This window comes from Paroedura picta, chromosome 16 (genome assembly GCF_049243985.1).
Source record: "Paroedura picta isolate Pp20150507F chromosome 16, Ppicta_v3.0, whole genome shotgun sequence".
In the NCBI taxonomy this organism is placed as follows: Eukaryota; Metazoa; Chordata; class Lepidosauria; order Squamata; family Gekkonidae; genus Paroedura; species Paroedura picta.
In genome coordinates, this window is record NC_135384.1 from 26,457,856 (window position 1) to 26,528,357 (window position 70,502).

Below are 70,502 nucleotides of genomic sequence, written 5' to 3' on the forward strand. Positions count from 1 at the left end.
TTTCTCAGTGGATGCCTTTTTGCTACAAACACGGTAGAATCAAGGGAGGTGCCTCTGCCACACACAAACTGGTTCTATGATATAGAATCCAACAACTTCAGATCCGTGCAAATGATTCCTCAATGTTGTTTCAAAAATAGAACTCTGCCACTTTAAAAAAAAAAAAATCTTGTGTTTCTCTCCCTCCTCTCTCCGGCTTACTGCAGGCTGGGAACACTCTGCAGCAGCCTTTTTGCCCTATCAATAAGGATCAGTTAGCCAAGGTGGAGGATGGGAGCAGCATGGAACTGTCCCAGCTCCTCAATGAGATCAGGGCAAACTATGAAGCGCTCATCACCCGGAGTCAGATAGAGACTCTCAGCATCCTCTCAGCAGGGACCCAGGTAATGATTGCATACAGACAGGCAGCTACTCGCATAAGGAGACAATCCAATGTGTACTCAGTTCCTCTGTCGGCCTCTGTGAGGTACAGTATTTCCTTTTCAATGCAGCATATTATTGGGGAAGGGAATCAGATTTTTTTTTCTTTCCTCTGCAGTATTTCTAGACTAAACAGCCAGGGGGAAATATGTCAAGATGTATTTAACAGGAATGATAGATGTGGAGTGTTATGTCTCCTTGCATTGATATTTTGTCTGTTTCTTAACAGAATGACAGAGGGGTTATGCTTTTTTCATCTTCAAAAAAAAATACAACAGATTAGAAATGCAAGAATGATCTAGCCTCATTACTAAGTTAATTTTCCCAGGAAAACCATATTAGTCATCCCTTAATGGTGATATATAGAAGCCATTTTTGAGATGAGTTTTGATTTTAGAGCACCTAGAAGATTACAGGACCCTTTGTTTTACTTTCAGGGTGAAATTTATGGTGTCCCCTGGAAGACAAAAGTGGGTGCCATACTATTCTGAAATGCTTTTGCTGCCTCTTGCGAGTCCCGTGTTTCTTAAAGGTTACCCGGTCAACATGGCAGCATTAAAAATTCATATACAGAAAGAAACCTATCTGAATCACCATTGGATGAAAAGCCTATCTATCATGAACGTCATAACCCCAAAAAATTCCAGCTGGATGGAAGCTGAGATTTGAAACCCTTATTTTTGAATGACTGGCCCTTTGTACAGTTTGAGTGGCTTAGTTTTTCAGTGGAGTGATACAATTTGTTTGTTTAGATGCCTTTCAAATCCTAAATGCTTGTTAGAGATACATTTCCTTCTCTCGATCTTGCAATAGCACAAGCTAGGCCAAAGGATAATGACTTGCCTAAAGCCTAGTCGGGAGGCATCATAGCACAGGAGGACTTTCAATCTGGGGCCCCCATGTCCAAACCTAACACACAAGCATCGTATGCACCCACATATGCATACAAGTAGGCACTCCTGTACTTCACCATTTCAAAATAGGTTTCTATATATTGTGGCACCGTAAAACTAAATGGGAGCGCTTGATCAAAGAAGGAAAAGGCTGAGTAGAATCATAGAATCATAGAGTTGGAAGGGGCCATAGAGGCCATCTAGTCCAACCCCCTGCTCAACGCAGGATCAGCCCTAAGCATCCTAAAGCATCCAAGAAAAGTGTGTATCCAACCTTGAAGACTTCCAGTGAGGGGGAGCTCCCCACCTCCTTAGGCAGCCTATTCCACTGCTGAACTACTCTGACTGTGAAGAAACTTTTCCTGATATCTAGCCTATATAAACATAGGCCAGATCTCTGTTCAAATATTTTCTGGCCATTGTCTTTCACATTTAACCCATTCCTGGAAGGTGTGAGGAAGCAGAAGAGTATTCAACGAACCTTGGGAGAAGCTATACTGACTCCCAGTTTAACTCCCAAGTTCACTTTATGGAGCTGCATTTGACCTTTAAAATCCTTTATAAGACACCAGGAAAAAAAAAACCCACCTAGAGAATGCTTCTTTCCAACAGATCTATTGTGCTCCCTTCATTACAGGAAGGGGAAAAAAAAACATGTGGCCTTTGTAACTAAAGCCCGAGGTTACAGAATGGCCTTTCAGAAAACTCCAAGCCTTAGAGAGTTGTAAAAGCATTATTTGGTGTGGCATTTAGGAAGCTGCGGGAATAGGTTACTTTGGGTCTTCAGAGCTTGCTGACAGTCATGTCTTTGTTTTGTGCTTGCATTTTATTGTAAGCTGCTCCTTCAATTGCATGGTGATGCAGGATTCAAATGTTTCCCACAAATAAATCCATGGTGCCTTTGGGGCAAGTATTACATTCAGAATAAGCCTTCAAACAATGTTCCTGTTTGGGTGCATAATGTTCAACTTGTTTTGATCCCCCAATCAGGAAAGAACCAGAAGGTTATCTAGACCCAACTCTCAACCAAAGACAAGATCATCTGTTCGCTTCCTTGCAGCAGCTGTTTACCTTTCCTCCTTCAAAGAATGTCAGAGCTCACATTAGCTTTGTTTAGCATGCTGACTTAACAACACTATCATGAATTAACTGTGTGGTTATTTCTTTAGCTGTGAGGAGCCTTGAAGACTATTCTGCTAAAAGTAGGGATGGCATCGTCCAGGTAGGGCCTAAGGATCTCCCAAAATTACAAAATTACAAAAACTGATGCTTTGGTGGACTCTATGGCACTGTACCTTGTTGAGTTCCCTGTCCCCCCCAAGGACAACACCCCTAATTTCTCAGCCTAGAGTTGGCAACCTCCTCCCTCCCCCATCAGTGGCCAAGGAAGACCTGGCAATCCTAGGTAACAGAAATTGCAATCTGCTTCCCATCCAGGTTACGTTTACAGTACTCATACCCTACAGTGCAATTTAATCCATAGGCATCGGTTTCAAGGTCAGATAATACAACAAGGTGAAGGAATAAAGTGAACTGGATCCTGCCAAGATCTCTGCCCCATCCTTACTGCAGCCCATTCAATCTAAATCCCACAATTTGTGACAAAACCTGTCAAAAGAGGAACCTCCTCTCTTTTTCGCAAGGAGAAAAGCTGCTAAGATCCATCCTTTATAAAACATTATGTATTCTCACAACTCAAATTCAAAGCTTCAGCATTGAATTAATGCTACGAGTGCTTCCTTGCAGCTAGAAGAAGCTACCAGTGAAAGAATGGACAAAGAGGAAGAAGCTCTAAACGCAGCCAGGGCGGAACTAAAGGAAGCTAGACGTCAGTGGCATCACATGCAGAGGGAAATTGACACTCTCCATGCTGTGGTATGTGTGATCCGGCCATTATATTAAATTAAAAACATTTTTCCTGTATTGGTGAAGTATAAGTAAAATGTTGTCAAGTTGCAGCTGACTTATGGAGACCCAAGTAAGGGGCTTTCACATTTCTCCACACATACACAAAAGCTTCTACCAGGAATAAAACTTGGTTGATCTTAAAGGCGTCACTGGACTCAAATTCTGTTCTGCTGCCTGAGACCAACACGGCGGCCCACCTGATGGTTAAACTAAAACCCTTCTCCCTGGCAGGCCAGCATTTTACGTGGACCAGATTTTCCATGTAAGTTGTAATATGAAGAATCATTACGGCCTAGATGGAGAGTCAAGCCATGTGTTATACACGAACACACACAGCTGTAGCATGGTTAGCTCCCACTTTGGGAAGAAGCAGCTGAGAGTGGAGAATCTGCAGAGGGACTGATATCTACTGCCATCTTCATGCTCTATTCACAGTTCTTCCTGAATTTCGATTGGTAAACGTGCATATTGATATGCTGTGGGAGAAGCAAATTGGAAGGGAGATTTAGAAAGGAGATATGGGGTGGGGTAAGGGTTGTGCCCCCATTAATGCTTCTTCACTCTTAATCATCCCTTCTCAGGAAAAAAAAAATTACCTCTTGAGCTGGCTGTATCCCTGTGGGGGATATAACTTGGTAACCATAAATATTCTCCAGGCATGGTAAAACCTGCTCAGCAGGAAATAAGCAGCTGGGAAAAAGAGTTCCCATGTCATTCTCCTCCTTGAAAAAGCAGCCTCAGCAGCTGTGCTTGAGACATATACAAGTATTTTCTAAAATGAACGCAGAAGAAAACATACATGCTGCATGGGGAAGTAAAATGGTGGTGGAAGTGAGGACTGCAACTTTGAGGAACACTTACAGTTTGTGACACTATGGACAACCTGAAAAAGTAGGTTTCGTTGTAAGGTGAAGTGGTACAGAAGAAGATAGATCGGTATTGGAAAGGGAGAGCATGTATTTATAATGTTCCTGCTGTACACATCATGGGTCTCAGTCCTTTAAACAGGCCGCCCACTATGGCATGGTTAAAATCTAAAAAGAACTGCTTGTTAATATCTAAAGTAGCTATCTATTTGCGGCAAAATCTGAGGAAGATATAAAAACTTTGCAACTGGTTCAATTATATCAGGGTTCTGGGATGTCAAAAGAAACTGAGTCTTTCGTTCATCCGAATGCAGTTCTCTTTTACACAGCAGTGAGTTAAGAAATTTAGCTCCGATCGAAGATATGTAGAATCCTAGAATCATAGAGTTGGAAGGGGCCATACAGGCCATCTAGTCCAACCCCCTGCTCTACACAGGATCAGCCCAAAGCATCCTAAAGCATCCAAGAAAAGTGTGTATCCAACCTTTGCTTGAAGACTGCCAGTGAGGGGGAGCTCACCACCTCCTTGTAAGTCATGAAGGGTTTTGTGTGTTGATAACTATTAATCCCAGAAACTAATGAGCAGCCAATGAGGCAGTAAAACAGCTATCACAAATCTGATATAACCTCTCCCTTTCTGAAAGTTAACCGTCCCTTAATAAGCAGTGGTTCTTGGCTTTTTAGATTTTTAGTGTCTTAATTTACAGGAAAAGGGCCTGGAAAGTTCTCTGCGCACCACTGAACAGCAGTACCAGACTCAGCTGAAACATTTAGAAACAGAGATTGAAGGTCTGGAAAAAGAGCTACAAGACGTGCGACAAGGCATCGAGAAACAGCTCCAGCAACATGAAGAATTACTGAACACAAAAATGAGGCTTGAACAGGAGATCGCTACATACCGCAGTCTTCTGGAGGAGGAGGAAGAAAGGTACCTATACCCCATCTTCGAATATCCAAAATATTAGCTACTGCTCTTTGAGCCACGCTGTTTATTAAGTATTTCATTTCTTCTATTTGTAGTTTGCTTCCTGGCCAAAAACCGTAGAATGGCTACAAGTGCTCAAACTGCTTTGAATAGTTGATCTAATTCTGAACTGGGCCACAGAGCATGGATCGATACATCCAAAAAATGGAGCTAAGAATAAATGGGAAATTTCTCTGATGTTTGTAGAAAACTCTGAAATCTAAACTAAAATAACTCTGAGAATTAGAACCCCCCCCCCTGCAAATAACAATAACAGCACCTATAGTTTAAAGCAGTGGTCCCCAACCTTTTTATCACCGGGGACCACTCAACGCTTGACAATTTTACTGAGGCCCAGTGTGGGGGGAGTAGTTTACTCCTCTACTCTCAACCACTGCCCTAACGCTCTCTGACCGCTATGGTAATGTTTAAATATCCCTTCAAAATAAGATACAGACGCTCCACAACAACGAACATAAGGAACATTTGATTTTCATGGAAATTTTAACACATGACAATGACAAATCAATGGAAACCCTGAGCTTGTTTCTCTGCAATGAGATAGTCCCATCTGGGTGTGATGGGAGACAATGACACCTGAAGTGTGTTGTAAAGGGCCGGGGGGGGGGGATGAAGTAAAGGGCCGGGGGGGGGAGAAGGCGTCCTTCGCGGCACACCTCCAATTAGTCGATGGACCACATGTGGTCCACGGCCCACAGGTTGGGGTCGCTAGTTTAAAGAAAAGCGTGCCCACTGAGCTCTCAGTCACCACTTTGGAAGTTGCTAAGCAATCAAGCAGAGGGGAGGGGGGCAGGTATGGACTTGGAGGTCAAACTGGGGCTGGCTTAGTGGACCTGGCGCAGCAGTGGCCACCAAACCCAACCTGACCTTTCTTACGAAGCTGCCAGGGTGAGGGAAAAGCTGAAAACACTGAAAGGAAGGTTGGCTGGTAGGTAGGAATAAGCAGGAAAGGAGGAGAGGGCTATGAAAGATGCTAGGGAAGAAAACGAGGAAATAGTGGAGGGGAGGGACAGGAAAATTAGAAGTCCTCCATAAGTCCTTACAGGTCTCCTGCTTATTCGTTTTTTAATCTACGCATGCACAACCCAAAATATTCATGCTGTTTCACCTATGACAGTGGGCATGTGTTTTTTTTAAACACAAGTCCTTTTAACTGGAGACTTTGCAGTGACAAGTTCAGCATGGATTCAGGTAATGCGCTCTCACCCTGTACATAACTTGTACATTCCAAGCATTCATAATATTTATGCTTTAGAAAGATACAATTATGGTCAGACCCATTTTTATCATTTCTTTCCATTTTTTTTCTAGGTTTCATAGTTCTACACACAGAGGAAGAAAAGAAGCCACAAGGCCCACCACTAGCCGAATAGCATTTATCTTGCCTTCACGTGAGTTCTCTTCAAATCAGGCAAAATAAGAGTGTACAATTTGATACGGATTATCTAAATAAAACACAAGTAGGCTTCAGTTTCTAGCATACATTGAAACAAAGTATCAAACAATTCACACACACACAATTCTCACACTCATACAATTCACACTGGGTGCCTGGACTAGCAAAGTCCTCACATAGCTGGAGGGTCTTCTAGGTGTGCTGGATTCGGTCCATTCCAATTTGTCAAGATGGCAAATGTGAATAGAAGATACTGGGGGGAAAAGTGGGGTTTAGCTGTTTTCCCTTGTTTTCCTATTAAAAACAGGACATCTCAAGCTACTTTTCTCCTGTACAGGAAGGGGAAGGGTTGTCAGCTTATGTAATTCCTGAACGTTTCTTGTTGGAGCCTGAGAAGGGCAGCAGTTTGGGAGGGAACAAACCTCAGTGGGATATGATGTCATGGAGCCCACCCTCCAAAGCCGCCATTTTGTCCAGAAGAGCTGATCCCTGCCATCTGGGAATTAGATCCCCAGGCTCCACCTGAAGGTTGAAAACCCTAGGAAAAGGTATAGATTCCCAGTGGTGGTACATTCTGGACAGCCATGGGGAAAAGATTAGGCAGCTCCTTCCCCTTTGTATTCCCTATCTTTCAAGGAAACAAAATATGAATCCAATAGCACCTTTAAGATCAGCAAAGACTTATTCAAAGCATGAGTTTTCAAGTGCATGAACTCTGCATTGAGAAGGGGGTTGGACTAGATGGCCTGTATGGCCCCTTCCAACTCTATGATTCTATGATTCTGTGATTCTCTGATTGAGCAGGGGGTTGGACTAGATGGCCTGTATGGCCCCTTACAACTCTATGATTCTATGATTCTATTGAGAGCCAGTTTGGTGTAGTGGTTAGGAGTGTGGACTTCTAATCTGGCATGCCGGGTTCGATTCTGCGCTCCCCCACATGCAACCAGCTGGGTGACCTTGGGCTCGCCACGGCACTGATAAAACTGTTCTGACCGAGCAGGGATATCAGGGCTCTCTCAGCCTCACCCACCCCACAGGGTGTCTGTTGTGGGGAGAGGAAAGGGAAGGCGACTGTAAGCCGCTTTGAGCCTCCTTCGGGTAGGGAAAAGCGGCATATAAGAACCAACTCTTCTTCTTCTTCTTCCTCAGACAACACATAATGGATGTAAGTATAAGGATATAGTATAAGATATAGTATAAGATATCTGTACTTTCATAATCCTTGTGTGTTGTTGGTCTTAAAAGTGCTATTGGCCTCATATTTTGTTGTGCTGCTTCATGCCAACATGGCTAACCACCTGAATCTACCTTTCAAGACTTATTTTAATTTTTATACAGACGTCTATGTGTCACAGATCTTTTAGACCAGAGCCTCTGAGTAAAGAAGGAAATCAAAAGAGTAGAATGGCTTGCTGCAGGAGCCATTGGAACGCTGGATGAAGTGGAACAAGTCATGTGACATAACTGGTAATTTAGTCGGAGGTCTAATATTGTGTTGTTGTTGTTTCTTCATTTATACAGCCAGCGAGCTAAAGAAGCATGAGATTGAAAAAGTAGAAATACTGACAAAGCAAGCTGTCTTAAATGGAGGTGCTGTGAAAGACAGTGAAGAAGCTCACGGCAAGATACAGTAAGTTAAAAACAGCAGAGCTGAGCACATAAAATGAGTAGGCTTGCCAAGTAGCCCCTAACCACTGGCGGGGGGTGAGGAGAGTTACCAGATTCAAGTTGTGAAGCTCCTGGAAATTTGGGGATAGAGTCTGGAGGAGACAGGAACCTGAGCAGGGATACAATGTTATAGACTCCTCCCACCAACATATTCATTTTATCAAAGGGAACTGGAGATGAGCTGTTATACCAGGGTATCCCCAAGTCCCATGGGGAGCTTAGCCTCCCTCCAAAAAAAATCAAAATAAAGGAAATATTCTTGAAGTCCAGCCTTGAATGTTTTGCTGCCTGTGAGACAAGTTCCACATTTCCTTTTCTGACTAATTGACACACTTCATAATACATCAGAAAGTTCTCCTGGACATACCTCAGAAACACAAATGTAAACAAAATCACTACCAGTATTAGCAATGCCCTACCCTCTATTACTGAATCATTTTTCAGGCAGGGGATAAAGGCTACCAAGTGTAGCTACACTGTGCTGTAAAATTATTCAAACAAACTTTTCCCATTAAATATATATACTAGCATTTTTAATTTTTCTATGCATTGCACTTATAATATTAGGCCACACATTCAGATACCTTTTTTGGTTTCCTGATTCAGGTTATGTTCTCCTCTTTTTCTCTTGGCATAAAATCAGTATCACACACACACAGGCAAGAAGCGCACCACAAAATGGGTACAAGATATAAAGCCCCTTAATTAAAAGCCGGGTTAAAAAAAATGTTTTAGTCTGACAACTAAAGGAAAAATGGGTGCTAGGTGAGATCCAGAGGAGAGGTCTTTTTTTTAACAATTTTTTTTCACATAAGGATTTCTTCAGTTTTTCCAAGACAAGGTTTTCTTTACTCAAATATGTAGCAGAACAATCTAGATCAGGGGTAGTCAACCTGTGGTCCTCCAGATGTTCATGGACTACACCATGAATTGTAGTCCATGAACATCTGGAGGACCACAGGTTGACTACCCCTGATCTAGACCACAGGTTGACTACCCCTGATCTAGATTGTTCTGCTTTATATTTGAGTAAAGAAAATCTTGTCTTGGAGAAACTGAAGAAATCCTTATGTGAAAAAAAGAGAAAAAAAGGAGAACATAACCTCCCCATGGGACTTGGGGATACCCTAGTATAACAGCTCAGAGGGAAGGTGAAAAAGATATGTTTAATGGGCAGAAATCCTTCCATCTGTAGAAACACTGCTGGATCTGATTGCACAAAATTCTTTTTTCCAAATATTTCAATTTTTTCTAGAAAATATTTATTTTTTACCTTTGGCTTCAATATTTCTAGGAATACATCTACAAACCCATACCCTTTATATGTTTAGTGGAATAACGGCACAGAATCCTCCACATGCATATTGTAGGAGCACAAGTTTTATAGCCACAATCATTGACTGCATGCACATAAGGCTCCATACAGACTTGCTGGTGAATACAAACAACTGAACTTCTTTCTGCACACTATTGCTTGTTTTGGTTTAATAAACTTCTCTCCGTGTGTGTGCAGGTCATGTAATTTTTCATCATTTAATCAAAAGTCTAGCTTAAGGATATGCTTTACGTTAATTCCTGTATATACTGTTTGATTTATTTTAGGACAGAAAAAGTGGATGAAGTTATTAAAGAATGGGAAGGCTCTTTCTTTAAGGACAACCCTCGCTTAAGGAAAAAATCAGTTTCTTTGCGCTTTGATCTTCACCTAGCAGCAACAGATGAAGGCTGTTTACAGACTAAACAGAAAAGCCTGCCTGATATCGAAGTGAGATTAGTAATGAGGCGCTCCTGCAGCATCCCATCCATCAAAACCTAAATCAGCATCAAGCTACCCAAGGGTTATTTACGGATGGACTTCAGAAATAAATGTCAGGATGGACCTACATGGACCTCATTACTGCCTCCTATGTGTCCAAACTAGGAGTACATGTTATCAACTAATATATATTCCTATAGTTGGTAATTCTTTTAAAGAGGAGAGAGAGAAAGTGAGGGATCTGACACTGAGACCGAAAGTCTTACTATTATTATATGCCTGTGGATGTATTTTATGTTCTTGTTTTTTCCCCCCGATATTTATTTACTTTTGGAATTTTAACTAGTATTTATGAATTTAATGAGCTGAGATTTGTCTCTGCTGAACTAAACCTTCATTTTAAAGGATGTATTCTAGCACTATTCCGACAGATTCCTGCTTGTACCACCATGAAAATGAATATACCAAATAGCTGACACTAATCGGCAAGTGGTAAAGCCATATCTGTGCTTCAAAGGGCAAGCCTCATCACATTATTGCACAAGGGTCCCACTAAAGTACTTTTCTAAAAGCAGTTAAAGGCCACATTGTTTCCTTGACCTTTTCGAAATGGGTTAATCTGACAACTGATGATGCAGCATCACAGGAGAATGTCATCCAAATGAAAAACTACACAAATATTTCCCAAGGCTTCATTGAAAGCCAGCTTAAGCCGTACTTTGCCATGTAGTTCTTCTGAGTGATCCTACTATGCCAAACCTATGCAAGGATGCAGCCAAATTACTTTGTCCATAAAAAAGACCTGAATGCCTGCATTCTTCCTGTTCCTTACTCTTGAATGATTCAAGATCTTTTGCCATCATCACACCTAACCCACCCAAGGGGGATTCTAACTGGTTTCCATTTGGTGAGTATGTCAGTGTTTGTTTCCTGGAGTCCTCAAAGATCTATAAACCAGATTTTGGTCATATAAAATTAAATGACTAATATATATTTTTGCTAGCCCTTTTATTCTAATTTTCATTTACAGGAAAGATTTCTTTCAAAAGAAACTGACTACATTCAAATACAACTTTTTTTTTCAGAAACAAGACTAGCTTTCAAATATTTCTCATTTATTCTTATTTAGACTTTTCCCCTCTTTTGTCAAAGACAGAGGGTAGATAACATTCTTTATTGGGTCAGCAAAGTCTTGTCCGTTTCTGAATATTGTGTATTTCTTTTATCAGTACGTTGAAATTCTAATTTCCTTGAACCCAGCATCTGAGCCCTTGATTTCAACAGATCCAGGGTTATAGGTGTAGTTTTTAAATTATTGCCTGACATGGATAAAGGTATTTTAAATACCAAATACTGGATTATGCTCTTTGGGCCCATATTATAGACTTGATCATAAAAACTGTAAACCTGTGCTGCAGTCAGTCCAGTGGGACTAAAAAGGGCTATAAACTGAAGCTAGAATTCTGATGTAGTCTTGCAGATATACCATCTTGTTAATGCTAAAGTAACAAGGGGGGAGCTGGAATATCACTTGCTCCATCAGTTCATTACAGCTGCCATGATCTGCACAAACACATTCAACATCTTGTTGCTGGGCAAAAGACAAAAACAAAAGCAAAGCAAAGGTGCTCTAGAAAGTCGACGATCAACTGCTACAAAAGTGGATAGGGAAAACACATCAGAGACTTCTGGTATCTTAAAGACTTAATTTATTCCCTGATTAAATGCCTGCTGACATATGTGTTTGCCTACATAAGTCTGAAGTACAACGAAATAGTAATTAAGGGGTCATGGATTCCTATTGCATTTTAATGTTGCATTAACAAAAAGTACATCATGATATGAATTTGCCATTTTTTTTATGTTTCATCGACATCCAGGACTGATGCATTCCTGACCAAATAGCATTCATCACATCACGTCATGTGAAAGAACACTTGCAACTTATAAACCAAGAGAAAAAGAGGAGTTCTTTGCTCTCCATTGACTACACATGTCTGTATACAGGCAAGAGATGTGTTATCACTTTGATCTCTGGTTTGGAATGCTAGAAAATGTAGTTATTTAAAGTTTAGAATCCAAAGAACCATGCTACTGGTTCCATATGATCTGTGTTTCTTGGATGACTGCTTCTCAAGCTGAATGGCAAGCTATTTCCGAAAAGGAGAATTTCAAAAGCTGTGCCATGCTGCTGTTCAAAGATGCATGTTATCCTTCGCCTGTGTTGAAAATGTTCTTGGGATTATGGACAGAGTCCTCTTATTGTGACATCTGCATACTCATATGAGAAAGAAGCAGCAGTTTGTAATATCCTTATCTAGAACATGATTTTACTTGAACCAGGAACGTCATAGGGAGTTGAGGCATTACTAAAGCTCACAACTTCCCACATTCACAGTGTGTTTCTCAGAATTTTTTTTTTTGAAGAGCCTGCAGATGTATCATGCATACTCTGGAAACCCAAGACAAGAATAGGAACAGAACAACTATGACCTTTAGGGGAAACTAATATCCTAACTGTCAAAAGCAACTAGTGGTCATTAATATAACCTGGAGAATCGGGTTCAACATTTTCTGTCTTCAGACCCTCAATAGCATGTATTAATTTTACTAGAGGGTCAGCAGTTGCCTTACATGAAATGCATTAGAAAAACACGACACAGGAAACGTCATGTTACGTTTAGATAAACTTCCACTTTTTAGCAACGTACACAACAAAGCATTTCTACCACAACTTTACTACTATGCTAGCTGTTAATATATTTACCTAATACATTCTGATCAAGAACTGTTGATATTTAATTACTTGGCATTTTTGAATGTAAAACTGTCTACTTTACATAGCTTTCCCTTTATTTTGTTTTTGTTAATGTATACTTTTTACGAGGAATTTCAGTAAGTAGATTTAAAAACTACTTGTATGCATTTAGTGGGGAATATAACACCGGGATATGAATTTACAGAAGTAAATTATACCATTGCAATACAGGCTAATAAAACTGAACCTGGGAGCACATAACCCCAATGTCTTGTGGATCTTCTCAACACAATACCAAGCAAGACAGATTACTGTCATTATGTCAGACCAGCAATTTAAGAGTCCCACAAAGCCATATCTTACTTATCAGATTTTTTCATTGCATCTCCAGCAGTTCAGCACTTAAAACAGCTTACATCCTTTAAACATGAACTAGTATAAAACAACCATAGCTAAACACAGAACCAAGAACAAGCCTACAAATGCAGCAGAATTCAGCAAAAGTCTTTGCAAATATATATATGTATGTATATTTAATAAAGGTGCATTTTAAAGGGCCAAGGTTTTCAAAGTTGCATGAAAACAATTCTCTCCCTACCTGATTAGCCCTCCAGGAGGTGTGCTGCCAGTACAGAGAACACTCTTCCAATGAGGGCCAATCAGTTCAATCGGCATTCTGCCTAATAGGGCCAATCAGTTCAAATTGCATGCAGACAACTGACTCCCTATCTGATTGGCCCTCGCTGGGGGTGTGCCACCAATAGGGAGAGAGTACTCTTCCGATGAGGGCCAATCATGGGGCTTATCTGCCCTCTTCCTTCTCACCTCCCAAAGGCCAGGCTGGATGGAGGAGGCCTGTGCTTCCTTCTAGCTGAAACCAATGCAGGAGGTAAAGAAAACAGCTGGCTTACTTCCCTTGCTTGGGGGAGACAATGGGTGGGAAGAGTTTGAAGATGGAGCAACTTACCAGTAGCAGAACCTTTCAGATAGGCCAGAACCTCTTCCATCCGGCAAGCAGCAGGAAGAGGAAAAAGAGGACAGGTAGGCCCCATGATTGGCCCTCATTTTCAGTGTGCATTTTAACCTGATTGACTCATTAGCAGAGTGTTCTCTCCCTATTAGCAACTCGCCTCCAGAGTTGTCAATTTGAACTGATTGGTCATTATTGGCAGAGTGCATTTTGAACTGATTTGCCCTTATTTACAGAGTCCTCTCACCCTCTTAGCAGAACACCCCCAGGAAGGGCCAATCAGGTATAGAGTGAGTATACTTCAACTTTATATTGTTCAGTGATTAGTGATTTTAAAATTCCCAAATGTTATACAAGCTGTTAGGCAGAACAAGGCAGCCCAATCAATCCGGTCACTTACCTGCTATGGTAATCCATTTGGTGTAAGATTAAGAGCTTCTAATCTGGAGAGTTGGGTTTGATTCCCTACTCCTCCACATGCAGCCAGCTGGGTGACCTTGGGCTAATCACAGTTCTGATAGTGCTGTTCTTACACAGCAATTTCTCTCAGAGCTATTTCAGCCTCACCTACCTCACAGGGTGTCCCAAGACAAAATACAGGCAATTGTAAGCTGCTTTGACTCATTCAGGAAGTGAAAAGTGGGGTATAAAAGCCCAAACCTACTAGATTGGATTTAGTCTGCTTTTTCTGCATATTTTACCCAGTTTTGCTCCTTTGCCACAGTCTCACCAATAAGGCTTTGGTACAGGTAGTTTCTATTGTCCCCAGTATTACAATTTTAGATGGTCAAGGGCACCCATCCTTCATGGATCCAACCCATTATAACACAACCACCAAAAAAAAAACCCCAACATTATCACCAATGTAATCTCGCCCAGAATTACACCATCAGAAGTCTATTTAAATCAATGGGCATAACTATGCTCAGATGGCCTGGTAGATGAAGCAAACATACTGCTTTTCACGAGTATAATTAGGTTTAGCATACCCCTAGTAAATTAAAGTTTAGCTATATCAATCTTTTAAAGTTTAGATTTCAGATTCTTCCCTTTCATTTCTGGGGGAAAAAATCAAAAGAATGTTTGTCTTTTTGTTTGAAGCAACGCAAAGGTGCCCCCAGGAAACTGTCATATCATTAGCAAAATAAAAAGGCTGTCTTAAACTGACTTCAAAGTATTCAGCATTGCTTTATACACACACATGCACAAGACAGACTGTTATTAAGTTGAGGGGAAAGGAAAACACCTTGGGGGACTATTTGACAGCTAGCTGCTTCTCCAGACAACATATATTTATACTAAGATATAAGAACTGTGGGAAATACCTTTACCTTTCCCATATACTCTTATTTTTATAGTTTTACCCTTCCTGTTCTGATTATTCGAGAAAAACAACTGTATTTTAAAGGAACTTAAATACAGATCGAGCATGTTTGTTTTTTTTAATGAAAAAATTTAGTCCTATACTCTTTTCAGCTGATACAGATCTAGCTATCAGGTGAAAAACCATGGAGTATCATTTTGGATTCCAAGTAAGGAACTAGTAAGCAGTTACCAGACAGAATGCTCATATACACACACCACAAAAAAATTCAGAAAGAAAGCTATTATCCTCCTTCCCAGCAATAGAGCTGGGAAACCTTTCTTTGTAAGAGGCAGTTAGCCATGTTAGTCTTCACTCACAGCCTTTAGGATGCTTAGGGCTAATCCTGCGTTGAGCAGGGGGTTGGACTAGATGGCCTGAATGGCCCCTTCCAATTCTATGATTCTATGATTTAATGGAGCCATGCAAATACAGGTTAACTACCTCAATGAGAGAGTCAAATGGGTACCCATGCCGGTCTGAAGTAGCACAATAAAATCAGAGTCCAGTAGCACCTTTAAGATCAACAAAGATTTATTTAAGGCATGAGAGTGCAAGCATTCTGTAGTCAGCCTTAATAAGAGTGAAGCTGTTAGTAAATAGCATTCCTAGAGGACCATTCCTGGCAGGTCAATTTCGGGTCTGAATGTTGGCTGGTCTTCCTGGAGGTTCTGTTGCTAATTTTTTCTACTTCAAGACTGACAATGTGGCAAGGGTGAAATATGATAATCAGCTAAATTGTCTGAGATGATTTATGTGAGACCGCCTCTCTCATCCTATCCTTAGGAGGGAGTTGTATTCCCAAAATGGAAACCTGAGAGCCCATGGCCCAAGTCTGGTGCACCTGTCTTCAACCAGGACCAGAGTTTTTTCCACCTTGGCTCTAGTCTGATGGAACATTATTCAGATCTGGGCCCTACAAGACTTGGTCCAGTTCTGTAGGGTTTGTAAAACGGAGCTGTTCCATAAAGCCTTTAGTTGATGATGGGCACCAGAACTCTGCTACTGCCTGCATCCCGCGGCTGACCCCACCCCTTTCCTTGCCTCTTAAATTCAGCTACTATTCCTATGGACTGATGCCACCTGTAAAAATGGTTGATCAACTATGGATGTTTTCATTGTAAATTATATCATGGATGCCATCTGTAAACATGGCTGATCGACTGTGGATGTCTTAATTGTAAATTAGGTGGTGGATGTTTTTACTGATTTCTTTTGTGAACCTCCCAGAGTCCAGAAAAGCGGCATATAAGTCTAAAAATGAATAAATTTTAAAATACTTTTTAGAGCAAAAGGTCAATGTTTTACATACCAATTTATATATCATCAGTGAAGCTGTTGAGTGACAGTCCCCCTGTGATCTTCCCCATTATTGCAGTCATGATATTAGATGATGTTCAACAGCAAGGTATCTAGTAAATCAAGGCAATTATAGACTACCCCATTGTCAGGTCTACAAGAATCTAAAGTAGGGAGCTTCTGTCAGGGTTGGCAACCAGAAACACATCAGAAGCCTGCAGGTCCAGGAAAGAGTTCAAGGAAAATATCTGTTGCGATATTATGGTACTGTGGGAGAATCCCTGAACAGTTGCCTTCTAGAGTTAACTTGCAATATATTCTCTTCAGAGGTGGATATGTGGGTCTGGGGAGTCCCTGGAGCTAAGGACAAAAAGGCACCAAGTTGGGGGGAACATAGTGTATGGTAATGCTGCTGTCACTGCTGTCATATTTAGGAGCCAGAACAGAAAATATCTTGTCTCAGATGAAGTTCCATCATGATGCTTCTTTCTTCTGGAATCGCATGAAAAAGATTCAGCTTCTTCGTTAGTCTGCCCCACTTGCACTGCCACATTCACATCCTGTTTTGCATTCTCCGAAGTACTGAATGTCGGACAAGATCCCATGAATAGTTTTAATGCTTTTAAAATTTTGAAATGACACCTTCATACTGGTTGTGTAGCATCACTTGTTTGAGAATCAAGAGAGAAAGAGCAGCACAAAGAGGTATGTATCAAGTAGAAGCTGCACTTTTTGCCCTTCTCTTTTCAAAGATCCTACTCCTCCCCTGGAGGAGGGTGCTCTGTTTTCGTTGGGGTTGTTATTTTGAAATCCTTTTATCTTCTCCCCAAGTTTATTTTTGTGATTTTTACTGTGTGCCTGCGATTGGGATTCATACATATGAACTCTGCTCAACTAAACAGAAGTTCAGGACACAGGAAGGGGAACCACAAGTCTTACATCCTCTAAGAAAAGTTTTGCAAGGTCTCACAGGTTTTTTGCATGCAAAACCCACAAATGCATAAGAAAAACCTGAAGTCTATAATAACCAACATCTGGACTGGCCACTAATTTTCCTTGTGACAATGCCATCTTCAATTTGTGGAAATATATGGAATGTTTTTTTTTTCTTTTAACATCACTTGATATTGACATCAAAACACGCCCGTCCTATTCCATTCAAGCGCGCCGCCCGTCGAGGCTACGTCATCCCGCCGTCACGTGACCCGGCGCGCGGCCTCTCGCTCTCTTCTCTCCCCCCCCCTCGCCGCTTTCCATCCTCTTGAATTAAAAAAAAAGTAATTTTATTGCATTTTAGCGGTTTCGCCACAATCATTTCGGGGGACAACGGAGAAAACGCGGAAGGGACGAGGTGCGGTAGGAAGGAAAAAAATCTATACCAAAACGCGAAACTCGTTTATGGGGGAAAGAGGTCAGTAGCGGACGCTTTGCCAAAAAAAGAGAAAAAAGTTGTGTCGAAAGTGCGGAGAGGGAAACGAGTCGCGCGCGCCTCCCTCTTCCTCCGCTTGGAGACAAAGGAAGGAAGGAAGGAAGGCCTCGAGCCCGTGTCGGAGCCGGTGAGTTTGCAGACCGAGCTGGCCGTTTGGGGCCTTGCCAGTCCCTGGAAGGGCGACCAGGCCTCCCGCCTGCCCCGCCGCCTGATTTCCGCCCCGAAGCAGCCAGAGGCAAGCAGGGCCCGGTCCTTGGCGGAGCTTTCTGCCCCCCCCCTCCTCTCTCCTCCCTCCTGGCTCTGGTTGGTTTAATATATAAAATAATATATTTATTGGGTGGTTTTCTCCATTTGCGACCTGCATGCCATCGATAAGCAATGCATCAGGGGTAGTCAAACTGTGGCCCTCCAGATGTCCATGGACTACAATTCCCATGAGCCCCTGCCAGCATTCACTGGCAGGGGCTCCTGGGAATTGTAGTCCATGGACATCTGGAGGGCCGCGGTTTGACTACCCCTGCAATACACGGTCAGAGTCCCAATTGTGACCCCCCCCTCCGAGTTTGATGTATTGTTCCTGTTTACGTTTCATCTGAACTGTTTTGAGCCTTAGTATATAAAATGCAATAAATAAATGTCACCCTTTGCCCTCCTCTTCGTCAAGCTGCACAGACCCAACTCTCTTTAAGCCTCAGGCATGGATTCCAACCTTATAACTATTCATCTATTCTCCATCAAATACTATACTATGAAGTTGTAATTTTTACTGTAATTCTGCAATGGTATACACATTGACAGGCAGATGTATTCTTTGCATATAGATACATAAGTATATATGTGAATTCCCAGGGTCTTTCCCCTTTGTAAGTCTGTTTCGTTTCACCCAGCAAGACTCTAAAATGTGATAACTTGTAGCATTCATGTGTTAACCTCTTCACTTCTATGTACTACAAGTAATAGAGACCTTTATTTAAAATTTAGACCTGTGCGTACCCTGAGTCTTGAACCATTGGCACCTTGCAGTTCTTTTAGCCAAAGGGCTGCAGAATACACTGTTCTAGGGCTCACCCGGGACTTTGTTGAGCAGATGCTCTTGAGTTTCCTGTAGAAATTTAGGTTCTCAGATTCATGAGACCCTGATTGTCTTCATGCCGGGAATGATATATATATATATATATACACACACACGCGCCAGCAAATCAGGGGTGTTTTTCCCACTACAGGTGTCGTCAATTCCTATAAAACAAGATACTTTTGGTCAGTGTCCTTAATTGTTACCAGCATTTAGCATAATCTTAAGAGATGTTGTTTATAGATAAGTTTATATTGTGACTTTGGTGGCTTTTACAGAGTACAGAAAGACACGCTGCTGTCCCAAGGAGTTTCCAATTTAAAATTCAAGATGGAGTGGGAGACAGCACAGGGAGAAGAGGAAAGTGTATAATAAGTGGGAAGAATATGTGTTCAGTGCAATTTTGTATGCTTAAGTTCAGTAGGAAATTAGGATGAAGGAGTAAAGTTGGGATTCTGTTTGTGGCTTTTATAAACTGCGATCTTTATCCATTAGTGTGATCAGGGGATTCTGTTGTAACAAGTTCTGGTGCCTTGTCTGTTGAGGAAGAACTTGGTTCATGTTGTTGTATTATTATTTTTCAGATTTAACATCATCCAGTTGAACGTCTTTATCCACCAAAATGTCAAGTAAGTTCAATAGGAGTTTTCTGCTTTGTTTGTTCTATCCACATATAAAGTGGCAGATTGTGTTTCATTCCACATCTCATTAACTCTCCCCAGCCTTCCAGCCTGAGTTGCACCATGTCTTAGAAGGAGAGTGTGCAGTGGTCATAATGTAGGCAAAGGGCAGCACTGCTACTGTGTCGCTCACATGTTTGGCTTTGTCCCAGTGGCTTACTTAGGGCTGAGTGCCCTTTTGCTGCTGAAGTGGCATCTAGTCTTCTTGCATGACAGGGGATGGGGACTTTGCATGTGAAGTGGTTTGAAAACAGTTCCACCTGAGTGTTATGTTTTGTAGGAAACGTGTTAGAAAGAAAGGTTCCCATGTCAGAGCGTTTTTAAACAAGTGATCTGGGGCCCCGCATTGAGGTTATTAGGCTCTCCCTAGGAAGATCTCCCCTGAGAGGTGGGAATTTGAATGTGGTTTTATGTGATTAATATTCTAATTGTAAAGCCTTTGGGGTGTGGTGTTATAGAAACCAAATAATAAATAAAATAAAATCATCCATGTGAAAAATGGAGGGGTACTTAAATCAATGGCTGGAATGAAACAGGGAATTTGTTGTAGAGATAAATGCACTTTTGTATTGGGTTTGATTCATAACTTCTCAAGCTGTAGAGTGGATGCTCCCATAATGTAGAATCTGAGGCACATCCACTCCTCGTCCATTCATCTTTTCCTTTAATGTCTTTAAAACGCCTTGCGATTTCTAGATTCCATATCCACTACACGGTCATTAATTTTCCCCTCTTTCTTTAAACAGAAAGGCCATCTTACGCCCCACCACCCACCCCAGCCCCCACAACCGTAAGTATGCAGATATTTTTCTTAATTTCACACAGATACCAAAGTCTGGAGTCACTTTAGTCACATCACATTTGAAATGGAGAGAGTATAAGGAGCTCCATAAGTCCGAGTTCGTATCACCAATATTGGCAAGCCTTGGAGCCAGTCTGGGACAATTTTTGCCATGTTTTGTCCCTTTAGTGGTCCTTTTAAAGAACTATAATATGAAGACTGTCTAGTTTCTGGACTATTTATTTATTATATTTAAATACCTCCCTCCCTGAGGTATAACTCCACTGCAATAAAACTGATAAACAGCGTTAACGGTGGCACCAAAGCTTACTGATCTTTCCTCACTTGTTAACACCACTCACTGTTTCTCACAAGACTCCAAGGGATGATTGCTCCAGAAAATGTTTGAACAGGCTTCTTTGAATTGACCATTGATGTGGCTTTTTGAAAACTCATACCTGCGACTTCCTCTTTAGTCTTCCTTTGGGGTTTTCTCTTATAAAGCAAAATATCTTGTCAAGTTGGTAGTGACACTTGAACACACATTGCCAGGGGAAAAGAAGGCTCTTGTGGAGGGGAGACTGTGTGTTTGGGCTACAGGAGACATCTTCTGTTCTCTTCTTATTTCATTCCCAAACCGTCCATGATAGAATGGAAGGTGCATTGTGTTTTCAGATGCGAGAGTGGTAATTGAAAAAGTGCTGCCTACAGGAGTGTCACTTCCTTGTTGAAACTGATAGTTAATCCTCAGACTAGTTCTAGGTAAATCTCTCCTAACTGGAAGTGGTAGGGACATATGGGTGTTATTAATTTATCATATATGACATGTGTGTCGCATAGCTAGGAGATCCTAAGACTTCCTGATAGCCAGGCCAGAGAGGATCGAAGATGGTTTACCATTGCCTCCCTCTGCATAACAACCCTAGTGTTCCTTGCAGGTCTCCCATCCAAATGTTAGCCAGGCTACTCTTATCTTTTTATCAATAAATAATATAAGGAAGCATTTGGTTTCCACTAATTCTACAAGTACTTTAGCGAAATCGTAGTTTCATGTTACATTTGTTTCTTACCACGTTAGATTTCATTTTATTTACAGTTTTATCCTGTTGTGTAAAAAATCTTTTAACCCTTTTGCCGTGGCACTCTGTTACACGTTGGTGTTAATGCTGTGATGTTACGACCTGCAGCCACAACAATAACAGTCAATTTCTACTTCTTGTCAGCATTAAGGAGCTAAGCAAGGCCAGCCACAGTACTTGTATGTAAGACCTCCAAGGAAGACTGGGGTCACTATGTACAGATGGTTGTGGATGGTCCTTTAGCTAGATTTATCCCAAACAGCTTAGCATTCTAATAATCAAAACATCTAATTTAAATTAAGGTGGGAAACAAGCAACTGTATCAGAGTTCAGTTCAGCAGTGAAATTAATATCCAGCTGCTGTGTTTTGGACTCATTACAGTTTTTTAACACTCTTTGGAGGCAGACCCACATAGACTACATGAATGACTGTAGTGAGGTTAGTCTGTTTCAGGAAAGATCACAGCTGGTATACAGGCTTATGCTTGTCAAAAGAGTTTTGGATATTTGTTTATTGAGTGTCTGTTTGGCCCTTCTGTCTCTGAAAGTCCTCAAGGCATATGAGCATCCAGATTCCATGAAGAATCCCACAGTATACCCTGCCTTTGAAAGGGATATGCAGCCTTCTACCTAGATCAGCTGTTGTCTTTTCTGAGTTGTCATTGACTGCATTGCCTTTGGTTTCAAGGATATTCAAATGTAAACTAGGCAGGTTGCAGTTCTAAAGAGCCAGTTTGGCATAGTGGTTAGGTGTGCAGACTTCTAATCTGGCGAGCCGGGTTTGATTCTGCACTCCCCCACCTGCAGCCAGCTGGGTGACCTTGGGCTCCATACCCACAGTGCTTTGTGAGACCATGTTTCTCTGACATGGGTGGGGTGATATTGCCAGGAAATATTGCCACACTGGAAGTCAGAAGTCAAGAAAAAACCTGTCCAGCTGAGGGGCAAACCCTTGGCGGATACTGCAGGGCCAACCAAGAAGGCTACTGCACGTCTCCCAGAGGAATCCTCATTGCAGAATGTAACTTAATGAGGCTTCCTGAGATACACCACTTGGGTTTTGGCCACTGTGTGACAGAGTATTGGACTAGTTGGGCCGTTGGCCTCATCCAACATGGCTTCTCTTAGGCACAAATAGCCTCATAGAGGTGTCTTCCATCTTGTCCACTCAAAAAAAAAAGGGGGGGGGAGAACATGGTCCCAACACAGCAGTATACAAAGTGGTGTTGCTGTTTTTACATGGAAAGAGGTCTTACTGCAGTTGGGGGGGATTATTATTATTAAAATTATCTAACCTGCGGAGGAGTCGGGAGGACAGAATGGCTCATCTCTCTGGTCTGTGGTGACCTTGTTGAAATTTGCACGCAATGGAAAAGGAATGGGAAGGAAGAGCTGGATCTGCCGCACTCCCCACATTGGCGCCTCCCATTTCCCACCTTTCAGAATTTCTTCTCCGAGCCCCGCTGGCAGAAAATGGATAGAAGAAGGCTGCTGCATGCAAAGGAATTTCAGATATTTAGGCAGGAGAGGATGGTGTCCAATGCCACAGAGCCTACCCTCCAGAGCTGTATTCCCAGGGGGATTCCCAGGTCCCACTTAGCCGTGATGCCATGCTCATTACATAAACATGTGACTTCTGGGGGCATGGCAGGGAGGCACGGCCAGATGGCATTACTTTGGGGAAATCTGAAGAATTTTTCAGGGGTCACTACTGTTGAAAGGTTGAGAAAGAGTGGTTGAGATGCATGGCTAAGGTCTTTGTAATGTGAGATGGAGGCCTTCTGGAATGTGGGCGGTGGTGATATTTTTGAGATTGCCATAGATTGTGTACCCTTAAACTAAGCAACCATGTAGTTTGCCATTTGCCTGAGGAGCACAATAATCAGCCCTTGACCTACATGTTCCCATGTGCTTATCTTCGCGTCATCTTCCTCACAAGGAAAATACAGTACCGCATTCTGGTTGTTTCCATTGGGACTGTTGCCTTCACCCGTTTTTTAAAAATGACACAAGAAGAAAATAAAATACAGTGTAGAACCATTTTCCATTTATTACATCATTATACATTGTGTGTCTTCACTGACGTTCTTTTGAATGAGTTAAGCGAAAAGGTTTCATGTTATAGGACCATGTTTTCACTTTGGTCAGACCGCTATAAAGAAGTTATTTTGAATCGGGATTCTTTCTGAGCCTGCAAGCAACTTTGGAATTCTGACGTAGCAGGATGGGTGCAGGGACAAAATGACTGCTACAGCTTACCTCCAGTCACCCAGTGAAGATGCCTTGCTGCCTTAGTGATAGTTGGTACCATAACAACTCATTAAACACTGACACGGCCAGTCAGAAGCATTACTGAGCAAAAGCCCTATCTGGCCCTGCCCACTTTCCAAAAACACTTGGCTGGTGCCAGGAAAGTTATTGCACACTGTTACAGCAACAGGCACAATCCTGGAGATTCCTGCTTTAAATGGTTGTGTTGCAAGGGGTAGCAGCCTTTCTCTACTCTTTTACCATTGAGAAACCCCTGAAACATTCTTCAGGTTTCAAGAAACCCTAGAAGATGCCAGCTGGTTGAGGCTGGGTCGTGGAAGATTGAGGGTTCCTCCTCAAAACACCCTGAACATCTAGGGCAAGAAGTGTCCCCTCTTCCCAAGGTGGGTGGGCAGAGGGTGCAGGGGTAACGGGCTGAAGAGGTGGGGAGGGAGTAAGATGGGTTATACTGCCTGGGAATTTCTATTATTTTATTAATGTTTTATCAGGTGGTTTATTGCAAACCGCCATGAGGCAGCTTGGTCCAGGAGTGGCGATCAGTACATTTAGATAAATAATAAGTGGGACAATTGTGCAAAATATAGTTGGGAAGCATACCCACCCAAGAGCCCTCCCCCTCCCACCCCCTCCTGGGGTTTGTATCAGAAAGCAGCATATTACTGTTCAACATCTGTTTTAATAATTTTGCACTGCAGCCTCAAATTTTGACTTTGATCCTGAAGAAATGAAATAGCTTGAAATTTTCTTGACTAAATATTTTTTTGGAGATCTATTTGAACAAAGGGCCTGTTTGCCTCTTCATTGGTTTAGTAAATGGCAGGTAAATGAAAAGGAATTTGTATAGCATTCCTGAGTTCTCCGATCGCATCTACCTTTAAAGTAGTTTATCTCTTAATTGAGAAATAGAGAAGAAAGGAGATAGTTAAGACAGATGGATGATCTTCTCTGGGTACTTAACAAAGTCTTTTCAAGCACAGGTAAAAAATTCATGTGCAACCACAAGAAGTGTTAGGGATCTAGTTCTCCTTCTTGAACGCAGCAGATTCCTGTGCAGAGGGGGAGCAAAACTTCAATTTAAGTGGTGTCTGTATTGAGTCAAGACTTTGAGACTTCTTGAACCCTGAAGAATGTTTCAGGTGTTTCTCAACAGTAAAAATGGCTGCTCTAAATGGACAGTTTGTGGGTTTAAATGGCTCCCAAGGAGGGTTGCCAGATCTGGTTTGGGGAATACCTGGAGATTTGGGGGATGAAACCTGGGAAGGGAGCTCACCCTTGACTCCACTCTCCAAAACAGCAATTTCTTTTGGGAATTGTAGTTGTATGAAAGAGCTAAGGATCCTGATTGGGATCTTTCACTCTTGCCTCTTCTCTCGTGGAATTCCAGGAATTTAGCTGGCATATAAAGTAACTTACTGCTAAGTTCATTCCTGCAATCAGTTACTGTCACTTTAGTACTTTTTGTTGCTTGATGCCCAAGGATACATACATTAACTAAGGGATTGTCTCCATTTTGATGAATGTGGAGGAAAGGAGAGAATTGGGGGTTACACCTTGAAAACTTGACTGACTTTCTTTAATCCAGAAAGTGAGCCTTGGGGAAAGCAAGGCCTTCATGGCCTCAGAAATACCACAGCATTGACCTCAGCTTTCTGAGTAAGATACGCTGCGAACCTAGTTGGAAAAGCATCTTTGAATAGTAGATCTAAGAAATACATCAAAATTGGGTCTGGGTATCTTATGGGAAAGAATGAACTTCTGAACCATTCTCTGATCTAATTGCTGGTGGGCTTGTACAGCCTGTGTGAGTGTGTGTGTGTGTGTTTACTGTTCCTCTGAAATGGGTTCTTTCATAAAACATAAAATGTAATCACCGATAAAACTTGGCTGCCGTCATGCCAGAAGTGCTGAGGTCACGACTGTCCGGGATCTGCAACCAAGAGATTTTAAGCCAAACTTTCCTGTTTTCCTTGATCAGGTTTTCACTCCGTTTCACTGTCCCTCTTGAGAGGGAGTTGGCTGCTGCTGCTACACCTCATTTTGCTCGTTTTTAAAAAAAATTTTCCGGTTGCTTTTGCATGCTGTATTGCAAACCATTTTCATTTCTCTGTGTTCTCCTCGTCAGGACTCATTTCTCATTCGTGTTTTTGTCTCATTTGTTTCCATCAGCAAATGCCCAGCACCCCAGGGTTTGTGGGATACAATCCATACAGCCATCTGGCCTACAACAACTACAGGCTGGGAGGGAACCCGGGCACCAACAGCCGGGCCACGGTAGGAGAATCAACTATTACGTCATCCGGCAAACAACAAGAAGTGACCAGAAATGGCTTTAGAGTTAGGTTCTTCTGAATCTTGGCTGCTATCACTTTTTAAAAATATATATATATATTATCTAAAGCTGGAAATTTTTAACTTGCAATTTCTTCCCCCCTTCTCCTCATTCTTCCTTTTTTTTTCCACTGCAGGTGGGACTAAGTAGCACTTGGGGTTGTAAATTGGAACGAGACATCGGGTGAGTTCTCATGCACGTGTATCCCTTGATGGCCGAGACGTCACTTGGTGACGTGTGCGGACAAAACAGCTGTCGCAGAGGAGAGGCTGCTGCTGAGTTTCCGTATCACCTCCCACAAGGTGGTTTTGGAGACGGCTCGTGCACAGCCACCTGTGAATCCTCAAACGAAGAGGAAATCAAGCGATACACGTGCATTCGGGAATCAGCCCTTCAATTCCCATAAGAGCAGTTGATTTAGAAGCTGGGAGGACATTAGCACCTTCAGGACTCACACCCTGTTCTGACACCGACATTTAGAGATAATCGGTTGCTCGGAAAGACGACCCAGTCAGGGAAGGGGGTGGCGATGGATCTGCCCAACTTGCAGGTTTTTTGAATTTTCATCCTGACTACCCGTAGACAGAATTTCCCCCCAAGTTCCAGTGATCCACTGAAATGAAAGGTGGTTAGAATTCGAATAAAGCTTCCTCACCTTAAGAAGTGGAGAGGGGGGAGTGCTGTGTCTGTCGTCTTACATGTGGATGCACCCAGTTCTAACCACCTTTCCTAACGCCCTGGCTCGTACCGACCTTGATTCCCTTCATGCACCTATTGAAACAGGTTGTTCCTTCTGAAACGGTGCCTGACAATCTTAGCTTTTCAGCTGCCTTGACGTCATGTTACCATGATGGAGCGAGAGCTGCTTCCCTGTGCCGCCTTCCCATGGCCGTGCAGCAACATTTGGATAAAGGAACCATGGTGGTGGGGCTCATTGCATGATTCATTCTCCTGTAAATGTTGTCCTCTTAGCTGGGCAAGAATTGCATGGGAAAGAATCACATGACCTTCCCCCCCTTCACACTCATGTTTCCTGGTCAATACAGTGTAGGAAGAAGATAAAAGCTTCAACAGATTTCTAGTGCTGTGTGTATTCAGTCCTACTCTTCTGGAATTAATTAGTAACAATTATCTGTTACCAAATTAATGAGGATTAGGTCCAAGGCCTTCCGGTGTAATCACAACTCATACAGGTCTTCAACCTGCGTCTTCAGGTTCTTTTTTTTCAGACACTCAGCTTAACAAGCTAAAGTAAAGTGAGATTTCCCATAGTTTCACCGTCATTGGAAAGAAGGCAACAGAATATATGGCAATGTGACTAAAATCGTTTAAAAAACAGGAAGACCTTACTAATCCACCATGGTGGAGAATCTCTCTTCAGATAGTAGTTTGGTCACATTTTGTGATCAAGGTTTCTGAAGCCAGTAAGGTAAAGGAATTCTTGCAATACAGCTCAGCCCGTTCATGGTTAAAAAGTTTTTTACCCAACACTAAATCCCGACTCCAAACTTGGATCGAAACAAACTTTTTTTTGTTGCTGTTTCACGGATTTTCATTGTATATCTGTCATGAGTGTTTACAGCTTTCTCTGCCATGAATATTTCAATGTGTGATTTATCTTTTTTTAAAAAAAACTCTTCTTGTTTTATAAGCATTAAATTGAATCACTGAATGTCTTCAGATCCATCTCTCTGTGTGTACTTGTATACATTTGCTGATGCATACACCTTGCATACATTTTTCTACTTCAGCACGAATGGTGTATGCATTGGTCCACAGCATTTCATTAATGAGGCCTGGATAAAATATCCATCTCCCCCCCCCCCTCCCCAAATATTCCAGGTAACAGTTGTGGCCTGATGTGGCAAACCATTGGTACCACGGATATTCTGTGCATTATTGCAGTTCATTAAAGTAACCTCCTTTTAATAAAGCAGAAAATCTATGCCTTTGATCCTAAATGCCTTTGTCCCAGTCTGATTTTGCCATGGCTCTGATGTTCAGTTCCTGTACTTGGGCAGCTTCAGTGGAGGTAGTGGATCCAGAAGATGTATACATGAATCTGTTTCTTTCACTGAAGCCAAGTCTTTGTGGGCAATGGAGTTCTGGGTGCACATAGAAGATTTTGCTTCTATAAGCAGCTGCAGGTGAGGATCCAGTCCGACAATAACCCCCTTCCCCCCCCCCTTTCCAGAACAGGACTCTACTAGCGGTTGTTAGCGGTTTGGCCGAGGGTCCCTTGTGTTCACGGTGCTTCATCTGCCACCGTTGGTATCAGATCGCCACAAAGCATGCTTGATCATAGCCAGGACAATGAAATCTTGTTTGCAGCAGGTGTGTGTGTCAGACCGGGGTCAATGCCACCCTTGGAACTAGTTCCATTGAAATTGGTGGTGCTTCATTAGCAAAGCAAAAAAAAAAAGTGTGTGAGGCCAAAGTGTTTAGAACATACCATCCTTTACAGGTCATCCAGGTGAAGCTTTGATCGTTTGTTTCAAGAAGGGTTAATTGTCAAGTGCAAATGCTGTATTTTGCAACAAGATTTGTGTGTGTGTGCGTGTGGAGGGGGCGAGAAGGGCCATGCAGGTGCCAGTCGAATAACATCTCATTTGTTTTGAGTGTCTGTCTTTTTCTTTCCCATTGAGTGCAGGAATGCGCTTGGCGTTTGTACATACCTTTCAGGAAGACAGAGGTCCCTCCAGGAACTCACAGTCTAGTTCGGACACGGACAGTGCAGTTTGGACTCATGTGGTGTACAGGTTGAGGGAGCGAGCTTTGTTCTGATCCGTATCCTGGGTTCCCACCTGCTGCCCATTCCTCAGGCCTGTCTTTATGGAACCAGTATAACCCAAGAAGGCCTTGAGTGAAAAAATATCCGTTCAGCTTCAAACTTTGCCTTACTCTGTTTCCTCTCCTTTTCCTAAACTTGCCTGTTCTTTTCTTAGTTATTGAGGTTGCATTCACACCCAAATTTTACTGCTGGCTCGCGACTGGGACTGTCCTTCGTGCTGTACACAACCTGTGGTTTCCCTTGGGAAAATCCAATATGGGTTAACACCACAAGAGCCAGCATAAGGAAGGGCAGCCTTTGGCGGGACCAAGATTCAGAGTTGTCATTATCCGGATGAAGAGCTGTGTAATAATTTAGAGGCTTCTATCAAAAGTGCCATCTCCGTCGACCCTTTTGTAGGAGATTTGAAGCCCTGTTCACAGCACGAAACATTGGGAGGGAATCAGAAATAATTCAATCCCCGTGGATGCTACAGAAGTAAGAAAACGGGAGTCTGATTCAGATTCTGGAGCAAAAGTTTCAAAGACATGTGAATGCAGCCTCAGGTAGTTAGAGCAGGTAGAGTAACAGTTGCTCTCATTAGAAAGGGGGGGGCGGGGAATGAGCGCTTTGAACTCAGATTTTGAGCAAGTTGCTGGTGGTGCTACCATGAAAACTGCTTCTACCAAATGCATCCGGATTGCTAGTCACGGAATGTCATGGTCTCCCTGATCCCGGGTCCTTAAATGATGTACTCTATTCTCATGAGAGCCAATGGTGTTACCTGTGCCTGTGTCTTGTTTACCATCGCGTGTCTCTCTCCTGCGCGTTCCCCAATGTGCGAGATAAGATAACCAGTGGATTTTATTTGGTTCTTCTCTAGGCATCGTCGGGTATTACCATCCCTAAACCCCCCAAGCCTCCGGATAAGCCCCTCATGCCCTACATGAGGTACAGCAGGAAGGTGGGTACAAAATGCTTAGTCTTCCTTTCAGCCAGCTGCACTTAACGCGCCCGTGCCTAACCTTGTCCGTAGATGCCCTCAAGCGTATTGGCAGTCGAAACTCAACCCTGAGCGCTTGGCTTAATTTTATCGTTTTGTTTGTTTACGGGAAATGTTAAGCGTGCCGTTGTCCTCTGTGTTCACCAGGAAGGCAGTGGCGAACCACCTGAGTGGAAGGGCCAAAAAAAAAAAAAAAAAAACCCAGCCCAGAATGAAACATGGGCACCACGCTGCCGGGGGAGACCTGAAGATCTCTTTTATTATTTAACGTTTAGGAAGAAAAAAAAGGCATAGCGCTTAACCACCACTTCCTCTGCAGACCAGGACGCAAACGGTGACTTGTTGACAGAGCTTTCTGTCGTAAAGTAATCGGCTGTTTGGCGGGCATAGCAAGATTTTTGTCGCCACTCCGTAGCTGGACTCTGACGTAGTTGCTTGTAGGATCTACCCTAATGTTGTTGTTGTTTTTTTCTTCCTTAAGTTCTCTTCTCCTTTTACTTTGGTGAGAGGGAACGTGGAGCGTAGCATCGCTCCTTTGTCTTTTCAACCCGTTGAATTTTTATTTTTTTCCCTGATAAAAATGATCCGCTGGATCTCGTGGACAGCGCCTGATCCAATCCACTGCCAAGGAGTGACCGAGCCAGAAGGAGAACTGTTGTCACCCGCCTTTTTACCTCAGGTTAAAAACAAAAACAAACCTGTCTCTTCCAGCAACCTCTTAAAAAAATAATAAGAAGAACCTTGTGCAGGATTTTAAGGGCACGACTGGTGGAAAGGATGCTGTGGAACTGAGAATAAAACCGGGCAGTGGATAAACCTTGTGCCAGACAAAATAATCAAACCGCGGACTTAATAGACTAACCAAAAATAATAACTGTCTTAATGTAGCCTTTCTTTGTGGGGAATAGTTCTCTGGAGAAAATTTAAAAGACTCTAGTCATGTGGTGTGGTGTTAACAAAAAAAAAGAGATGTGTTTAATTTTATAAGTATGTAGTTAGCTGGAGCTTTATTACAGATGTTTTTGTTAAGGTCTGGGACCAAGTGAAGGCCTCCAACCCCGACTTGAAGTTATGGGAAATTGGGAAGATCATTGGAGGGATGTGGCGAGACCTCACAGACGAGGAGAAGCAAGAGTACTTAAATGAATATGAAGCCGAAAAGGTACACGGAAGAAAACTCCCCTCACTCCCCAATGATGCTGGAAGTCTCTCTGTCTCTCTCACACGCACCAAAACCAAAAAGCTATATTAAAGACTGGCTCTGGAGGAGGTGATGATAAACACAAGAGTTATTGAGGAAAGGAACTGCATCAACTCTTTTTGCTGGGAAAAGCCAGATCTCCCGCGAGCTTTTAAGGAGAGTAAAATAGAATCACGTTCTCTTGGATGGCTTGAAAAAGAGCTGTTACATTCCACCCACCAAAACAAAACAAAAAAAACCACAGTCCTACAGTTAAACCTGAGTCAAGGTTGTGTGCCCTCCCTCTCTGCCCCCCCATCTCCAAATAGAAATGCTACTCGGCAAGAAAGTGTGGTTAATCAGACTTTCCTGTTGCAGGCACCCCCCTGCATTCCACACCCCTGTATCCCCCTTGGCATTCGGGTTATACGGACCCGCTGCAAAAAAAAAAAAAAAAACAGTTTAGCTGCAATGCGACCCTGCAGTTGTGAATGCGCATTGCCGCCCCTTGCTTCTCGTGACATTGTCCTTGCCTCCTGCAAGGGGTTTTGCAGTCCAAAGATTTCCCCCTCCCCACCAAGGGTATGGGAGATGGTCTTGACTGCGGTTCTCTTTTTCTTTTAAACACACACAAAAAATGTATCTGTCAAACTGTAGATAGAATACAACGAGTCGATGAAGGCCTACCATAACTCACCCGCCTACCTTGCCTACATCAATGCAAAAAGCCGCGCCGAGGCAGCGCTGGAGGAGGAGAGCCGGCAAAGGCAGTCCAGGATGGAGAAGGGGGAACCGTACATGAGCATCCAACCAGCTGAAGACCCAGATGGTGAGTGAAGGGCATAAGGTACATAGGCTAGCCTTTGTGAAACTTAAGGAATCTCAAAGTGGTGGAAGACCAACCTGAGTAACCTCTTAGCAAAGGGTACTTGACAAGTGAATTCTTTAGTGCAGAGGTGGCCACTCTGTGGCTCTCCAGATGTCCATGGACTACAATTCCCATGAGCTGCTACTGGCAGAAGAGCCAGTTTGGTGTAGTGGTTAGGAGTGCGGACTTCTAATCTGGCATGCCGGGTTCGATTCTGCGCTCCCCCACATGCATCCAGCTGGATGACCTTGGGCTCGCCACGGCACTGATAGGGCTGTTCTGACCGAGCAGTGATATCAGGGCTCTCTCAGCCTCACCCACCCCACAGGGTGTCTGTTGTGGGGAGAGGAATGGGAAGGCGACTGTAAGCCGCTTTCAGCCTCCTTCGGGTAGGGGAAAGCGGCATATAAGAACCATGTTCTCTTCTTCTTCTTCTTCTTCTTCTAGTCCATGAACATCTGGAGAACCATAGTTTGGCCATCCTGGCTTTAGTGCTTCACAGTTTTCATACTAAACTAATAGCCCATGGTTGACAGTGTCAAACATTGCTTTCAAGTCTAGCCTCAATCCAACTGCCTCTGGAGGTTGTCTTTGAGGGCAACCAGAGCCGTTCCCACCCTGAGGCCAGGTCAGCAACCGTATTGGGGTGGATCAAGAGCCGTTGTGTGACAGAAGCACCCACATAGATGAGATTAGTCCATTTATTTGTTACAGTCTTAGACCAGCATAAAATACAAAAAAAAGGGAAAGGTGAAAACAGCAGGAATGGTGACCTTGTTTAGGCTAGGATGGACGTCACCTTGCCATACTGTTGCTTTCTGGAGAACGCTCTTCTGGGCAAAGGCACGTTCATTTGTTCTCACACCAAATTCACAAGGGGTACCTGCGGGAAGGCCTCCTGTGAAGGATTGCACCTGGATTTCCCAAGCCTTTTTGCTTAACGCAGTACTGTAAAACATGTTGGACTCCTACATTGCTTTGATAGTTGCACAATGCTCAGTGGTTCTTCTGATGTGGTCAGCTAGGCATTGTTCTGGGAATACACTGAACAGCTCTGTTCCAGAAGAGCTCTTGCGCTCCTTGCCCTACCCTGTCCTTTGAGGAAACCCCCATAAGTCAAGTCCTATCATAACTCAAAGAAATTCCCTCCCTGTGCACAAGCATGAAATCTCTTGGTGGCCAGAGTGCGCAGTTCTTCGGGACAGTCACCAAACACTGGGTTGAAATGTCCTCGGGCTTGCTTGTTGATGAGTTTCCTCAGAGGTGGACATCTCTCACATTTGCAAAGGGGAAGGAAATTGTTCCCCATCAAGACTGTGGCTGGTGAATGTGCAACTTTGCTTTGGGTTGCCTTGTACATCTGGCACTTTTGGAGCGGTTTGGGTGGATCCAGCCGTCCTCCACATAACCTTTCTCCCTCGTAAGTGAGTCTTCCTCCAACATGCATGCCAGTTGTTGGAGGTAGTATCATTACACTGGAAGACTTGAGACTTGATAAATAAAATTTGCTCACTGAAGCGGTAGATTAGCTATAGCAGGGGTAGTCAACCTGCTACCGGAGAAAAGGATGCATTGATCAGGGTCTGGGGCTCAGGAACAGTGTGCTCTACACCAGGGGGAGTCCAACTGCGGCCCTCCAGGTGTCCATGGTCTACAATTCCCAGGAGCCCCTGCCAGCGAATGCTGGCAGGGGCTCATGGGAATTGTAGGCCATGGACATCTGGAGGACCACAGGTTGACTACCCCTGAGCTATAGGATGCAGCCCTGGTGTCTGAGATCTCACTGTTACAACGGTCTAGAATGACATGGGGGGGTATCAGCTGGCTAATGTTGGGCAAGCGTCATTGCCTGGGGCTAAGTACCCACAGAATCTGCCCCGTTTTGCCCCACCCCTGCATAACCCATAGCATTTTTAGAGACTGGACTAGAACGAGGAATGTTCTAGAAAAAAGATGCAAGGGGAGGGTAATTCCAAGAGACCTGGCCACTCTGTGACCCAAGTTACGTGATTTGCCTTCTCAGATGTTTGTGGGTGGTGTAAAGAGGCAGTCCCTAGGAAATCTTTGCGAGCAACCCGTTAACCTCCCAAAGAGTTTATGTGAAGATAGTTAAGCTGTAAACCAAGGCTGGCGCAAGTTTCTCATAACTCTTCCCAGAGATTAAAATTGCCCTGCTGACTGAATTGTGGGGTCGACTAACCATTTCAGATGAGTGACTAGAAAAACACAGCTTTCTCTCTTACATGTGGGGCGAAATGCCATCAAATTACAGCTCACGGTCTTATGGTGACCCCTGTAGAGTTTTGAAAGCAGGAGACAAACAGAGGTGGCTTGCCCTTGCCCGTGTCTCCGTAGCAACCCGGGACTCCCTTGGTGGTCTCCCATCCATGCACTCATCAGAGCTTGCTCTGATTGGACTGGACTAGCCTGGGCCATCCAGCTGGCATATGCAAATGCACATGCAAATGTGCACCTTGCTTTTCATCATGCTTGTCGTGCTCGGCCCAAGAAATGGAACGCTCACTTGCTCAGGCCTTCTGAATGATGCAAAACTGTACGTCCTCAGGCTCGGCATACTGATGGGGCAGGGAGCCTCTTCCTGTCCTCAGATAGCAGAGATCCTAGGCAATCTTTGAGGCCCTGATCCCTCGGAAGCAAATCAGACTTGCGGTCAGATTCAATCACTTTGGTTTTATTTTGGCCTTGGGCAAGCTCAGACTGTAACGTGTAAAACCTCTGGCATGCGTAGACATGTTCCAGCACACACCCTGCAAGATCCCTGTTAGTGTGGCCTGGACCACACAGTGCCGGGACCGAGCTTTCCTTTCCCCACAAGTGTGTACCAAAGATCAGAGATCGCTGTGTGGGAACCACCTTGATACCCCGGCTGGGTCTGGAGAGCCCCTGGCATTCTGCCAGGAAAGTCCCGGTGCTGTTTCTTTACTTGAATAATTTTTTTTATATAGATATATAGAAAAAGTACAAAATATAATACTATTAGCTACAACAGGGGTAGTCAAACTGTGGCCCTCCAGATGTCCATGGACTACAATTCCCAGAAGCCCCTGCCAGCGAATGCGAATGCTGGCAGGGGCTTCTGGGAATTGTAGTCCATGGACATCTGGAGGGCCGCAGTTTGACTACCCCTGAGTTACAATATCACCCCTCCCTCTACCCCCCAGAGTTCCCATTTGCTTGAAGTTTCATTTTGCCGAATGCTCCAGAGGAGAATTCCACTATTCTTGAAATTCTTCCGTTGGTTTTCTGTTGCCTATAGATGTCGATTTTACCTTTTTAAATAGCTCAGCAACTTTAATTAATACTTTACCACGTATGAAAAGCAAAACAACAAAACAGCATAAACTTTAGCCCGGTATCTATAAAAAGAAAGGAAAAACTCACTTTGACATTTCCAACACTTACAATCAAATCACTTTTAAATATTTGCAGTTACTTTGGGTATTATATACCATCTATGTAAAAGTAGACAGAAAAAGGATAGAAAATAATTCAATCACGGTGCTGTTTCTCACGTCCCAGTTGGTCCCACACAGTGCCTGAATTCCTTGGAGAAAAGGCAGGGCTGACATTCTAATAAATACATGTAAATCATAAATACTTATTATAAGGATCCCCAAAATGGACGAAAAGCGGCAGAGTTACTGAAGTCCAACAGGGCTGAGAGCAGCTTTAATCTCCACCCTACCGGTATCCCTCAAGGGCATAGATTCAATTCCAGTTTTATTTTTATCTCCCTGCTGCAGGGGCTGAAGCCACCCACTGAGTTCTCATGGCTGAACCTGCAGGCGTCCCAAATCAGCTGGTAGCTATTACTACCATGCTGGGCCAGGCCACCGGCTATTATCAGTTTTAGCCCTCGTGTGTGATCAGGTTCCAAGCTTGTGTCAGAGCTTTGAGCTCTGAAATAATCGTCTTGTCAGTGCCAGGGGTTCCTACTTTGATCACATGAAGCTCCTTATGCTGAGTTTGGTCTCTTGCAGGCCACATTATCTTCTCTGGCAAGCAGCAGATCTTGAGGCCGAGGTCTCTTTGCTACCTGGTCCTTTTTTTAAAAAAAGGAAGATGACAGGGATTGAACCTGGGACCTTCAGCACGCAAGGCAGATGCTCTCCCTCTGAACCACAGGAATTATCTGAAGGAGTTATTGTTTGTTTCTGGCAAAGCAATAGGGACGTACCCTTTTCCTCTGCCTTTCCAGCAGAGCTGTTTCTTGGGCATTAAAATCGATAATGATCAATCTCATTTTATTTAAAAAAAATTAGACTACTGGCTGTAACCCTAAAGGAACAAACGTTAAGTTAAGAAAGGAAGTTTTTTTTTTCCTCCTGTGTCATATATACGTATGAGATCGGTTCACGGGGCATAGAACAAATGTTTTCACTGCCTGGAGATGATTTAAGACAAGCAAAGCCAATCTGGCAGTGCCCTGCCCTGGCTCCTGGTTGTGTCCAGGAGGAACTTAGCATAAGAATGCAACACGAACCCTGTTGGGTCAGACAAACTGTCAATCTAGTCCAGCATCCTGTCTCACACAGTGGCCAAGCAGTTCTTCTGAGTGGCTAACAATAGGGACTGAAGACCTAGGCCTTCCTTTGATGTTGCCTCCTGGCTCTGGGATTCAGAGAATTAGTGCCCCTGAATGTGGAGGCTCCCTTCAGCCACCATGGCTAGTAGCAAGAACTGGTGGTTGGTTGGTTTCACACAGAGAAAGGGACTTTACACTGATCCTCCCCATTGCTCACTGGGAAATGATCTAGGAGTCCTGCCAATCATCTGTGAGGCAATTGGCACCCTGAAGCACCAGGAAAGTAGTGTACCCCATTTCCCCCTTAGTGGCCTTTTGTGTATTTCATCCTCCTTTCCCTGCATTGATGGTTGTCTTCTCGGTGTTTTTATGCCCCCATGAGCTTTTTCTGTGCGTATGTTTCCCATCCCCCTTGTTCGTGTATATCTCTGCTTGTCTTCACCTCCCATGACAGGGATCCAATTTTGTGCAGCCCTTTTGTAGTGTCTCCCCACCACCCAGCCTCAAAATTCCAATGGTGCCCACAGGCTGAGAAAGGATGGGGGTCCATCCACGTGGTGGAATGAGCTCCTGGAGGAGACGTTTTGGTTTTCTACAAATTAAGCAAGGAGTAGGACCAAGAATGGGACAGAACACCGTTATTCTGGTGTCCCTTTGTCCTCTGGGTGCTCCTCTATGAAACCCAATCCAAAAGTCAAGTTATATTTAGGTACAAAGCCAAGGCCACATCTGGCATGTATCCTCCCTCCCCAGACAAAGTTGGTCAAGCATCAGGAGGAAAATTGGGCCTTAAGAGTTTTGGTATCTGTTCTTCAGAATACCATCCCCATAGACATTTAATTGGTCCCTAATGCGTCAAGGTTTTGATGCCAGGTAAAAATAAAGATAGTCTCATTTACCTGAGCCTTTTCCTAGTTAAGCATTTACTTGGAAACTTTAAGAAGACATTTATAATTTTATAGCCCATTCTCTTAGTTAATTTTACAGCTTACTTTATTATCCTTTTATTTGTATTTATTATATATGTATGCTTTATGCAAATTAAAGTTTACTGACTGATGGGGCCAATTAAATCTGACATTATTTATTGCTGATTTTAATATTCTTTGCTGCTTAATATTGCCAGAGTTCATGGCTTGCTGCTATCACGGGTTATTTTAATTGCTGTTAATTAAGCCATTTCAATTCTCATTGAGCGAAATAGAATATAATTTTTCAGGTAAATCGAATCACAGCTTTTATTGTCTTCTAGCTGTTTTTGTTTAATTTTTAGCAAGTGTTTTTTTATTGTATCCTAAGGATCACTTGTGCCCGTCCAAGCTTTAGGAATTCATGGTTAGCACAGCAGGGTTGGAATGAGTAAAATAACACTGGGGACAAAAATCTAATGCAAGTTGTGTCAAGGTGCAAGTTGTGTCAATAGCTTGAGCTATTTTTTAAACTTAATTTTAAGAGCTACGTTTAAAACAATTTCAAGAGAAGCGGTGCACATAAGTATTCGGCATGGAATAATGAGTTTATCAGTGAATTTAGATCAGAAATTGGATTTAAACGTTTTGAGCCTTTCGGAATGTAAACGGCAGTTTCCTTTTTCCTTTAAACCCGTTTTCAGTTCAAAGCTAATTTTAACATAGAGAAGCATTTTAAGTCTGAACTCACTCAAGTTTGATATAAACCTTTGAAGGCTAAATTTACCGTTTCTTAAACAAAAGCCACGAAGACGCATTCAGGCAAAACCTATTTGTTGTCTTAATCTCTCCCTTCTGTAGTATGAAATATTAATCCAGCGGAGTATTTATGTCACTTTACTATTCAGGATTTCAGGATGTTTGAAATTGGTAATGGCGTCATAGTGGCAGGAAGGAAGAGCCAAAATGGAAGGCTGAAGATGCTTTTGTGCCTCCTCTAACTCGCTGCGTTTGTTTCAGATTACGACGATGGGTTTTCTATGAAACACACTGCCACGGCCCGCTTCCAAAGGAACCACCGATTAATTAGCGAGATTTTGAGCGAAAGTGTCGTGCCCGACGTCCGGTCAGTGGTCACCACAGCTCGGATGCAGGTCCTCAAACGACAGGTCCAGTCTTTAATGGTTCACCAGGTAAAGTTTGGATCCTTGAAAGCTCTTCGTGTGTGTGTTAAGTTTGGATGGAACACCAATAAGCATGCTAATAAAGGTTTTCGGAGTCTGAGTCACCTTGTGTATAGGTGGGGTCTGTCTGACTATAGGGAGTTAACCCAAGACTTTTATTCAGACTGGCTTTTCATGCTCAGATCTCTGTCTGGCCACCCTGATGCTGAACTAGAGATGCAAAATTTCCAGAAATTTTGAAGCCATGGGAAAAACACTCCCTCCTCCCCCTCCCTTTATTGTCTGGAAAAAAAACCCTAAAATGCTTACTGTCTTATTGAACCTAAACTAATTTTACTGCTTTAGCAGCATAAGGCGCATCATTTATAACTTGGTGTATAACATTGCAGTGTTTGATATATTTATGGAATTTCAAATGTATAGATTTCTTTGGTTGTTATACAGAGAAAATTGCAAATATGGGCATGAGCATGGATAGCTTATATATATCCTCTGCTGCCAACAGGAACCGTCCCCTGCCCTCCTCCGAGTGACAACCTTTCAGATACTTAAAGAGAACTATCAGGTCCCCTCCCAACCTCCTCTTCTCTAGGCTGAACATTCCCAAATCCCTCAGCCTTTCCTCATAGGGCTGATACAGCCCAAGACTGCATTCACCTTTTTTTATTGCTGCATCACACTTTCTGCTCATATTTAGCTTTCAGTCCCCAAGGACCCCAAGATTTCATCCACACACACACACACACACACACACCGAAGCATATCTCCCCTCCAGTAGGCATGTTTCTCCTTTTTGTGACCCAGGTGTAGAATTCTGCACTTCTCCTTATTGAATTGCATCCTGTTCTCACTTGCCGACTTTTCCGGCCTGTTCAGATCCCGTTGAACTCTTGTCTTCTGGGGTGTTTGCTACTCCGCCCGGTTTGGTGTCATCTGCAAATTTAATGAGCAATGCCTTGTCATGCACCCGCTGCAAGCTCAAGTGTCAGTCACAGCTTCAGGATGTTCCTACAATTACCTGCTGGATCTGAGTGCACATGTCAGGTGTATGTTTTCTTGGAGGTTTTATTTTGCCCGTAGAGGTAACCTTTCCCTGACTGGGGAGAGATGAAGGCGAGGCCCACCATTCATATGCGTTCTGTAGAATCTCTTTGTAGATCAGATATAATAAAAGGTGTGGACTCACTCTCCAAATATTCTTGTACATGCCGTTCTCTCTCCTAACAATGCGAGACTTGGACTAGGTGAAACAGGGAGTTGGTTTTTCAAAGGCGTTGGTGCATCTTTTCATTAGCATGTAGGTGTCAAAACCTATTTCTCAACATATGTGCTTTGACTTCCTTAGTTGCTAAATAAGAGTAGAAATTGCATTGTATACACCTTGGGGCTCTTCTGATACCATAAAGGATGGTTACGAATCCCCTAGTCCTAATTTTTTCTATAGTGTGGGACCCACCCCCGAGAAAGCCCTACTGTGGATCTGCATAGATCCTGCACTACCTCAGGAGGAAAAACTTGAGCACAGAGTTCTCTGTCGACCTCCAGAGGCAAGGAATCCAATGATTAAAATCAACCGAATGCTTGTCACTGTCTGTGAATCAAAACTCAGCCCAACAAGACTCAGGCCGGTGAATCGAATAAGGAAGGAAAGTTTCACAGACGCCAGGCGAGTGCCAAGACTCTGTGGCAGACGTGGAGGCATCAGCATAGCCCAATTGCGTGATTTCAGGGATGTTTGCCAGTTATGGATTTTAATGTTGTGACAGTCCAACTATCGCTTCTGCCGTCCTGTGCAAAGACTTCAGAGCAGACACTGGTCTGCTCTGATTGCGTTTTGCCTTGTGTGGCATTCTACAGACAGGCATAGTGAGAACTCACTGTGGGAATTGTGGTCATGGACATCTGGAGAAGCCACAGTTTGGCCACCCCTGTGCTAATCATGTAGGAGAGATGGTGAGAATGCAAGCCTTGCATCAGGAGACTTATGTTTAGTAAAATTATAACAACCCATGATCCGTTGACCCCAGTTTCTTTGGAAGCTAGTGTGACACCTGGACCGTTTATGCACTGGGAACTTCACTGCCCAGCCCCCCTATCAGGAGCACAGATAGGGGGTGGATGAGGTGCACCAGGCCAAATGCTCCCCCATGTGTGTGCAGGAAGAGGTTGGGGCAACCTGCCACGACTAAAACTCCATCCTGCAGCCCGGCATGAAACCTCCAGTGCATAAACGGTCCTAATGACAATTTTGCTTAGATTCCTGGCTGATAGAATATCTCTGCTATATGGTACAGCTGGAATGTCAGGTTAAGTGTTGATGCTTTACAAGGGGCATCAAAGGGACCTGTTGGTTATAAGATTGCTTACCCTGGGCATTGTGAGGGGTAGTGATGGCTACCTTCACCTATTGGATCTGGGTTTTTTGCTGCCTGCCCCCTACTTTAAACACATTCAGTCTTCCTTGGCTTGATTGTGCATTTTTCCAGGTATTGTTCAGCTCATGTGATTTTGACCTGGTGAAGAGAGTAAAGAGAACCAGATTTCTGTTTAGGCCAGCCTTTCTCAACCTTTTTACCATTGAGACTACAGTTGCTGTAGCACTGCTGAAGACTGTGTCGGTGTTGTTAAATTGCGGGTAGTTAATCTAGTGGTTTTACATGTTTTCTTGTTTTATTTATTTATTTTTAGATTTATATACCACCGCACCCTAGCAGGTCTCGTGGAGGTTCACTTAATAAAATGTTAAAAACACAATAAAGCCCCATAATTTACCCAATTAACAGTGATTTCATTGTTTGGGGCTGTTTAGGTGTGTGTTTGTGAGCCATTCTGAGCCTTTTTGGGGAAACGCGGGAGAAGAATGTTGCAATCAGTAAATGCACAGCATCCAGCTTAGCATGCTAATCCAACTTGTGAAGCGTTTAGTACCGGCATGCTTCTGAAAATTCATTAGGCTTTCTTTCCTGGCAGAAATTGAAGGCATGTATGTCTACACTACCAATGTAAGCCAGTAGTCAAGGTTGCCTCCCACCTTAATCCTTGGAGATGTGTATCTGCAAAGACTTCAAGTCTCTTGGAGGTTTCAGCACACGCAGAAGTCTGCAACGAATAGATTTTTTGCCTCCTGGTTGAATGAGGTTAAAAACGGGCTTGTTTGTATTGTGGGATATGACTTCCTCACCATATTGCTTAAGAACCTTTATTTTTTATCTCAGAAACCTGTGTTTTCCCCTCCCCAAGTTATGGAAACATCCACATTAGTTCGTTCATTTGCTTTTTAAGCCACCCCTTCCCTGGACAGCATGCTTGGAGAAGTTTACATCAAAATTTATACACCGTTAAAACATAAAAATGCAGTTTTTAAATCATTCAAAAACTCATAAATTCTACTGATAAGAGTAGCACTGCCATGCATAAGTTAGTAATAAAAAAAAGTTTTAAGATCTAATATTTCCCTTGGTGGGGAAGGAGAGAGGAGGGAAGAGGCACCCCATTCGAGGTTTTGCTTGCTCAGTTTGGCCTCAACCATGTGCCTGGTAGAAGATTGCCATGTTACTTTGGAACTTTTGGAGCCAGCAATGGTGTAGTGGTTAAGAGCGGTAGCTTCTAATCTGGTGAGCCAGGTTTGATTCCTCATTCCTCCATGTGCAGCCAGCTGAGTGACTTTGGGCTCCTGACAGCTGTGGTTGTGCTGTTCTCACAGAGCAGTCCTGTCAGAGCTCTCTCAGCCCCACCTACCTGCCAGGGTGTCTGTCGTGGGGAGAGGAAGAGAAGCTGATTGTAAGCTACTTTCGGACTCCTTTGGGCAGTGAAAAGCAGGGTACAAAACCCAAGTCTTCTATTTGTTTGATCTGACATGTTAGTTACAAACATATGTTCTTCTTACAACTTTTTCCTTTTCCGTCTTTCAGCGGAAACTGGAAGCTGAACTCCTGCAAATAGAGGAACGTCACCAGGAAAAGAAAAGGAAGTTTCTGGAAAGTACAGAATCCTTTAACAATGAGCTCAAGAGGGTAAGGTTCTGCAAAGTGTTTTCTGCAGGTAGCATGGACTCCAGTGGATTCTTGATCTTTCTCTTTTTCATTCCACGTTCATGTATACATGCGTGGTGAGATACATGGTTCTCTAGAGCTGACAGTAGAGAGTGCAGGAATCTTTCCACATGTTTAGCAATCTCTACTCTATTGAGAGATTTTGTCTGGCCGCACTATCAATCGATCGATCTGTTCATTTTAATATACTGCCCCTCCCCATATGCACGTTCTGGGAGATTCACAATATGCGTTACACATACATGGTCTATAAAAACCACAATTAAAAATATTCTTTAAAACTTACAGTGCTCTACTACAGATTTGACTCTCAAAAGCATAGACCCTTCACACTCAGAACTTAGGCAAAAGATTCTGAAGTTTATTTTGGGGGTGGGGGGGGGGACTTGCAGAAACACAGCATCGCAGGAAAAGCCCCACGATGCTTTGGACAAAGGTTTCAAAGTTAGGTAAAATCCAATATATTTTTTAAATATTTTGTATATTATATATGCATTTACCTATAGTGTCCTATTCTTATTCTTGTGTGTTTTAGGTTTGCAGAGACCTGTAGTCATATGCAAGAAAGTTTTACTATACTGTGCTCAAAGGTCACTTGACAGAGAGAGCAGCTAACACTGTCCTCTCTCAGGTGTCAAGACAACTAAGCACCAGCATGTAGCAAAGGTGGAGTCACCCAGGCCAATATATTATCACATTGACAGCTTATAAGATGAAAGTGCTTACAAAGTGGGTCCCTGGTAATGCCTGCAAACTCCTAGGAGTGGGAAGGGGCCATACAGGCCATCTAGTCCAACCCCCTGCTCAATGCATAGAATCACAGAATCATAGAGTTGGAAGGGGCCATACAGGCCATCTAGTCCAACCCCCTGCTCAACGCAGGATCATAGAATCACAGAATCATAGAGTTGGAAGGGGCCATACAGGCCATCTAGTCCAACCCCCTGCTCAACGCAGGATCATAGAATCATAGAATCATAGAGTTGGAAGGGGCCATACAGGCCATCTAGTCCAACCCCCTGCTCAACGCAGGATCAGCCCAAAGCATCCTAAAGCATCTGTTGACTTCAGTGCAGAGGAGCAATGGGAACCCTAGGCCTGGATGCCCACACAACCTGGTGAGAGATTCGGAGTCAGAAGTGATGGGACTTCTCTCTTCTCTCCCTTAGCTGTGCAGCCTGAAGGTGGAGGTGGACATGGAAAAAATAGCTGCAGAAATCGCTCAAGCAGAGGAACAGGCCCGCAAGCGGCAGGAGGAACGGGAGAAAGAAGCGGCGGAACAAGCCGAACGGAATCAGAACGCTGCCAGCGCTGAGGAGGAGCAAGCAGCGAGCAAAGCCGAGGAGAAGAAGGAAGAGGGGAATACTCCCATGGAAACAGGTAACGGGTTTTTTTTTTAGCAAGCTGAGCTGCAGGTACTTCTTTAGGTAGCTGTAGAGGGCAGCTTAGAGAAGGACGTATAGCTAAGAAGAAATTTAAAAACTGGATCATATAAAGAGTTTAACACCCACATCAATTGGAGATAATTTCCTCCTCCCTGCAGTCCCTCCCTCCTTTATGATGGGGAAATTAGCAATTCTAGCAGACTTCGCGAGAGGAGGCAACGAGCAAAATTACTTCGCCTTTTTATACACGGGTGGGGAAGGGGATCTTGCCAGAAATGTCAGGCAGAGGCTGACTTTGAAATTAACAAAATGGGATTTTGTTGAAAAATAAAATTAAAAGTCCCCAAACACACATTCATACTAAACAAGCACACAGAAGAAAGTAAAGGGTTGTGATGGTGCAGTAGAGAATTAAGTTAGGTTTTTCATATCTTCCATCCACAATGTGCAGAAGTCTTATAGGGAGGTCCGTGTAGGGAAGAAGCAAAGAACGAGCCAGAGCACAGTGCCAGGTGAGTGTCAGGTCCATTGGTTTAAGTAGCCAAAGATGTATCCTGTTTTAGGAATGGCAGAGTCCTCATCAAGTCTCTATGATCCAGTGGTAATGAATGGGAGTTAACTGGGAGGATTGCTTCATTGGGAAGAGACATTAAGGGGAAACAACAGGTGTGGAAGAACACTGAATACCATTGGAGAGGATTAGCCAACAGCCAATTTTCTAGTGGTTCTTTTGTTCATATTATCCTGGGGTGAGGGAGCGCTTAATGGCCCAGACCCTCCTTTGTGCAGATTAATTCCATCATTCCCATGATCGTCAGAGGCTGACATCTCTCATAGAGCTAGCATTGCCCTCTTTCTGATATGCAAAGATTTCCCTGGCCTAACCACCCTTGCTTGGAGTATCCCAGAAATAAGAAATGGAGGTTTGCCGTCCCATTCCTCCTTGCGCACAGCAAAGAGGGTCCTGGGGCCAGATAAAGAATGGGCCCAGCCACAAATGCAGGTGTTTAGCACATGGATACCTCACCGACAGAGAGAAAAATTTCTCCCCAACAGAGGAGCCTCCTCCGGAAGAAGCACTCGAGACCCAACAGAACAGGGAAGGGACGTCCACTCCAGAAGACAAGGAAAGCGGCCAAGAAGGCGTAGAGAGCATGGCAGAGGAAGGAACCAGCGACAGCAACACTGGCTCAGAGAGCAACAGCGCCATGGCTGAAGAGCCGCCAGCTGACCCCATCGCCCCAGAAGACCCTGAAAAGAAAGAATGAGCCCCGATGTTTGTCTCTCTTTGTAAAGTGATTGGCAAGATGATCCTTGGAAGGGGGAGGGGGAGTGTTTTATGGCGGTCACCACCTACCAGATATTGGGCGTTCTGAGTGCTCGGCCTACAGGTCCAGAATTCCCGAGGCATGGGGGGAGGGGGGAGGAATCCGAGTTCTAGCCCATTTGTACACCACGAGATCCGCTGTAAGGAAACACTTTTGCTTTTGTGTCGTGTCTTTTTTATTTTCTTGCTTTCCCCCCACCCACCCCGAGAGATGTTTTGGGGAACTGAAAAGGCGTCTGGATTTCTCATGCCACCTTCCCAAGAACTTCCCACGAAGAGCGGGTTCTCCGTTTTAAAAAATCTGAGTCGATGTGAACTTTTGAAGACTCTTGCCACATCCCAAAATGATTTGTTTTTTTTGTTGGTTGGGGGGGGGAGTTGTGTTTTTTTTTTTTTAAACCTGTCTGAAAAATTCCAGTTATGGACACATTAGACAGATGTCTCCCTAAAGTTTGTCGTTTTTTGTTTTTTTTTTAAATTGTAACTAGAAGTGAAGGCAGCACATGGGGCTTGTGTATGCCTCCTATTCCATCTTGGTTGATGGTTTTGTGTTACGGAGTTGGTGGGTTTTTTTTAAAGGATGCTTTGTTCTGTTTTTAAATGGTTTTGACATAATAAACTAGAAATCAGAAGTTTGCCGTCGTCTGTACTTGCTTCCTGAATACGTGGTGAAGCTCTGCTTTCCCATGGAGAAAGTATTGCTGTATACTTTTCTGTGGAGCAAACAAGGAAGTACCCAAAAAGCATAAAGCCTGATACATCACGGATAGGCAAAATCACAACACTCCGACTATGGCCATGTCATGTGTTCCAACTCAATGCTAGAACTGCTCAGTGGTAAAAGGAAACCACTGCTCAGTGGTATCAAAAACCACTCTGTTCTTTCCAGGGTCCTTTTGATGATTCTTATAATATCCACCTAGTCATTAGATGTCTTTCTTCTCACAGCTGCACTGGTTCTCACCAACTTCAAGTGGTCCAAACAGATAGACTTGTTAGCATCATAACAACATGGCGTTCACTAGATGTGAATCTTGATTGGCCGGATTAAGCCATGCAATTGCTCCGGGAAGAAAGCAGCAGCAAGAAGAAAAAAGCCAATGCGGCTTTGAGATATTTTCACCGTATTAGGAATTTTCATAATATAGCTTGACTCTTTAAAAAATCAAAATGTCCTCCTAAAAGGTGAAAGATTTATACAACTTAAAGAGAAACCAAAAGGACTCCATATTATTCAATTAGGGCCAGTTCTGTGGAAATAAAACTCTCATATTTTCCCCTTACAGAAATTAAATTTGAAATGTCCCAATAACCATTACGTGCATCTAGATCAGGCTTTCTCAACCAGGGTTTTGTGACACCCTCTCCAATATGCTCCTGGTGTTTCTTCAGGCTTGTGTTCTGTCCTAAGATCTTCTAATCCAGCCCCACGGTTTTGCATGCCTGCACTGGGGTGTGGAGAAAATGATTTTTTAGAACCACCTGCGGTAACTTTCAGAACTTGTGTGTTCTGATGTTGAAACGCCAGAAGCACTTGGCTCTCAGAAACCGTATAAGTCCTTACTGTCAACATCTCATTAATCTTTCCCCCACCCCAAAGGCACTGATGGCCTCAGTCCAACATGCTTTTATTAAGTCTACTGGGTAGATAGTTTCCCCCTTTTAACCAACAGTGACTGGCCCAAGGTCACCCAGTTAACCAAGTATTTGGGGCCTAGTGGAGAGTTCCGGGGTACCTCCAGCCTCATCCAAAAAGCAGCAAGAGAGGTGGAAGGGAATAGCGAACAAAGGATAAAACCTCCAGCCGTTTGGATGAGTCGTACGGCTTCCAGCGTACAGCTCCTGTTGGCATTAGCCTGGTTTTGTCGTAATTCATGAAGCCTGAAACCAGTTATGTTAAACGGAGCGAGATCAAAGCCCTGACGCATGTGGGAAAGTCTGTGTGCTTAAAGGTGTGATGCAAATCAGATCCAGGACAACCAGGAAAGGATTAGGACAGCGATTGCATACTCCGTTAAGACTCTCGCTCTTGCTCCTCCAACAGAGACGCTGCCGGGTGTATGAATTGCGACAGATGACTTTCGAGGCTGATCCGGGGTTTTCAAACGGAGCTATCCATGCAGCAGAGTGCAGGGGCAAAATGTTGAGCTGGTAGAGGGCACTTTCCATGTCAGACCAGGAGAAAGAATCCCATTTTTGAATGCTGCCTGAAGAAGGGGTGAGAGAGCATTCCATGCAGCTAGAAAACTAGCACGTGAGAGGACGAGCTCTTTCCTTGCTGGGCTGGATTTCTGCCTTTCCCTGATTGTATCTTTAGTATCCCTGGGGTTTGGAAAAAGAGGTACCACTGAGATACCACAGCAAGGCCGGGTGAACATAGATGAACAGTAAATGGGGAAAGAAGGTTTTTATACCCTGCTTTTCTCTGTCTTAAGGAGTCTCAAAGTGGCTTGCAATCGCCTTTTCCTTCCCCTCCACACAATGCACACCTTGTGAGGTAGGTGGGGTTGAGAGAGTTCTGACAGAACTGTGCCTGGCCCAAGGTCACCCAACTGGCTTCATGTGGAGGAGTGTGGAACCAAACTCTTGACTCTCTGGTTGTCCATGGACTACAATTACCATGAGTCCCTGTCAGCATAGTCATTGTAGTCCATGGACCTTGGGCACCCCTGGTGTAGTGGTTAAGAGCTGTGAAGTCTAATCAGGAGGAACCTACTTTGATTCCCCATTTCTCCAGCTGGGTGACCTTGGGCCAGGCACAGTTCTCCCAGAATCTCTCAGCCTCACCTAACTCACAACATATCTGTTGTGGGATGAGGAAGGAATGTAACTGTTACTGCAGTAAGACTCCTTAGGGGAGAGTAAAGCTGGGTATGAAAACCCCTTCCTTCATTTTGTAAACCTCTGTTGTATTCATTTTGAGTTACCTTTTCTTTTTCTAAACTGAACAGTGACAGACTCCTGAATCTGTCCTCATTGCTTCCAGTATCAAACTGATTTATTTCAATCTGATGATGTGCTCAATTATTATGGATGGCCAAGGCCTTGGAGCTTGATGTTTCCACCTCAGATGTGCATCCTAATGACAAGATACTGAGAAGGTGGTACTCAGAAACGCCTACCTCAATTGCAGTCCCAATTAACCAAGGTCTTCATGACCTCATGATCCCTATTTGGAACCATCCAATCTTGGGTCAGGTAGCTCCTAGAAAGTTGGAAAACCTCCACCGAATCAAACAGGACACAGCTGAATACAAGTCAGTCAATCTACCTCATCCATAATTATTGAGGACATACAGATCCACTGCATTTGTCCCCCATCAACAGAGAGAACAGGTGCCTAGACGGACTGGGTAGAAAGCTTTACTCATCTTCTGCACTACGTTTTAGGATTCTGAACTATCAGTTAATGGAGGACACCGGCATATCCTCTGGGAGAGTTTATTGAAACAATTGGAGGGTCTACATAAGGAATCATGTCACCTAGCTCACCTGATTCAAACAGGTGATCAGATCCTCTTAAGCAAGTGATCAGTGCAGGTAAGCATGCCGTTGAGGGGGCACCCAGGGCCATGGCAACGGCAGTTACCCCGAGGAGGTATTTGTGACTGTGTCATACATACCTCTCTCCCCATTGAACCTAGGGCCATAGTGGAAGACCTCCCAATCAAGAGATCAACCCTCTTTGCTCAGGCAACCAATGCCTTCCTCTTAACATTTAAGAAGAATCGTCCAATGGCTCGTTCTTTCCTCCGGCCTTGGCTCATCATTTCCAGAGCAGATACCTAATTGTTCATTGACATCTTGTGTGCAGGTACATGTTCCCTATTTCCGACCACGCTGCAAGCTCTTAACCAAAGGGTGGGGCTCCTTGGAGCAGTAGGGTTTATGGACCCATTATTGAAGGGTAGGGAGTTCATGGTGGCTCGGTTGGAAGGGAGGGTAGGGGCACTCCATCCTCAGAACACATGGTGCTTTCAGCAGGAAGGGAAGGTGTATTCACTGTTTGAAGGGGTGTGAGCACCCCCTGCTGGAGCTTTGGCTTCAAAAGTTCTCCGTGGCAGGTTGGCACACAAAACTTCAGTGGCCAACAGGTACAGGTAAGTGCAACTCTGTTAAGTTGCTTGGTGTAGCAGTTAGGAGTGTGTTCTAAACTGGCAAGCTGGGTTTGATTCCCCGTTCCTGCCCCAACATGCAGCCAGCTCGGTGACCTTGGGCTGGCCACAGCACTGATAAAAGCCGGGCAGGAATCTCAGGGCTCTCTCAGCCTCACCCACCTCACAGGGTGCCTGTTGTGGGGAGAGGAAAGGGAAGGTGATTTGAGAACCTTCAGGTAGAGAAAAGTGGCCTATAAAATCCAACTCTTCTTCTTCGGTAATATCCGGGCTCTCTCAGCCTCACCTCCCTCACAGGGTGTCTGTTGTGGGGAGAGGAAAGGGAAGGCGACTGTAAGCCGCTTTGAGACTCCTTTGGGTAGAGAAAAGCGACATCTAAGAACCAACTCTTCATCATCTTCTTCTTCTTAACTTTGCATGTCCTGAAACCATCCGTGCCATCCTAAACAGAGGCACACCCTTCTGTGCTCTTTAATTTAGAACTGCACCATCAAATAGATTGTACCCAGATGGAAAAATTAAAGTTGACGAAAGTGAGAAAGAAAGCACCAATATGACGGTTGGGGAATATATATTTCTGTACAGTTTGTACAGTGTTCTTGTTTATTTTATTTATACCACCTTGTCTGTTCCGTCTATGTTTGTGTGTCTTCCATTGTAATGGATCACTTACGCACATGCTACAGTTCATCAAAACACTCCCCTGTCTTCTTGGAAGTCATTCATGCGCGCCCGTGACGTGATCGCCTTGATCTTGCAAAAGTCTGGTCGCTTTCTCTCCCTCCCCCACTTTTGGTTTTCAACAAGTGCTTCCATTCTCATAGCAAAATTTAATTAAGAGTAATTAGCGGCCCAGACAGAGTGTCTTGCTGGAAAAGGGGTGTGTCGGCAAAGGAGAAATAACGCATTCTTGCTTCTCTCACAATAGAACTGGCGAAATGGAGTGTCCAGGAACCTCCAAGAATCTGCCGGAACGGAATCCTCGAGTGAGTGGTTAAGCCATTAATTGTCGAACTTTGAGTAACGCGAGATCAAGTTGTCAGATGAGTCACGGCAGCATTTGTGTCGATGGAATGGTGTTGGTATACCTGTGGTTAGGCGCATTGTCACATACAGACACACAGGCTGGCTCTTCGGGGTGAGCTCAGAAACTCTGTGACTGTCCCACATACAAATGCGCTTGTCATTTTCCGTGACACACCTTAGAAAGCATAGCCTTGAAAGTTGCATGGGCACTCTCTCGGGAAAGCTCTCATGCCAAAGGAAGGGAACACCCAAGGTCTCCATGGGTAAATCCTTCTCCCTACACCATGACAAGCTCAAACCCTGCCCCTAAACCACTGTCTCCTTGGAGCAGACCTTTATCAGACCTGTATCTGGTCAAAGAAAGGCTGTGGCCCAGCTCTTATGGCACTGATGAATCTGTGTACGGGTGGTAACACTTCAGATTCACATAGGGTTACCAACTCGGAGGTGGGAAATTCCTGGAGGTTTGAGAGGTAGAGGCTGGGAAGAGCAGATTTTGGGAAGGGTGTAATGCCACAGACCACCCTCTAAAGCAGCCATTTCGTCCAGTGGAACAGATCTTGGCTGTCTGGACATCAGTTGTAATAGCAAGAGATCCAGGAGCCACCTGGAGTTTGGCAACCCTAGATCAGAAGGAAGGAAGGAAGGAAAGAAGGAAGGAAGGAAGATCTAGTGGTTAAGAGTATGGCCTTCTAATCTGGCGAGCAGGGTTTGATTCCCCATTCCTCCACATGCAGCCAGCTGGGTGACCCTGGGCTCGCCACAGCACTGATAAAGCTGTTCTGACCCAGCAGGAATCTCAGGGCTCTCTCAGCCTCACCCACCCCACAGAGTGTCTGTTGTGGGGAGAGGAAAGGGAAGGTGAATGAAAGCCACTTTGAGACTCCTTCTGGTAGTGAAAAACAACATATAAGAACCAACTCTTCTTCTTCCCAACCTTTTTATCGTTGAGAAACTTCTGAAACATTCTTCAGGAGTTGAGAAACTCTGGAAGTGAAGCCAGCAGACAACACTTCCCTGCCACATCCCTGGAAGTCCCATGTTACTAGAAGTGACATCACCAAGACACTCCCACCGGATGTGACATCACCTTCCACTACTACCACCACCCTTCCCAGTGCCAGAAATGGCCCAGTGGCCTATTCTGCTGGGCTAGGAACAGGGCATTGTAATAGTCCATTTGATTGCTCCCAGGTAAAGGTATCCCCTGTCCAAGTCATGTCTGACCCTTGGGGTGACGCCCTCTAGCGTTTTCATGGCAGACTCAATACGGGGTGGTTTGCCAGTGCCTTCCCCAGTCATTACCGTTTACCCCCCAGCAAGCTGGGTACTCATTTCACCGATCTCGGAAGGATGGAAGGCTGAGTCAACCTTGAGCCGGCTGCTGGGATCGAACTCCCAGCCTCATGGGCAGAGCTTTCAGACTGCATGTCTGCTGCCTTACCAATCTGGGCCACAAGAGGCTCCCTTGATTGCTCCCAATAAATATACAATTTATATTGATGGGATCCCCTTGGGTCTTGGAAGGAAGACCAGCAAAGGAGGCTCTGTAGAGAGAGGCGATGACCAACCACCTCTGCTCTTCACTTGCCTTGACCACTCCCTGTGTAAAGTAGTATTTCCTTTTGTGAGTCCTGCAATAATTGCCAACTCTCTGATCTGATAAAATATTTGTAAGCATCATCAGGACTCATGAAATGGAGTTGCCATTTTACCGCGAGTTCACTAGTCGGCTCCAGGAACAAGAAGATGGTTTTTGTTCCTGAAATTCGTAACTGTAGCTGCATCCCCCCCTAGTGGCAACCAGGAAATATTTCTTCTGGGTTTTGTGTGCAAGAAGGCCATAATTGCATCTTCTGATGCATATACTATGCTTCAATACTTTAGGAATGTGAATCACATTGTTAAAATATTTTTAGAAAAACATCATCTGTCAAACTGGCAATGGCTGCTCAGAATAGTTGTGTGGCACATCCTCGATACACTCCCCGATACACATTTTTTTGGATTCCTGCCTTGCCTGTTTCATGGAAGAAATGTATTTTTGTTGACAAATACAGGGATGTCCCTGGCAGTCAACCTTTCTTTTTTCCAAAACCATTTGTCTGCAGCTTGTAATCTAAAAACGTTATTCACATGCAAAAGGGGGTTATGTGTAGGCATTCATCTAGAACAGGGGTGGTCAACCTGTGGCCCTCCAGATGTCCATGGACTACATTTCCATGAGCCCCTGCCAGCGTTTGCTGGCAGGGGCTCATGGGAACTGTAGTCCATGGACATCTGGAGGACCACAGGTTGACTACCCCTGTTATAGGCCATCTATTCCAGCCTCCTGTTCAATGCAGGATCAACCTAAAGCACCCATGAGACATATCTGTCCAGCCACTGCTTGAAGACTGCCAGTGAGGGGGAGCTCCCCACCTCCTTAGGCCGATTCCACTCCTGAATTACTCTGTGAACATTTTTCCCCTGATATTTATCCGGTACCTTTCTACAAATACTTTAAACCCGTTACTGTGGGTCCTCTCCTCTGCTGCCAACAGGACAACCTTTCTAATACTTAAAGGCAGCAATCATATCCCCTCTCAACCTCCTCTTCTCCAGGCTCAACACTACCAAGTTTTGGACCAGATGAAGCTTCTGGAGCAGGTAGAAAGGTAGCCCTGTGTACGGTGAGTTGCGGTAATCTAACCTGGAGGTGACCTCCAGATGTGTCTAGTGCACACAACATGCAAGGGTAAACATTTAAAAGTTTAAAACCTTCCTATATTTGCTAGATGTTGATGGGTTGAGTTGAGAGCCAGCTTGGTGTAGTGGGGACTTCTAATCTGGCAAGCCGGGTTTGATTCCACGCCCCCCCACATGCAGCCAGCTGGGTGGGTGACCACAGCACTGATAAAGCTGTTCTGACCGCGCAGCAATGTCAGGGCTCCCACAGCCTCCCCTCCCTCACAGGATGTCTGTTGTGGGGAGAGGAAAGGAAAGATGAATGTAAGCCGCTTTGAGACTCCTTCAGGTAGAGAAAAGCGGCATATAAGAACCAACTCTTCTTCTTATCAACTTCCTTATGAATAAAAACTTAGCCACTTTGGTGCAGGTCTCATTTGAACAATCTATGAAGAGGAGGAGAGGAGGAGGAGGGATACATTAAAATACATCTGGCCTACCTGGGAATGGCAAATAGAGGTGAGGTGCACAGAGCTCATGTCCTTGTAGAACTTGCAACTTAGTAATAGGTGCTCCTACGACCACACCACCTGGACACTCCCCATCTCATCTGTTCTTGGAAGTGAAGAAGGATCATGCCTGGTTAGCACCTAGAGTGTGCATTCTACATGTGTCCAGGTGAAGGATGCCTTGCTTGGGGCATCTGTCCATCATCACCTTGAGGCTAGACATATTTTGCAGCAGCAATTCCTGTCTCAGCCATCCTTTTATCCAGCCTCTCTACCTGCTAGGGGAGAGCATCCTAGCGCCTTCTGCAATCCATGAAGAAGAAAAGCAGTGTCAGAGGAACGGTACACCTGTTCATGGAGGACAGGCCAAATCGAAAGGTATACTCAAATGGATTGATGCGCAAATTGTTTTTTTTACCGACTGCAGGAATATTTTCACAGGGCAGAATTTGAACTAAATTGGCACCGAGGTTTGTAAATTTAAAAAACCCCTTCAGGGTAGATATAACTGTTTTCAAGCCCCTGGGGAAAATCCAGGTCTCGGTCACTTCACCCCATTGTGATCTCTCTTTTGTGCTTTGTATGATGTTCTCAACTCTCACCTCCACTTTCATGTTGACTGTATCTTTTTGACTTTCTTCCCGTGCATTTGAAGTGGCTTCTTGTTTTGTAGAGAGGTAATTTTTTTGCTGAAATGCGGAACGTTTGTAGCTTCAGTGGCCTGGCATTCACTAAGGGGCCTCCCGTGCACGATGAACATGTAATTTGGACTGAACTTTCAACTCATGTATCTCATTGCTGGTGCCTCAGAAACTCGAGTAGGATAGTAGGTAGGGGTGTGTATGAATTGTGTTGTCCAATTGCTCCTGAACCTATGAATTGACATTTCCCAGAATGCCCTGTCATTAACAGGCTTGCTAGCTGGTAGAGTACATGTATTTTAATTTAAAAAAAAACATATATATTGAGGCCTTAGAAATCCTTGTGATAAACTTTGGGGTCTGAAGCAGCATCCACAGTGCTTAAGCAGCACAAATGACTCCTTTGATTCACTGTGGCCGTTTGTCAAGACCTTGTTCACGTTACCTGTTTACCTGTTCCCATGATCCCATGTTTTCATTGCCCAGTATTTTCCCACAGACCAGAGACCTGAAGGGAGAGGCAGGCCTCTTTCTCCCAAATAATTTCTTATTGACGTGCCCTTTCATATGCATAGGAATGTTTTGTAGCATCTAGGTTCCAGCAAGCATTTTGCATGGGAAACTTTACCTGGGAAACTTTCATGCCTGGTCTTTTGTTTAGGGTGCCTATTTTCAAATTGGGGGAGAGTGCAAGGAAGTCCGGGGTTCACATTGCCCTGTGCTGATGGCCGTGGTCCTGGACACTTCTTTGGGTGAATCATAGCTGAGTAATATAGACTTTTAAGAGCCAGCTTGGTGCAGTGGTTAAGTGTGGCGTTTAATCTGGGCAGCTAGGTTTGATTCTTCTGTATTTGCAGCCAGTTGGGTGACCTTGGGCCAAGCACAGCCCTGTTAGATCTGTTCTCACAGAACAGTTCTGTCAGAGCTCTCTCAGCCCCAACTCCCTCATAGGGTGTCCGCTATAGGGAGAGGAAGGGAAGGTGATTGGAAGATGCTTTGAACTCCTTCAGATAGTGAAAAGCAGGATATAAAACCAACTCTTCTTCCTCAGTAAATCTCCCAATATATAATAGATTATAATACTTAATATATAATACAAAACCCCGTTTTGTCCTCTTTTAATTTTTTTCCCTTCTGTCTGTGGTTCGTTTGTTTTTTTTTTCCATTTTTCTCTCTCCCTCCCCTCTCTTCCTGCTCCCCTCATTTTCTCTCTGCCAGTTATATTTAGTGAAAGCAGAAAAAAAAGTATTGTTCACTCTGAGCGGTTTTGTGGTCTGCACCTATACGCCTATCCTGACACACACTAAACAGAAAACAAAGTGTGTATGGGGGGGAGGGGGGTCAAGGGCCCCCTTCTTGATGTTTCTTTACCAAAGGCTCCTACGAATTGGCCTCATGCTCAATCAAAGCAAGGGAAAAAAACCAATTAAGTGTGTCCTTCTCATCCTAAATCTGAATTTACCCTAACCCAGGGGTAATTTTAGTTCAAGATACCGAAATGTACAAAGGTATGCATTACATGATTGATATAAGAAAGCTGAGCCTGCCCTACAAACGAAAAAAAAAAATTTTCAACCAGGGGGTAAAAAAATCCTTAGTAGAATGCCGTTATATTTCCTGAGTCTGCAATTTGCGATTATTGGTTGTTGTCAACCAGGCTCTTTTTCAGTAGGCATCTGTCTGGAATCTCCCCTGGGTGGAGGTAAACTGAACTGTGTCCCTCTCTGTGTGCAAGATCAGAAGCTTTCTCAACTTTTTTACCATTGAGAAACCCCTGAAACATTCTTCAGGCTTCGAGACCCCCCAGAAGTGGCATGATCATCATGCCCAATATGGTTGGGAAGCATCGCTGTGGACATGCCCACCCCCTCCAGGCCCATCATTGGCCATTTTGGGAGGGGGGGGCAGGTCAACATGACCATAAAAGGTCCTATCAACCAATAAAGGTTTAACAATGTTTTGTAATAAATAAAAAATTAATTAACTCCTTCCCATTCAGGAAATCCTTCCATGGCCATCAAACAACCCCAAGGTTCCACCAAACCCTGGTTGAGAAAGCTTGAGCTTAAAGCATCTCCTGAGATTACAGGCAACAAAGGTTTGTTCACCTTGAGAAAATGGCTCCTTTGGAAGGTGGACTCCATTGCACTGAAGTCCCTCCTCTCCCCAAACACCGCCCTCCTCAGATACCACCCTAACTGCAAGTCCAATTGCACATCTATAACCTGGCATGGGTGGGGGTGTAGTGCCTTGTGTCTCTGAATCCGAGGATTTTTTTTTTGCCCAAGCAAGGGCTTAAACTAGTATTTTTCTGGTCAAAAGTTGAACATTGTTGTTGTTGGGTGCAAAGTCGTGTCCGACCCATTGCGACCCTATGTACAATGATCCTCCAGGCCTTCCTGTCCTCTATCATTCCCCAAAGTCCATGGGCAGTTCCAAAAGTCTATGGACAGTTCCAAAAGTTGAGCATGCCGGTTCTCAAAGAATACACCAATGCTCCAAGATCAACCTGGGGCCTGTTTCCATGTGGCCCTTTACAAGGTCTAGCCTCCTTCACAACCTGGGTGGAAATCGCTGCAGGATTGATTGGTGTTGTGAAGGGTTTGGGAAATGGGGCATCCAGCCGTGCCTTGCTGACCACGCCACAAGCGGCCCCAGCATTGCTGCTCATGATTTGCAGAGCACCCTCTTCCTCTCCTTCAGCAGGAGAGGCAAAGCGATCATGCATGGCGTAGCTGCTAGGCCAAATGACTGGCGGAACCTTTGTTCTTTATATACATTGCAAGGTAGCAACCAAAGACAGATTGTGGTTTGGTTTGGTTCTGCTTCCACCTTCAGAGGCAACTTTGAGCAAGACAGCAATTTGCATAGCTTGTTTGCCATTTTGATGATTATGACAGTATCTGTTTCTTTTTTAAAAATCTGAACTGCACTTGAAGTTGTATTTAACCAGCCTTTTTCCTGCTGAAAAGTCCTGGGAAGTTCTCAAGGCCCTGATCGCTTGTTCAGTGCCTACCTGTTCACCTGTTTTCATGTTCTCCCCGTGGGACGTTTCCTTGGCCTGTTTTTGCCTGCTTTAATTGTTTAGTAGTTTTCCACATCTTAGAGGCCCGAGCTCTCCTGGGAGTATTCTATTGCTTTGACTTTGCTAGCCTGATATATCTCATGGGACTGCCTTTGTATTGTCTCAGCTGCTGCATGGGAAAACACCATTCCTGCATTTGAATCTCAGTACCATCTAGAGAAAAGATCGGCATGTCTGCCCTGTTGTTGACCTTTCAGAGCAACTGGTTGGCCACTGTGTGAGGCAGATGCTGTACCAGATAGAGCACTGGTCTGATAAAAACCGTAGAAGAACATTGGATCCGCTCGGTGGTCCTTCTACACCAGTGGTTCTCAACCTTCCTAATCCAGTTCCTCGTCTTGTGGGGACGCCCAACCATAAAATGATGCAAGGGTTCTTTCACAGAAATTAAACCGAAACTGGCCAATGGTGTGAAGATCCATGGCTCATGATTGGATATAAATTGGTTATAAATTGGTTATAAATTGGTGGGCACCTTCTGGGGAAGTGGCAACAGTGGCGGTGCCCCCCCCCCCGCAGCCAAGCTGCTCACCCTGCTGTGACCCCTGTGAAAGGGTCATTTGACCCCCAAAGAGGTCCCAGCCCCCAGGTTGAGAGCCACTGTTCTACACCATCATCCTGTCTCACCCAGTGGTTGATCAGGACCTCTGGAAGCCCAACCACAGGGAATAGAGGCTGCCTTTCTTCCAGCTTTGGGTTTCAGAGGTACACTGTCTCTGAATGTGGAGGCTCCCCTAATAGTGACTGACAGACCTCTCCTTCGGGAGTCTAATTCCCTTTTAAAGTCATCTATGCCTGTGGCTCATCATTATGTCATCTGCCAATGGATTTCCCATTTTAATCAGTAGGCTTATGTCAGCCTTAAAACTCTCTTTAATCACTAGGAACAGAAATGAATTAAGTATGCAAAAGGTGTTTTTAATACACCAGCATGTGCCATCTGAATGCCTGATAAGCCCGTGTACAGTATACAGCTTGTGGGTTAGAAATTTTTACACCTTCCTGTTTCTCGTGGGCTGGGGTGAAATGCCTTCGAGATCCATTTCCTGGAAGTGGTTTTTAAATATATAAGAGGATAGATGGTGCACCTGCTTCTGCAAGATACGGCTGTGTGGTTAAGGGAGAAAGCAGCAATTCAGCCCAGGCTGGCAAACCATTGAGCGAGGGTTTTTTTTTTAATATACATATAAAGAAAAGGGCAAGTGAAGCCACAGAGGTGCAGGAGAATTGCATCACCCAAAGTAAAATCTTTGCAGGCTACTCTGAAGCAGCCTGGTGAAATCTTTTACGCACAAGCACAGACCTAGCAATAGGCAGTCCACTGGCCATGAAGGGGGGAGTCCTTACTCTTTAATAGAGTTTAAAATGCAGAAATAAGTATCTGAAGCTTTTTGTGGCCTGGAGGTAAGTAACCTCGCTGACTAGAACAAACTGAGGGGGCCACTGGACATTTTAATAGGCCTGCCTGTGGCACAGATCTTTAGCTGTCCATCCATCCCTCCAACCATCCATTCATCAAACATATATGCTACCTCCTCTCCCCTGACCAGGACTGGGGGCAGCTAACATAAGGTGACCAGATTGTCCCACTTTTGGAGGGACATCTGGGGGCACCTGGCAAATTGTACTTATGTTGAAATTTTAAAATATGTATCACAATACTATTTTTGCGTTCTACGCGTTCTATGAAAAATTTTGTTGCTCCATATAGATCAAATTTTTAATCAAGACCCCCCCCCCCCCGGTCAATGGTGTCCCACTTTACCAATGTTACAATCTGGTCACTTTAAGCTAACAGCCTTTAAAATGCACCGAGAAAACAATCCAAAGATAAAATCAATAAAACGGTTAAAACTCTGTTCCCATTTAAAACCTCTCCACCGTCAATCAGGATAGGATGGGTGGATGGTGAAGACGCCACTGGAGCCCACCAGCTGCCTGGTGGGTCACAATAATCACCCCAGGCCACCTGGAAAAGAGCAGCCTTGCATGCCCCAGAGCAGGGGTGGCCAGACTGTGACTCTTCTGATGTCCATGGACTACCATTCCGATGGGAGTTGCCAGTTTGTCCTAGGGACATCCTGCAAGGCATGTACCTTTTCGGGCAGCTGGTTCCACAGGACGGGGATCACTACTGAGAAAGCCCTTGTCCTTGGTGCCCCCAAGTTGGGTAGGTCATGAGCCGGGGACCATCAATAAATTCAAAGACAGGGAGGATCATGCTGGGAGAGGCAGTGCCAAAGATCTGAGCAACCCGTTTTGGGTTTCCAGAATTCTTCCTTTTCTGCATTCCAGGCTCATTCATTTTTCCGTCCAATGAGCCCCCCAGAGGTGCTGTTGTTGTATGCAAAGTAGGGACCAATATACTTAGACTTGGGGCGTGGGGGGGGGGTATTTGCAATTGTGTATGTCGACGACACAATGGTAGAGGCAGGCAGGCAGACGGGCTTTTCAATCAATATCCTTCCAAGATATGAGTGGTGGTTGCAGGTTCCTTCTGCGCCCCTCTTCTCACCCACCCCCTCTAGGAGATTTTTATTGGGGGGGGGAATGAGAGCAGTCGAGTAAGTTTTCCACCGTATCTTCTTCTTGATGAGTGGGATTGTGTTATGTTTTTATGTCTGGGGTTTTAATGGGGGGTTTAATGGGGTTTTATTCAGACACATGTAGCCCGCCATGACCCACCTGGGAGTGGTGGGTAAATAGTAGTAGTAGTAGTAGTAGTAGTAGTAGTAGTAGTAGTAATGCTTCTAGTGGGTGTGACCTGAGGCAGTTGGATATATATTTAGAAGCCTGTGTGTTCTCCCTGTTTTTGTTCAGTTTTCCTTCGTGTTAAGAAAAGCCCTCTTTGTGCTGGAGCTGAAGTGTAAAAAAGGCTTCTTTCAAGAAAGGAAGACTTTTCTCCATCAAGCCAAAGTCATCCTCTGTTAGAGGAAGTTATTCTCCCTTCTAGGAAGACTTAACAGGAAACAACAAAGTCATGGGACCCAACTTCATGGAAGGTCACAGGACCTCCCCTGGCGTGGTCTGTAAAGTTTCCTCCTGTTTGTAATGACAGAATTTCCAGTTTAGCTACAATGCCTCAAGTTTAACATTACTAATAGGCTGAGGACTTAGCCCTAAGATCCCATGACCTTGGCTAGAAGAAGAAGTTGGTTCTTATATGCCACTTTTCTCTACCAGAAAGAGTCTCAAAGCAGCTTACAATCGCCTTCCCTCTCCCCACAACAGACACCCTGTGAGGTTGGTGAGGCTGAGAGAGCCCTGAGATTACTGAAGAAGAAGAAGAGTTGGTTCTTATATGCCGCTTTTCTCTACCCGAAGGAGTCTCAAACTCCAATCACGTTCCCTTTCCTCTCCCCACAACAGACACCCTGTGAGGGAGGTGAGGCTGAGACAGCCCTGATATTCCTGCTTGGTCAGAACAGCTTGATCAGTGCTGTGGCAAGCCCAAGTTCACCCAGCTGGCTGCATGTAGAAGAGGAGTTCTGAGATGGGGGGTGTCACAGCAAAAGGGCTACCATATGGGGCTGAGTCCTGTCAAAATACCTCTGGAAGGTTTTGCATGGAACATCCTCCTTAAAACGGAGAGCACGGTTTCCAAATGGGTTCTGCCAGGAGGACAACAGTGATTCCTTCTGGGTTCTTTTAAAGTGCCCCCTACTCTTCCCCAGTAAAGCAAACAGAAGATCTGACTTGTGAATGGAGGAGGTAGACAGTGGGTAACTCCTTGATTTGGCACCAAGATGGGGACAATTGTTCTAGAGCAAAATTTACACACTCCTGCATGGTAGGTTCTTCTTTGTTTTGAAGTTCTTTTCAGCCATTCCACTATCTCTGGACATAATATTATACACTGTCCCCTCCTGAGTGACCACAGACTGCTGTCATCTCCAGCCTGTTTCCTGCTACAGAATGACGAGTCAGAATGTATCCTTCAGCTCCTTCTGACCAAGGCAAAGATCTGTTTATTCGTATTAGTCCAGGAGGAAACACCTGAACGGATTCAGGCCCGTCTCTGAGGCTACAATCTGGGCAGCTTCGCCTTTTGCTATGCAGGTGGGGAAATGGTGGGGAAATCTCAGCCGCCGCGCTCAAGAAATCATGCGCTCCTCATAGCGTGTTATGCATGTGGTACTTAAGTACCGCCTGCTGTGCCTAAAAAAAGGAAGTTTCTCTCTGCTGCTCTTACCCTTCACAAAATCAGTCTTATCTCCGCTCTGGCGACTGACTGGTACTCACGTTTCCTTTTTTGTGACAGTAACCCTACAGCAAAAGACAATGGCCAGAGGTGAGTTCTTCTTCTTTAACCACCCTTTCTGAAAACTGAAAATACTATGCAGAGAAGTAGAAATTGGGAATCCTGGGGGCATCATTCCACCCTCACCCCTGGACATGACTTTATTTATTATAAATGTGTTTTTTTTAATTATTGGATATATTTCTTATGTTTGCCTCCCTGGACTCAAGGCAATGATGAAACTCGCTGAATGACTTTAAACTGGGCACTTTCTCCTTGTTGACCTCCCTCACAGGGCTGTTGTGTAGACGGAACAGAGGAGGGCAGAACAGTGTATGATCCTTGGTGGGAGGATGAGATTAGGTGGCTAGAATGGCCACTTGGAAGTAATAACCATTGCCCTAAGGTTTTGCCTTATCTGAAGCTAAGCAGATCTTAGTCTAATCCTGCTTTTCACTACCCGAGAGCCAGCTTGGTGTAGTGGTTAGGAGTGCGGACTTCTAATTTGGTGAGCCAGGCTTGATTCCCCGCTCCCCCACAATCAGCCAGAATTTGGGCTCGCCGCAGCACTGATAAAGCTGTTCTGACTGAGCAGTAATATGATATCAGGGCTTTCTCAGACTCACCCACTTCACAGGGGAGGAAAGGGGCTCCTTGGGGTAGAGAAAAGTGGCATATAAGCACCAAGTCTTCTTCCTCTCTATGGATAGCTGTCCACAACTCCCTCGGGAAGGGTTTGTGAAGCTTTGAACTGCCATATTTCAGCCTCTGGTCAAAATGAGCCTCCAGTAAGACCTGTTGCTGACCAAGCAAAGATCGCTTTTGTTTTTTTTTAGCCTATACAGACATCAGTTTGCAATTGCAGCCCTACATCAGTTCAATGGGCTGTATGATCCTCTCATATCGCAATTGATGTTTTGGGAGAAACCAAGGTGACCAATTTTGCTTGTAACTATTTTGCACAAAACAATGTTTCAGTCATCCCTGAATTACAGAAGTGAATGCTGAAGTTGCTTCTCAGTTTTGACGCAAAGGTCTGAAGCAGTGCGTGTTTCGCTTTCTTTCAGATAAACCGCCAGAGATGGTCTTCTTTTGGAGTCTCTATCTTCTTTTCCAGGTATGAAGCTTGCAAAAGTTTCTTTTTTGTGGACCAGTGCTGGAAATCTAGAGCAACCAGTTGGGACACTTGACTTGAATGGAGTGCCCGTGGGTGGGAGATGCCCGGCATGGGCTATCTGTTGAACCATCCACTCAACAGCTGACCCAAATAGTAAAGTAATAGTAATGTGGGACTGTGGCTCAGTGGTAGGACATCTGCTTGGCCTTCAGAAGGTCCCTAGGTCCTCAACATTTCCAGTTTAAAAGGGATCAGCCAATAGGTAATGTGAAAGACCTTCATCTGAGACCCTGGTGTCCATCTGAGTGGGGGGAAATCCTTGACCTCTTTGCCCTCCCGTTGGCCCTCCAGAAGAACTGGTTGGCCACTGCGTGAGTCAGCGTGCTGAGCTAGATAGATTATTGATACAATCCAGCAGGGCTTTTCTGATGTTTACACACATACAGACGTTGAATTAAAAGGGTAGAGAGGTGTGTGGGTAGGCTAGCTTCTTATCCCTTTTTCTCCAGTTAATAAATAAATAAATAGACTTTATTTTTGTATCTCACCCTTCCTGGTTAGCTCAGGTCAGGTAACCATGGTTTCACTCATCGAATTCATAATAAAACAGATTAACATGAAAACATTAAGACTTTCTTGTATCTCATACTAGCTGTCTCATTTGGACTGGGGGGTTTCAAAGTCCTTGGAGGGCCAACCTGTTCTCTGTTTTAGCAGATGGTCTGTTTGGAACAGCTCTGTCTACAGGCTCTCTGGGACTGATTAAGGTCTTGTAGGACCCTAATCTCTTTAGGAAGAGCAATCTATCAGGGTGGGGCCAAGAAAGCCCTGGCCATGGTTGAGGCTGATCTCGCTTCCTTTGGGCCAGGAATCCTGAGCAGATTTTGGTCAGATGACCTTAACGTTCTTGCGGGGAGGCATGGTGGAAGAGGCAGTTCTGAAGATACACCTGTCCCACACCTTTTAGGCTTCAAAGAATAGTACAAACAGAGAAAAACAGAACCTTTCCAAGGCAATTGGTACAATAAATTTTATATATCAATATTTTTTTAAGGACCAACCAAAATTATTGATATATAAAATTTATTGTACCAATTGCCTTGGAAAGGTTCTGTTTTTCTCTGTTTGTGTTTTGAACCTTTCTTCCTTTCTCGTATTGTAATTTCAAAGATTATTACAACAACCTTCAACCTGATCCAGTCTCCAATCTGGAGACAATGCACCTGGGCGAGTACCACTATTATGCATGCCCTCCCCTGAGTTCCTGTAAGTACCCAGCGTTTCTTCAGGTACACCTACAGGATGTGGTCAGAACCTTTGTTCGTTGAACACCCACCACCAGCTTCTGAGTCTGCAAGCTGTGTGTGTGTGTGCATACACACATCAATATATATAATAGCCAACATGTCCCTATCTGTGATACTTAAATCTGCAGATTTGGGACATGTACAGACTAGGGATGTTTTCCTGAAGGGTTTTTTTTTCCTTTGGGTGGGGAGGGGGTGCAGAAAAATCAAAACCTGGGGGAAAATAGAAGGATGGTTCTGAAATCACCCCCAAACAGAGGGGCATTTGCACATGCACACATAATGCGGTGTCATCAGAGCCCCTGCCAACACTACCTCCATCTCTCTCCCTTTCTCAGATGGGGAGGGGGCATGTGAAATCTGCTTTTCCTGCAAGGGATCTATCAGAAGATCAATAGTAATTGGCACCTTTACAGGGGATGTTAGGAGTTAGCAGAGAATGCAGGAACTAGTAAGGAAATCTTCCTGTGAGTTTCTCATGCCGTAGCTTGTCAATACGAATAATTCTTAGCATGGCTTCATCTGTGGATAGTTATGTCTGAAGATTGGAGCCTGGGACAGGCAAGACAGATCTTTCTACAAATCTAACAAAAGCCCCAGGTTTGCACAATATGTAAATGTTTGGGGGTTAATCCCTCCAAAATTATAGAAGCAGTGCCTGTAGCTTTCAGAATAGAATGACCTTAGTTAAGTAATGACAACAACATTGCCAGCCTTCAAGCCTTGGTTTTTGTCAGTAAAACATAGAGAGGGAGGGCCATCTAGGGTTCTTTTGGCCCAGGTCCAATCAGATCGTCCATCAGATAGTTTTCTACCTTGAACCCTCATGACTCACTCGGACCTGGCAGCTTGCTACTCTTAAAGAGTAGCAACCCCAAGAAAACCAGTGTACTGTAGTGGTGTATCACTTAACTTCAGACTATTATCTGGAATATTGAGATTCAAGTTCCCACTCTGCCCCTCCAATGTCCAGCTGCTGGTATTATTACTATTCCTCTTTCCTACCTCCTTTCTCAGTTTCTGCAGCAGCATCTCAGCTGCTGGTGTGTTCCAGAATCTGTTCATTTATTTTCTTCGGTCCTCAAGAAAATCTTTGGTCACAATAACTCAAGTAAGCAAATTCAGAATTCCCCCTCCCAGTTAAGGAAAATTATTTTCTTGATGGCACAGCTTCTAACCACCCCAATCCACATCGCAATCCTGTAGTTTCTTCTCTGGAGTTTCCCAGCATGAAAAATCTCCCATCACATCTTCCTTAGAGATATACAAATTCTTGAGGTATGTCTCATAGAGCACACATCACCCGTGGTGATTTCACAAAATCCAACACTCATCTTTTGAATTCTGAATTAACAAATTGGTTCAATTCAGGTGTGCCAAACCATGGTTATGGTGTTGTGTGATATCGGAAATGCAAAGGCATGGTTGCAGGAACTTGATAGATCGGATTTTTTTTAAAGGAAGAATTTTATTTTGAAATGGTTTTGAACTAGATAGCCTGAATGGCCCCTTCCAACTTTACAGTTCTCCATCATCAGTGCCACTAGAATGGGTGTCCCCCATCCCCTTTACTGATGAGAAATTGGACCTTTGAACCACTCCATCGTGGATCCAACTGCCGATGTCATTACAAATTCTTCCCCAGAAGTCCAGCTGTCAGCTAGCCGGGATCATTGCCACCTTCCTCGTCTTGACCTGGTAACACATTTAATGTCACGAAGCCCTCTCCAGGGGCAAGAAGATTTGGGTTTAAGGAAGTCTCTGCACGTGACAGTCATAAAAGGACCTTGCATGAAGACCTTGGAAGATATTTTTCCCTCCCCCGATAACTTCCTCCTTCCCCAAACGCAGCCATTGAGATTTTAACTACTGAATTTAAATATCTTCGACGAGATCAGAAATGATATTCAAGCTTCCTAAGGACATTGTGGTTTGGTTGCCACAAGTGAGTAAATAGCTTAAAACCACGCAAGGAACATCTAAGAATTGTTGTACATCCCTGAAAGCCCCTTGACCTGCCCCCACAACTTGCAACGTTTTAAGAACCAGCTTGATGCCATGATTAAGAGCAGCGGCCCCTCATCTGGATCACCGGCTTTGATTCCTCCTCCACAAGCAGCCAGCTTGGTGACCTTGAGCCAGTCACAGTTCTTTCAGAGCTCTCTCAGTCTCACCTACTTCACAGGGTGCTTGTGGGGAAGAGAGGAAGGGTGGGCATCTGCAAGTCGCTTTGAGACTCTTTGGGGAGTAAAAAATGGGGTATAAAAACAGCTTTTTGTCTTCTTCTTTCTTAGCTTTTCTCTTTAAGACTGCCCGGAGTCTGTTGAGAAGACGTTATGAATCAAGGTTGTAGTGCTTATCTTGCCGGAAAGGTCAACCCAGTATGCTGCAGTGGTAGAAACAGAGAACTCCCTGCAAGGGATTATTAGGAAAGGGATAAAGAATATAATGACCCATATTTTAATGCTCGTGTTTAGAGCTACGGCACAGCCCCATTTGGAACAGCGTGTACAGTTCTGGTCACGGACTCTCCAAAGACATTGCAGAGCTGGAATAACTAAGAAGGGACATGATAGAGGTCTCTAAAATTGTGCTCGGAGGGGGGGGGGAGCTCACAAAGAACATTTTCTCTTTCCCGAAATAGTAGAACTTGAGGGCATCCGATGAAACCGGGGGCGGGGGGTTCAGGATGGGTTCAGGATGGACAAAAGGAAATACTACTTGACACAGAGGGTGATTGAAATGTGGAATTCACTGCCAGAGGATGGGGTGATGGCCACAGGAATAAACAGCTGGAAAGGGGGAGTGGAGCGACGCATGAAGGGTAAACCTCTCAATGGCTACTAGCCATGGTGACTATTGAGAAGAACTTCCTCGTTCAGAGGTACTCATCCCAGAGCCAGAAGGCAACATCAGGGGAAAGCCTCTGCCTCTCTGCCCTGTTGTTGGCCTTCCACTGGAATTGGTTGGCCCCTGTTGTGAGGCAGGAGGCTGGACTAGATGGACCCTCCCTGGTCTGATCCAGCAGAGCTCTTGTGATGTTCTTATGAAGGCCTCGGCCTCTTTGCCCTGTTGTTGGCTCTCCAGGGGAACTGGTTGGCCCCTGTGTGAGACAGGATGCTGGACTAGAAGGACCACTGCTCTGGCCTAGCAAGGCTGTTCTTTTGTCCTTATCATGAGACGGCCTCAGCCTCTCTGCCCTGTTGTTGGCCATCCAGAGGAACTGGCTGGCCTCTCTGTTAGACAGGATGTTGGACTAGAGGAACCACTGGTCTCATCCAGCAGGGCCCTTCTTAAGTAAAATGTAACAGACCTTTTCTGTTTGCTGCCTTTTAGGTTTGCCTGGGCAGCGAGCCCGTGACCTCTGCCTACGACGACACTGAAAACGACAACTCCACCATCGATTACAGCAATTACGAGGAGCCCTGTGCGAAAGATGAGGTCCGGCAGTTCTGTGCCACCTTCCTCCCTCCCATTTACACTCTGGTGTGTGTCGTCGGGCTGGCCGGCAACGTGCTGGTGATGGTGACCAACATCTGCTTCAAGAGGCTGAAGACCATGACAGATACTTACCTGCTCAACCTCGCCTTGGCAGACATCCTTTTCCTCCTGACTCTTCCCTTCTGGGCCACCGCGTCCGCCAAGCACTGGGTCTTTAAAGAGTTTGGCTGCAAGGCCATCCACTGCGTTGGCCGCATGAGCTTCTTCAGCGGCATGCTGCTCCTTCTCTCCATCAGCATCGACCGGTATTTTGCCATCGTCCACGCCCCCTCGGCCCACCGCCTTCGATCCCAGAGGGACTTGGCCAGCAAGATCACCTGCCTCTTCATTTGGATCCTGGCTTTCCTCCTCTCTGTCCCCGAGCTGATTTACAGTGGTGTCTACGAGCCTGACCAGCAGCTACCGATCTGCATCATCAGGACTGAGAACTTGCTGGCCTTTGAGACCACCGTCCGGGTGTTGCAGATGTTCTTCGGCTTCTTGGTGCCTCTCCTGGTGATGACCTTCTGCTACAGCGTCATCATCTGGACCTTGCTGCAGGCCCGCAGCTTTGACAAGAACCGAGCCATTAAGGTCCTCATCGCGGTCATGGTCCTCTTCGTCATCTTCCAGCTACCCTACAATGGGGTCATCCTAGCCAAGACCATCTCATCCTTAAACTACACCAGCAGTGAATGTGAAGCCATCAAGAGGCTGGATGTGGCCAATGACTTGACCTACAGCCTGGCCTGCTTTCGCTGCTGCCTGAACCCGTTCCTCTACGCCTTCATGGGCGTCAAGTTCCGTAACGACCTGCTTCGTCTCCTCAAGGACCTGGGCTGCATCAGCCAAGCACAGCTCTGGCAATGGTCCGCAGGCCGGGAGACCAAGCGATTTTCTGTTGCCACCGAAACAGACACTACTACCACTTTCTCCCCATAAGGTGCTCCAGACGGCATGGCAGCCCTTTTGGACAGTAGACGTGACGACGGTATTCACACTGGCCAGCCTCAAGGAGTAAACTAGGGCTCTCTCTGCGCTGATTTATACCCAAAGCAGTCAGAACGGATCCAAAGCCCCTTCTATCCTGCCTGCCCTCCACGGATCAGTTTATACAATTCAGGCCACCAAGATTCACAAAGCAGGCAGAAGATAAACTGTAGGAAAGATACTTTCAGGTCTCACACAGGTGAGCCAGACTGTACGCTGCAGGGAAAGGACAATTGCAAGTCGCTTGAAGACTCCTTCGGGTAGTGAAAAGTGGGATATTAACATGAACTCTTCTTCTTCTCCCAGGGGGACACCAAGCTTTGCTTGGGATTATGTTGTGGTTCTCCTTCTTCTCCTTCCTTTCCTCCTCAACTGCTGCTCTCAACATTCCTAGACATTCAGTTGTTGTTCCGTTGTTCAGACAGGAATCCCCCCTTTCTCTTTGAACTTATGGTCATATTTTCACCGTAACTCTGGGAAGTCCCCCCTGCACTCAGAAAGCCTCCTTATCTGTGGGTGGCTTGGTCCACTGTTTTTGTTTTTTGTTTTTGTTTTTTTGAGAGCCAGTTTGGTGTAGTGGTTAAGAGTGCAGACTTCTAATCTGGCATGCCGGGTTCAATTCTGCACTCCCCCACATGCAGCCAGCTGGGTGACCTTGGGCTAGTCACAACACTGATAAAGCTGTTCTGGCCGAGCAGGAATATCAGGGCTGTCTCAGCCTCACCTCCCTCACAGGGTGTCTGTGTTGGGGAGAGGAAGGGAAGGCGACTGTAAGCTGCTTTAAGACTCCTTTGGGTAGAAAAAGTGACATATAAGAACCAACTCTTCTTCTTCTTCTTCTTCTTCTTCTTCTTCTTCTTCTTCTTCTTCTTCTTCTTCTTCTTCTTCTTCTTCTTCTTCTTCTGTTAGCGACAGAGGCAGAACAAATTTCATCTTCATCAGGCTGCTTTCGGGTCCTCCCCCTTTCTTTTGATTACTGGTTTTCTATTTGGCTAATATCCGGCTGCATTTGTCTGCATAACTAGTCACTTGAGTTTGTAGAGGTCTCAGCCATGTCTCTGAGTCACCTGTTTTTGTAGTTATTATTATATTATTACTGGCAATGAAAATTGACAAACTGAAGAAGATATCGGGACGGCCTTTATCCGGAAGCCCGTCTTTGAACTTTTCTGTTTTGAATGTTGTTCTTTATCAACAGCATCAGCACCATTGTTACGTAATAGAAACATTGAGGAGAAATCCGTTTGAAATCATGCTATGTACAGTTTGGGGAATGGTTTTTTTTGCATACAGTTGTGTGGTAGTTATGTTTGTGTTGTAGCTCCTAAGGAAATGAAGTTTTATTTTTGCTTTCTACGGTGTTGCATTTTGCTTTTTGTGTCCATCTGAGGGCGGGCAAGCCTCAACTGCCCACGGACACAAGCATCTCCAGGACAGCTTTGAAGCTGAACAGCAGATATGCTGAGGGTGTTTGGAAGCCGCTTTAAGACTCCTTCGGGTAGAGAAAAGCGGCATATAAGAACCAACTCTTCTTCTTCTTTGGTAATATCAGGGCTCTCTCAGTCTCATCTCCTTCACAGGGTGTCTGTTGTGGGGAGAGGAAGGGAAGGCGGCTGTAAGCCACTTTCAGACTCCTTTGGATAGTGGAAAGGGGGTAAAAACAACAGCTCTTCTTGTTCTACCTACCATATAGCTGTGCGGAGAGTTGGCTAAAATAGCAGAGTTTCCCCAGTTGTCAAAACACGATACGCAGGGCCATAAATAAATCTCTCAACCTGTCTATTGCAGAAGAGGCTAAGTTACATTCATTTGCAGTTGAAAGGAGAGAGGAAAACCCTGATTGCTTTAGAAGATGGACTCTATGTCATTATACCCCATTGAAGCCCCTCCTCCCCAAACCTTCAGAGTCTACCCCTAAAATCCCCAGGGGTTTCACAATCCACACCTGGCAACCCTGTATGGGGGAGTTCTTAATTTTTTATTTCTTACTTTTTCTTGAATTTTAAAACTGTTCTTCTGATATTTTTCCATCTCGTACCATTCTTAATAGGTTTTCAATGAGTAACTTTTTGCATTATTTGTTTTATTTAACCTTAACCCTCCGTCCCCCCAAAAGCTTTTGTGTACAGCCTCAATTTTTCTCGTCTGAAGGTGAGTTGTAATTCCAGGAGGCTCT

At 44.4% G+C, this 70,502-nt stretch overlaps 3 protein-coding genes across 10 annotated transcripts; all 3 read left to right on the top strand.

Annotated features, from left to right (window-relative positions):
• The first annotated feature begins 206 nt into the window (after positions 1-206).
• KRT222 (keratin 222) lies at positions 207-13,244 on the top strand. Of its 3 annotated transcripts, XR_013227001.1 has the most exons (7): positions 207-383; positions 3,060-3,188; positions 4,795-5,015; positions 6,384-6,463; positions 7,993-8,101; positions 9,742-10,802; positions 11,776-13,240. XR_013227001.1 is itself a non-coding variant. In XM_077314435.1 (6 exons), the coding sequence occupies exons 1-6, from the start codon at positions 282-284 to the stop codon at positions 9,953-9,955; spliced, it is 855 nt and encodes a 284-aa protein (XP_077170550.1). In that variant the 5' UTR covers positions 207-281; the 3' UTR covers positions 9,956-13,244. The 3 variants fall into 3 exon arrangements, 2 of the variants coding, with proteins under 2 accessions (XP_077170550.1, XP_077170551.1); XM_077314435.1 differs by having other exon boundaries at positions 9,742-13,244; XM_077314436.1 differs by having other exon boundaries at positions 346-466; positions 9,742-13,244.
• A 4,462-nt stretch (positions 13,245-17,706) lies between these two features.
• On the top strand, positions 17,707-45,784 carry SMARCE1 (SWI/SNF related BAF chromatin remodeling complex subunit E1). Of its 5 annotated transcripts, none has more exons than XM_077312827.1 (11): positions 17,707-17,841; positions 19,371-19,415; positions 20,213-20,256; positions 25,764-25,868; positions 29,580-29,660; positions 30,730-30,861; positions 31,537-31,708; positions 38,222-38,394; positions 42,297-42,398; positions 43,607-43,817; positions 44,879-45,784. In XM_077312827.1, the coding sequence occupies exons 2-11, from the start codon at positions 19,409-19,411 to the stop codon at positions 45,088-45,090; spliced, it is 1,239 nt and encodes a 412-aa protein (XP_077168942.1). In that variant the 5' UTR covers positions 17,707-17,841; positions 19,371-19,408; the 3' UTR covers positions 45,091-45,784. The 5 variants fall into 5 exon arrangements, with proteins under 5 accessions (XP_077168942.1, XP_077168939.1, XP_077168943.1 ...); XM_077312824.1 differs by having other exon boundaries at positions 17,708-17,841; positions 25,764-25,931; XM_077312826.1 differs by lacking the exon at positions 17,707-17,841 and adding an exon at positions 17,848-18,017 and having other exon boundaries at positions 25,764-25,931.
• Positions 45,785-56,130: 10,346 nt separating this feature from the next.
• CCR7 (C-C motif chemokine receptor 7) lies at positions 56,131-69,680 on the top strand. 2 transcript variants are annotated; one of them, XM_077313838.1, is made up of 3 exons: positions 56,131-56,205; positions 62,500-62,549; positions 67,193-69,680. In XM_077313838.1, exons 2-3 carry the CDS (start codon positions 62,514-62,516, stop codon positions 68,276-68,278), a joined length of 1,122 nt encoding a protein of 373 aa, XP_077169953.1. In that variant the 5' UTR covers positions 56,131-56,205; positions 62,500-62,513; the 3' UTR covers positions 68,279-69,680. The 2 variants fall into 2 exon arrangements, with proteins under 2 accessions (XP_077169953.1, XP_077169951.1); XM_077313836.1 differs by lacking the exon at positions 56,131-56,205 and adding an exon at positions 61,352-61,483.
• Positions 69,681-70,502: the final 822 nt, after the last annotated feature.

Excerpts from the sequence above, each read along its gene's own strand:
- CCR7 (XM_077313836.1), top strand. Across the intron at positions 62,550-67,192 it reads GTCTCTATCTTCTTTTCCAG|GTTTGCCTGGGCAGCGAGCC; the intron begins GTATGAAGCTTG and ends GCTGCCTTTTAG.
- SMARCE1 (XM_077312824.1), top strand. Across the intron at positions 20,257-25,763 it reads CCACCCCAGCCCCCACAACC|CAAATGCCCAGCACCCCAGG; the intron begins GTAAGTATGCAG and ends TGTTTCCATCAG. Across the intron at positions 25,932-29,579 it reads TGACCAGAAATGGCTTTAGA|GCATCGTCGGGTATTACCAT; the intron begins GTTAGGTTCTTC and ends GTTCTTCTCTAG.
- KRT222 (XM_077314435.1), top strand. The coding sequence starts at position 282 with ATGGAACTGTCCCAGCTCCTCAATGAGATCAGGGCAAACTATGAAGCG. Across the intron at positions 384-3,059 it reads TCCTCTCAGCAGGGACCCAG|CTAGAAGAAGCTACCAGTGA; the intron begins GTAATGATTGCA and ends GCTTCCTTGCAG. Across the intron at positions 3,189-4,794 it reads TTGACACTCTCCATGCTGTG|GAAAAGGGCCTGGAAAGTTC; the intron begins GTATGTGTGATC and ends CTTAATTTACAG.